Source organism: Eleginops maclovinus, chromosome 4 (assembly GCF_036324505.1).
Source record: "Eleginops maclovinus isolate JMC-PN-2008 ecotype Puerto Natales chromosome 4, JC_Emac_rtc_rv5, whole genome shotgun sequence".
Lineage (NCBI taxonomy): Eukaryota > Metazoa > Chordata > Actinopteri > Perciformes > Eleginopidae > Eleginops > Eleginops maclovinus.
This window is the reverse complement of record NC_086352.1, coordinates 5,590,087-5,662,175: the sequence shown is the minus strand read 5'-3', so window position 1 is coordinate 5,662,175 and position 72,089 is coordinate 5,590,087. Positions and strand designations below refer to the sequence as shown.

General features: G+C 44.3%; 1 protein-coding gene and 1 long non-coding RNA gene across 2 annotated transcripts; one reads left to right on the top strand and one right to left on the bottom strand.

Moving 5' to 3' along the window:
- Positions 1-13,283: 13,283 nt before the first annotated feature.
- LOC134863633 (collagen and calcium-binding EGF domain-containing protein 1-like) lies at positions 13,284-53,589 on the bottom strand. The gene is made up of 11 exons (XM_063882260.1): positions 53,215-53,589; positions 51,227-51,307; positions 20,088-20,140; positions 18,831-18,965; positions 17,830-17,967; positions 15,880-16,013; positions 15,545-15,647; positions 15,205-15,344; positions 14,769-14,804; positions 14,566-14,601; positions 13,284-14,261 (listed from the first exon to the last, which is right to left on the bottom strand). The coding sequence occupies exons 1-11, from the start codon at positions 53,325-53,327 to the stop codon at positions 14,073-14,075; spliced, it is 1,158 nt and encodes a 385-aa protein (XP_063738330.1). The 5' UTR covers positions 53,328-53,589; the 3' UTR covers positions 13,284-14,072.
- Positions 53,590-62,434: 8,845 nt separating this feature from the next.
- Positions 62,435-64,014, top strand: LOC134863674 (uncharacterized). The gene is made up of 4 exons (XR_010165699.1): positions 62,435-62,583; positions 62,864-62,950; positions 63,254-63,302; positions 63,557-64,014. It is a non-coding gene; the product is annotated as an uncharacterized LOC134863674 (long non-coding RNA).
- The last annotated feature ends 8,075 nt before the right edge of the window (positions 64,015-72,089 follow it).

Sequence of the window (72,089 nt, the reverse complement as noted above, 5' to 3'; positions counted from 1 at the left end):
AAAGAGCAAAGACTCAAAAGAAGAAGATCTGTCAGTGTTTTATTCTCAAAATGAGTCCCATTGCCCAAAAACACTGCCCTTCCTGCAACAAACCAAAGGACATATTGCTAATTCTTCTGCAGAATGATGGCGTGACCTGGCATGACCTGCCCAACGCTGCCTCTGATTGGCTCACTTGATCTTCTTACCCTCTGTCTGTCTGTCAGGTCGAGTTTCACTTCCTGTCCTTCCTGTTTTCCCGCCTTTTTTGTCCTTGTTTGCCCCCCTGATTCTATCCCACGGATGTAAACAGAGAACGGGATACAGCGTTGCACGAGACGGACCGCTCATCCTTATGAAGTCTCTAATGTAACGCTAAAACCCGGATCATCCTGGATCTTCGGGGGATTTTCAGCAACCATTGGGCGGCCCATAGAGCATGCACACTAAGGTTTTCCATAAGCACCGCCTCCAATCCTATCCTATAACCTGATGATTCCAATAAGGGCTCTTCAAGTGTTCGTACAGAGGAGATGATGAACCTCAACAACAAAAACAAAGGATTTAAAGCTGTCTGTTTCCCCAGCCCACTTCTGTCTGTATATCTGCCTGCTGTTCCCAGTGTTCCCAGTCTGTCTGTCGTAAACGTCTATGGTGCTCGGTGCCATGCTTTGTTCCCTGGATACTTCCTAAAGCTCTCCCTGTAGATGTACTCCCTGAGTTTGTTGCGCCATCCCTATGTGTTCCTCATGTCTGGTTTGTTGCTTTGTGTTTCTTATACTTTATCCTGCTCCCTTAGTCTTGTGGTCTCCAGTTTGTGTACCAGCTTTTTCTGTTGGTGTTTCGATGCATCTTCTGTTCACAGGTTTTATCTTTCAGTGAAGCTTGTGCGGTTGCACATACTGTGGTTGGGCTTACAGACAGGAAATGCACCTGCAGGATTCTTGCTTTTGAGTTTCTTGTACGCACTTATCGTCAGCTAGATTAAATGTAATGTTAAATAAAGTTGCCTGTTTTTCTGCATTTGGGTCAAACCACTTGCTAAATCCTGGACCTCACACCTAAACCTAACTAATGAAGGCTTTACGATAGTAGAACAATATATATATAGCCATTATTCTGCATAATAATGTTGTGCCATTCGTTAAAAGTTCATTAAGTCTTGATGTAAAATGCTCCTACATTAAAATGCATACACTAATTACCACATGTGCATTAATTAGTGCATTAAAAGCAAAGTGAAACAGGTTTTCTTTCACTATTTGGCAGATTTTTGGTCCTCAATCGTGTTCTTTAAGCACATTTTGAGTTTTCTTAGGTCGTTTTCTTACAGCAAAGCCAAACATAATTCACTGATCCCAGTTTAAAGTAGGTTCTTTAATATCGTTCCAGTTGCAGCTGCTGCCGGAGAAAGATGTTTGTTATGCTGGGATTTATTTCTTAATGCTACTGGTGTCTGCACATTGGTTTCCAAGCTCTAATTCAATAATTTTTTCCAAGTTGTTTTTCCAAAGCAGGAAATTGTTATGTTAACGATTCTGAACCCAAGAGCAGACAAGAGACGGTGTTGAATTGATGCAAGGGGGTTTATTGAGTGAGGTGGAGGAGCAGGTAGAGGACGCGGAAGCCGGGGGGAGGGTGAGGCAGGCGAGCTGGAGTGCGTGATCCGGATAACTGCAGGCAGAGGGAAACAGAGTTAGGTTGTGGTCAAAGGCAACAAGAGACGAGAGTTCGGTAGCGAGGTAACAAGGTAACAAGGTAACAAGGTAACAAGGTAAACTGGAGCCGGGTACGTATCATTACCACTGTAGAGCGAAGTACGATCTGGCACCGACAGCAGGGAATCCAAGGGTTTATGAAGGGGAGTTGATTGGAGATGACGACCAGGTGAGCATGATTGCAGATGACGGCCAGGTGTGAAGTGAGACCGACAGGGGGAGTGGCAAACCCAGGAGGAGGAAAAACACAGCAGACTGCTGTGACCACAACAGTACCCTCCCCTCAATGGACGCCTCCAGGCGGCCTAGGCCTCTCTGGGTGAGCCCGATGAAAATCCCGGATGAGGGAGGGGTCGAGGATGAGGCCCCGCGAAACCCAGCTCCTTTCCTCTGGCCCATAACCCTCCCAATCCACGAGGTACTGATACCCCCTGCCCCGACGACGAATGTCCAGCAACTGCCGGACGGTGTAATCTGGGTGGTTGTCAGTCAAACGGGGAGGTGGGGGGGGAACGTCCGGGGGGGAGAGGGGACTGGTGGAGACTGGCTTTAAACGAGAGACATGGAAGGTGGGGTGGACGTGCATGGCTGGAGGCAGCTTGAGTGTGACCGCTGAGGGATTGATGACGGAAATAATAGGGAAAGGGCCAACAAAACGAGGGGTTAACTTCTTGGAGCCAGTTCGTAAGGGGAGATCCCTAGAGGACAACCACACCTGTTGACCCACCCGATAGGCAGGAGCGGGAGCCCGGTGGCGATCAGCAATGCGCCGGTTCTGCTCTGCGGAGCGCAGCAGAGCGGTGCGTGCGTCCCTCCACGTCCTGCGACAACGGCGGAGATGGTGCTGGACCGAGGGGACGGAGATGTAATCCTCCTGAGCAGGAAACAAGGGTGGCTGGTATCCCAGGGAGCATTCGAACGGGGACATGCCGGTGGCAGCACAGGACATGGAATTGTGGGCATACTCGATCCAAGAGAGATGGTCACTCCAAGCCGAGGGGTTGCGCGCAGCCACACAACGCAGCGCGGTTCCGAGGTCCTGATTGGCTCTCTCAGCCTGCCCATTAGTCTGCGGCTGGTACCCTGATGACAGGCTGACAGAGGCCCCCAGCGCTCGGCAGAAGGCCTTCCACACTTGGGAAACGAACTGGGGACCACGGTCGGAGACGAGGTCAGCGGGAATCCCGTGGAGGCGAACGACATGCTGCACAAGCAGCTGGGCAGTCTCTGTGGCAGTGGGGAGCTTAGGAAGCGCAATGAAGTGAACCGCCTTCGAAAATCTGTCCACAACGGTGAGTATTACAGTGTGGCCCTTAGAGGGGGGAAGACCAGTCACAAAATCCAGGCCAATGTGGGACCAGGGCCGACCAGGAACAGGGAGAGGGCGTAACAGACCAGCAGGAGGTTGATGGGAGGACTTGGCCCGAGCACACACCGTGCAGGCAAGCACGAATGCCCGGGTGTCAGCGTCCATCGCTGGCCACCAAAAGTGCCTCTTCAGGAGGGACAGGGTGCGGCCCACGCCAGGGTGACAGGCAAAGCGCGATGTGTGGCCCCACACCAGAACTTGAGAGCGAACCGAACTGGGGACAAAGAAACGGTTAGGAGGGCCGTTGCCCGGATCTGGTTCGGTGACTTGGGCCTTCCGGATGAGGGACTCTATCTCCCAGGTGACAGCAGCAACCTTGAGGCAGGAAGGAGAGAGGATAGTGTCAGGGGAGGCCGGTGTGTTCATAGTGTTAAACTGACGAGAGAGGGCGTCAGGTTTGACGTTACGGGATCCGGGACGGTAGGTGAGGGAGAAATTAAACCGCCCAAAAAACAGGGACCACCGGGCTTGGCGGGAATTCAAGCGCTTAGCTGTCTGGATGTATGACAAATTCTTGTGGTCGGTCCAAACCACGAACGGCTGTTCTGCCCCCTCAAGCCAGTGCCGCCATTCCTCCAATGCCAGTTTCACAGCCAGCAGCTCGCGGTTACCAACATCATAGTTACGTTCAGCAGGTACCAGCCGGCGAGAGAAAAAGGCGCAGGGGTGAATCTTCTCATCAGAAGCTGAGCGCTGGGACAGGACCGCCCCCACCCCCGTGTCAGACGCATCGACCTCCACGATGAACTGCCTGGAGGGGTCAGGTTGGATAAGAATGGGGGCAGACGAGAAAAGTCTCTTAAGACCAGAGAAGGCAGTCTCCGCCTCAGGCGTCCAGGCAAATGGGCGGGCAGGAGAGGTGAGACGGGTGAGAGGTGCTGCAACCCTGCTGTAATCACGGATGAACCTCCGGTAGAAATTGGCAAATCCCAGGAACTGCTGCAGTTTCTTGCGGGAATCGGGAATGGGCCAGTCTGTCACTGCACTGACCTTCTCGGGACAGGTCCTCACTTGCCCGCTCTCAATGATGAACCCAAGGAAGGATACAGAGGTGACACTGAACTCACACTTCTCGGCCTTCACATATAATTTGTTCTCCAACAGCCGCTGAAGAACTTGCCTGACATGCTGGAAGTGTTCCTCCTGGTTGCGAGAGAAAATAAGGATGTCGTCTAAATAGACAAAAACTGAGCGGTTGAGAAAATCCCGGAGGACATCGTTTACCAGGTTCTGGAACACGGCAGGGGCGTTAGTGAGGCCGAAGGGCATGACCAGGTACTCAAAGTGGCCGAGGGGGGTGTTAAAAGCAGTCTTCCACTCATCGCCCTCCCGGATACGCACCAGGTGGTAGGCATTGCGTAGATCCAATTTAGAGAAGACTGTAGCACCCTGCAGCGGCTCAAATGCGGAACTGATGAGGGGCAAGGCATACTTGTTTTTGACTGTAATGTTATTGAGTCCCCTGAAATCAATACATGGACGAAGAGACTTGTCCTTCTTGGCAACAAAAAAAAATCCTGCACCAACAGGAGAAGAGGAGGGTCTCATGAGGCCAGCCGAAAGAGAATCCTTAATATACTTCTCCATGGCCTCCCTCTCAGGACGGGACAAGTTATACAGGCGACTACTGGGCAAAGGGGCGCCGGGGAGGAGATCAATGGCACAGTCATAGGGGCGATGGGGAGGCAGGGTGAGTGCACGACACTTACTAAACACCTCTCCCAGGTCATGATAGATGGGGGGGACCAAGGAGAGGTCGGGGGTTTCCTGGGGCAAGGGGACACCTCCCTCCGTTGGAAACAGGGCAGACTGTAAGCAGGTGGAGTGACAAAAGGTGCTCCAACTCACCACCTTGCCAGAAGACCAGTCAAATTGGGGATTGTGCCGCTTGAGCCAGGGGTGGCCCAGAACCAGGGGAATAAGGGGAGACCGGATGACGTGAAACTGAAGCATCTCGTGGTGATTACCAGAAACAATTAACTCCAGGGGCTTAGTACAGTGAGTAACACGGGCCAGGTGGCGGCCATCTAAGGCATTAGCGTTTAATGGAGAGGGTAATTGTTCCAACTGAATGCCAACCTGAGACGCGAAGCCGGCGTCGATGAAGTTCTCATCCGCTCCCGAATCCACAAGGGCCGATACCGGAAAGGGATGACCGAGGGACAGCAGAGTGGCCTCCAGCGGTGAGCGTGCATAGTGAGGAACGGGGACGGAGGGGGCGTGGCTCAGCAGGGCCCCGAGTCTCACTGCCGAGCCCTGTCTTTTGGTCGTGACGGACAGGTGGAGATGAGATGCCCGGGCAGCGCACAGTACAGACACACTCCGGTCTTGATCCGATGAAGCCGCTCCGCTTGGGTAAGACGAGTGCGCCCCAGCTGCATGGGCTCCTCTTCAGTGACTGCATGTGTCACGGGGGCAGAGAGATCAGCTCTCGGGAAGTGAGGAGAATAGGAAGCAGCGAGTGCCGGGGGTACGGAACTGCCTGTCCTCTCCCTACGCCGCTCGCGTAGACGATTATCCAGCCGGATGGAAAGGGAGATCAGTTCATCGAGAGTGTTAGACTCCTCCCTAGTAGCCAGCTCATCCTTAATTGACTCGCTGAGAGCGGAAAGAAAAAGCCCACATAGTGACCTGTCGTTCCAGCCCGACCTGGCTGCATGGGTCCGGAACTCGACGGAGAACTCAGCTACACTGCGGGAGCTCTGACGAAGGGAAATAAGCCGCTTGGCGGCGTCCCCTCCCTCTACTGGATGATCAAAAACCTTCCTCATTTCGGCTACAAAAAGCTCAAAATTATCGTTGACTGGGGAATCACTGTCCCATAATGCTGAAGCCCACTCTAATGCATTACCCTTAAGTGACCCCATAATGTAGGCGATCTTAGCCTTTTCAGTGGGATAGGTGAGGGGCTGCTGACTGAAAACTAGTGAACACTGGATCAAAAAGGCTCTGCACATACCCATGTCCCCAGCGTAGCGCTCAGGCGCAGGAATGAGAGGCTCACGAGCTCGTGGCAGGTGTGTCGGGAGAGTGGGGGCCGGCGGAGGTGAAGCTGACGGTGGAGGCGCTGTGGTAAGGGGGGCTAGTAAGTCCAATTGCGCACCCATCTGAGTGACTCGGGTAGCGAGATTCTTAAAGGCTTCCATAGCTTCCCGGAGGGCTTGGCTGTGCTCAGCAACCTGAGTGCCTTGGGCGGCGAGAGCTCCGCGGATGCTGTCCATGTCCGCTGGGTCCATCTTGGCCAGATCGTTCTGTTATGTTAACGATTCTGAACCCAAGAGCAGACAAGAGACGGTGTTGAATTGATGCAAGGGGGTTTATTGAGTGAGGTGGAGGAGCAGGTAGAGGACGCGGAAGCCGGGGGGAGGGTGAGGCAGGCGAGCTGGAGTGCGTGATCCGGATAACTGCAGGCAGAGGGAAACAGAGTTAGGTTGTGGTCAAAGGCAACAAGAGACGAGAGTTCGGTAGCGAGGTAACAAGGTAACAAGGTAACAAGGTAACAAGGTAAACTGGAGCCGGGTACGTATCATTACCACTGTAGAGCGAAGTACGATCTGGCACCGACAGCAGGGAATCCAAGGGTTTATGAAGGGGAGTTGATTGGAGATGACGACCAGGTGAGCATGATTGCAGATGACGGCCAGGTGTGAAGTGAGACCGACAGGGGGAGTGGCAAACCCAGGAGGAGGAAAAACACAGCAGACTGCTGTGACCACAACAGAAATTCCACTATCAAAGAGAGAGAGAGTTTCTGGTTTGGCTCAGAGGAGGTACATTTGTTAAATGATTTATGAATTCAGCATAAATTCAGAGTTCAAGAGAGGGGGACAGTTATATTTTACTCCAGACAAAATAACACCTCTTTCACTAACGAGTTCAAATAAGTCAGAACGATCTCATGTTTGCAGCTTCTTTTGAACATATACCGTATGTGCTGCTCGATTGCAATTTCGTTGGTGCGTTTACTGCCTTTAATAACAGACTTTCACTTTAAAAATAGCCTTTTGTACTTTGCATTAAATAACTTGCACTGCTCTTTCTAAACTAAACGTGCATTTTTCAAACAAACATCAATGTAATCAAAATATATTTCCAGCAGGATGTGAGGAGTTCTCTTGCCATGCATGCAGGGGTCAGCTGTAGTTGTGACATGCACGTTCCCACAGGTTATGATTTCCCTTCATGAATATTGTAGTGTGAAATTCCCAACCTTGAAAAATGCAACATTGCTCAATGAATGGCAGGTTGGAGCAGCGCCTGTCTGAGAACCAGAGCCACAGGCGCAGGTAATCCTGATCGTTGGAGGTGGCACAGAAAACCTTAAAGTTTATTTAACCAGATAAAATGTGTCAACAGCAGGGCACGGAAGTAACCGCAGAAACTCTTCATCGCGCTCTGGATGTGCGTGGCCCTCGCTGGGGTGAGGCAGAGCGCAGGTGTCCATCATTGCACAGGTATGCAGCTGCGTGCATCAAGGAGAGGGAATATTAGACATGTCTTACTATCCAACATGCAGCCGTGCACGCACACGCATGATCTCCCGCACGGAACACACAGGCATGCCACAGAACACCTGACAGGTGCAGGCGTGGTCTGCAGCGAGACACGCTATCTTGACACGCTAACTCATTCTTAAATCTGAGCTACGTGCCTGAGGCTGAGCACTAAGCACCCTAGTTTACTCTCTGAAGCCTGTTCCTCTTCAGGTCCTTGTCTCTGGGCACACCCTCTTCCGATTGTACGCCGACTTCTGTCACTCTGTTTATAATGGAGCTGCTCAGAGGCCTGAGAATCAGAGCTTGTCTGATGAGTAATGGACTTATTAGCTGTGTCTAAGAGCATGCCCCCGCCCCTGTGTTCAGTATCGGTGGTCCTGCACTTTGATGCATGAGGCTCTTTCAGATTCCCTGACCTCTTGAAGTATGGTTCAGCTGATGCTTTCTGCAGAGGAAACTGTCCTGTAATAGTTTATTGTGGGTTGGGGAATTAGTCTCTGTGCAAATCCCTCACATGCAATCTGAGTGGAAGCTTTTTACAACATGCCATGTCTGCAGGAGCTCTCCATTTCCACTTGCTCCCAGTGTGAGGAGAGCCTGATTTATATACCGTGTATACGACACGCGCGTGATCTGATTGTCCACAGTAGTGCCTCCTGGCAGGCTTCACACTGACACAATATCCCATGTGTAAAGAATGCATATCAAACGCTTTTGCTCTGCTTCACAGGGAAGTTGCACTTGATTGACATTGTTATGGCAGAATTGAATAGAAGAATCTGAGAGGGCGGATTAATGGCAGCACGTTGTGTAAACTCCCCTGGCCTCGGGCGCTTGCTCTCCATACACCTTGGCTTCCTCTGTCATTTACAAGCTGTTCGCATGCACACGGCAGAGCCAAGAGTGTGAAAAACCGGCTGAGCGGGTTCACAACTCGCCCGACTCTCCGAGAGAAGAAGAAGAAGAAAAAGAAGAAGAAGAAGAAGAAGAAGCGTCGCCTCTGGTTGCAGAGTTCCCTCGCGTGAGGACAACAGCTTCATCTCCAGCGACCTCCTGACCCGGCCTGTGGCGGCGGCACTTTTACAACATGCCTTTTCTCTTTTTTACACGCTTAGAGGCGTATACATTCTCAACGACAGACGTAAACATATACGTAATGTATGTGTTTGACTGACATCTTGGAGCCTCTCACTGTGAGAGACGCTGTTCTGCACACTGATCAGTAACAAGTCAAACCTGGCAGTGAATGGACGACTTGTTAATTTGGTTTTGTAAATTAAACCTTCATACTTACAAATATAAATTCCTGGGGACGGGCTTTTAAAATACATCCATTCTAGAAAAGGCCTTTTTCTTTGTGAAGTTGTTCAAATATTAGCTAAAACCATCCTAGTAAAGGTTGCACATTTGAACCCATGCCCTTAAAGCTGCCCAAATCAATATTTTATAGAGAGTCCAGACGCTTCCAGAAGGATGCACTGTGGGAACTGAAACTGATCTTTTGTCCTTCAATGGGAAGAATATGGAGCAGCTTTCATTAGGAGGTCAGCCTCCAGAGGCTACGACTTGCGCTTCTATTGGCTAGCGCTCCAGCGCATTGTGCGTGATAGGCTGAGGGGCGGGACATCTCTAAGCAGTTGACCGATCACAAAAGAGCCGGCCAGCTAACCAATCAGAGGAGACTGGACTCTGGTTTCAGACAGAGGGTGAAAAGAGGAGCTGCAGCACAGGCAGTCTGAGAAAACACAGCAGAGGCAAGAAAAAAGCTTTACAGACCGAGAAAGAAAGAACTGAATGAATTCACCAGAAACACACACACACACACACACACACACACACACACACACACACACACACACACACACACACACACACACACACACACACACACACACACACACACACACACACACACACACACACACACACACACACACACACTCAGAGGCCCAGACTGTTTGAAGTGACAGCCCTGTCGTGCTCGAGGTGTATTTATGAATGGCCATAGTGTGCCAGAGAGGAAATTCCTCTCATACTCAGAAACATCTGGCCACATTTTATCTGCTGTGTCTTTATTCTCATCTGAAGATGCTGGAAAAAGGTTTCTCTCATCACCGTCCAATCACACGTATATCTTATATTGATTAAGTCCGTATTTTCTACACTACAGTTCAGAGGTGGTGAACTTCTACTCCACTCCATTTATTGAATCCCTTTAGTTGCTAGGCAGATTAGGATGAATGATGGTAAATATAATCTCCCTTAAATCAGACTGTAGTTCACCTGGAGTAAATCCAGCAGCTACCCTGCAGTATACAAAGCCATTCAAACTAGCTGCACCTTTACCAGCTCTGAGAACACTTTAATGATCAATCATTATAAAACATATCAGAGATATTATTCTGAAATGGACCAATCAGACAATGACTACTTTTACTGTCGCTACTTTAAGTACATTTAGAGGAGAGTACTTTCTACTTTCACTGGAGGAACATTTAGAATACTTTCACTGTGACAGAGTATTCCTACACTCTGGTACTTCTACTTTACTCAAGTACAAGACCTGAGTACTTCTACTTTACTCAAGTACAAGCTCTGAGTACTTCTACTTTTACTCAAGTACAAGATCTGAGTACTTCTACTTTTACTCAAGTACAAGATCTGAGTACTTCTACTTTACTCAAGTACAAGATCTGAGTACTTCTACTTTTACTCAAGTACAAGACCTGAGTACTTCTACTTTTACTCAAGTACAAGACCTGAGTACTTCTACTTTACTCAAGTACAAGACCTGAGTACTTCTACTTTACTCTAGTACAAGACCTGAGCACTTCTACTTTTACTCAAGAACAAGACCTGAGTACTTCTACTTTACTCAAGTACAAGATCTGAGTACTTCTACTTTACTCAAGTACAAGACCTGAGTACTTCTACTTTACTCAAGTACAAGACCTGAGTACTTCTACTTTTACTCAAGAACAAGATCTGAGTACTTCTACTTTTACTCAAGAACAAGATCTGAGTACTTCTACTTTTACTCAAGTACAAGATCTGAATACTTCTACTTTTACTCAAGTACAATATCTGAGTACTTTGTCTTTTACTCAAGAACAAGACCTGAGTACTTCTACTTTTACTCAAGTACAAGATCTGAGTACTTCTACTTTTACTCAAGTACAAGATCTGAGTACTTCTACTTTACTCAAGAACAAGACCTGAGTACTTCTACTTTTACTCAAGTACAAAATCTGAGTACTTCTACTTTTACTCAAGTACAAGATCTGAGTACTTCTACTTTACTCAAGTACAATATCTGAGTACTTCTACTTTTACTCAAGTACAAGACCTGAGTACTTCTACTTTTACTCAAGTACAAGACCTGAGTACTTCTACTTTACTCAAGTACAAGATCTGAGTACTTCTACTTTACTCAAGTACAAGACCTGAGTACTTCTACTTTACTCAAATACAACACCTGAGTACTTCTACTTTTACTCAAGTACAAGACCTGAGTACTTCTACTTTACTCAAGTACAAGACCTGAGTACTTCTACTTTACTCAAGTACAAGATCTGAGTACTTCTACTTTACTCAAGTACAAGACCTGAGTACTTCTACTTTACTCAAGTACAAGACCTGAGTACTTCTACTTTACTCAAGTACAAGATCTGAGTACTTCTACTTTACTCAAGTACAAGATCTGAGTACTTCTACTTTACTCAAGTACAAGACCTGAGTACTTCTACTTTACTCAAGTACAAGATCTGAGTACTTCTACTTTACTCAAGAACAAGACCTGAGTACTCCTCCCCCTCCTCCCCCCCCCCTGCAGAAGATAACATCTCTCTCTCCGTTGTTGATCCTCCAGGTGACTGATGAAGGGTGTGTGAACTTTTTCCTCTCTGTGCACTCTGCTGACCTCTTGGGGGGGGCGGGCTCCTGTTGCACGACAAGTGGAGGTGAGGGAAGTGTGATAATGCCCCCCCCCACACACACACTGACATGCTGCTTATGATGTGTTTCATGTTGTTTTGTCCTGATCCTGGTCGCCCCGGCAACAGAGCAGTGACCGCACGGCAGGGGGCGGGGCCTCAGGTGAGACGACCTGTCAAGGAACACACGAACACACACACACACACACACACACACACACACACACACACACACACACACACACACACACACACACACACACACACACACACACACACAGAAGCCAGGCAGAATTTACTGAGCTCTGCAGGATCAAGGCATCAAACGCAGAGAAAGGCCAGACAGGGTGAACGGCTCAAACGGTGTGTGTGTGTGTGTGTGTGTGTGTGTGTGTGTGTGTGTGTTATTCTTCAGACGTCGAGCCGGGACAGGCCCTCTGACAGCCTGTGGTCTATAATCATCCCTCCAGCTGTTCATAACCAGGCATTTCACCCCTGACCTCTGGCACTTACACCTCTGTAACGACACTCAGCCACGCTACAGAGCCACAATCAGAGGATAATGTGTGTGGTGGTGGGGGGGGGGGGGGGGACAGTCCACCATGATTAACGTATTTAACACTGAGGGAAGTATGAGTCCTCCTAAGGCTGGGTGTTACACATGTTAAGCTAAACTTACTGTGGTTTCCTCTCCTCAGCTGGTGGGGGTAGACTGTGACCTACTGCCCTCTCCTGGTAGACAGGCTGAACTGCAGGGAGTCAGAAACTGATTTCTTACCAGGAAACCAGGGAGCTTTAAACCATGTTTTAGCAACATTTACTGAGCACAAGCACTGTTATTAAGAAGTGGGTTTGACCAGGGAAGAGTGTCACACATCTAATTTCCACTCAATCATTTCCCCTGCTCCTCTGATGGAAAGGCCTTCAATGATCTGGATGCAGGATCAGATACATTCAGGTCTTGATCAAGACACAAGAGATCCTTTAATCGACGAATAATGAAGGAGTAATGAGGATTTGTTTAGTGGCTATCTGATATTTTTATGTGTCAATAAAGCTAGTGTCACAGCAATAAGGGTCAGAGAATAACCGGCTCCTTATTGGCTTTTCTTGAGGTGCTGTCAATCTTCTAACTGAATCTTAAATACCAAAGATCGAAGCTTACTAATTGCCATATTGTTTAAAACTTACAACAACTTTTAAAAAGGTCTTCAGATAGGGTGACCAGATTTGAGGTGGCGAAAAAGAGGACACTTGCGATTGTTGGGGGGTGGGGGGAAGCGCCAGTCAATTTTTAATGGTCCCAACAGTGAAAACCGGGCGTTTTCATGAATTTATAAAACCCCCCCGGACGCTCCGGACAGGACGTAAAAAGAGGACGTTTGGTCACCCTACTTCAGAGTCATTGCATGTTAGAATTTCCGAGTCCTTGACGACAGATAGGCCTGCTTTTTTTCTCCTGTGTTGGGTCTATTTACACTTATCAACCCAGTTTCATCTCCATCTTTTCACCTGACATTAAGTATAACTCTGAAGGCATGTCAGCTGGTTAGCTTAGCTTAAAGTTAGCATGAAGACTGTAAAAATCCAGCTAATAAAACAAGTCTAGTCTTCATGCTAAGCTAAGCTAGCCACCAGCTTGTGGTAGCTTCACATCTAACGGACAGAGAATGGCTTTTTTCTTTCCCTCAGCAAGATGGCACTTATATCACCAACTGCTGAATGGCTTCTTTATTTAGTTTGTCTATGGTCTGTCTGCTTCATTTTACTGTGTTTTTTATCTCGACAACACCACTTTGGATGCACTAACCTTTAGCCATTCTTGGTGAGAATTGTTAGGCCTTTGCTATTAGACGGTCCAGTGATTAAAAACATGTATACAGATTTAATTAAGAGTCAGAAACACCTTTATTGAGCAGGGTGTGAGCCCCTGTGTGCTGCTGCTTCACAGTTTGTCATGTGTGTGAAGAGATTACATGACACCCTCTTCACCCTGAATCTAATTTTGGTTTGAAAAGTCATTTTATTCCTCAATTTCTCCGGGTCATATTTCCTGTTATCTACTCTTTAAAGAGGTCAACAGATTGGAAGTCTTACTAACATTAATCTATGAACAGACTTGGTGCTAAAGGTTTTACGATACTTGAACTTCTGTTGCATGATTGTACAAAAAAAATACTTTTCTCGTTTCTGAGTTTGTCCAACAGGATTGGGGTTTTTCAATAGCCTACTCATACATCTCCTGAATTAGCTTCTGCAGATGCCTCAGAGTACAGGGAAGCTGCAGAGCTCAGGCTTTAGCGCTGGATCCTGCAGGGGTGGGGGATGGTCTTTGCACCAGCGCCCTGCAGCAGAGCTTCCATGGGCTGCAGACTCAGGAAGAGGAAGAGATGCAGACGATAAAGTTCCTCGTTTGAAGTGGTTCAGACATAAAGACATCTTCCTCACTCCTGCACACACACTCCCCTCGCTGTGTGAAGAGAGGCTGTTTCATGATCCCCTCAGGTTAACTGTCTGTGTCAGAGTTGAGGGTGCAATCCTTCTCCTTCCCAGAGAGTCTTTGTTCCTCAGACTGAGGTCAGGTGCTCAGCAGGAGGTCTCCCTGTCCGGAGCCCCACTCCACAAAATCCATCTCCCCGCTGGAGTGAGGCGGGCTGTCCGGAGCGATGCCCCGCCGCTCCCCGAACACCTTCTCCTGCAGCTCGATGATGTCGTTGCGGATGTCGGCCATCATCAGCAGGAGGAAGTCGAAGGAGCCGGGGGGGCCCTGGGGACGGAGGAGGGGGTATCAGTGATCTGGGTTCCCTTTTTAAGAGGTGTGAGGCCTAAGAATACGGGTGCAAACTTATGCAACCCCCCCCAAAAAAACACAACGGAAAGTAGGATCATTTTGAATAATATGGTCCTTTGGTTTCCGTCGTGTTTTTCCGGCTTCTTGCAGAGTTTTGAATTTGCAGTTTCAAGATGCATGCATGAATAAGAGCAACATGTGCATAAAGGAGGCAGGCTATACGACTTGGAGCACGCACCTGTAGCTTTAAAATGTGAACTAACTACGAGTTTTAACTTACTGGTGGACCTCTGGGACCCGGAGCTCCTCGGTCCCCCTGTAGAGGACACACAGCTAATATTAAAACACGTTCAACATCCTGATATAAAAGAGCTATAAGCGCCAATTAGATAAGGATTACTTAGCAGATGTAGACACTACATGCATGCACAGACACAAAAGACAGGAGCAGGAATGAGTCAAATAAAGATGTGTGATAGTGACCTTGAGTCCGTCTCTTCCGGTCGCCCCAGTGGAGCCCTGTGTGTACGATCAGACACATGTGTTAGGAAGTCTGTCAAGCTGATAAGACATTGGTTAGGAAGACCTGTGCACACACTTTTTAAAATGTCTAAAGATATCTTGTTCAGCGCTACGTCAGCCTGGCACGTCTGGTTCAAAAAATGAAGATGCAACAGCCAAAATGACAAACTCGAAAACTCTGAATAAAGGCGGACTGGACCATCCCATGTGACCTCCCAGTGGTTTGTTTATGCAACACCAGTGGCATCAAACCCATACTCATGTTTCCTTATCATCCAACACACTGAGGGTGAGACCTGCAGGTTTCAGACGCTGCTTCGAGACCCTAAAGTAGAGTCAACAATCTGAACCCCAGACGTGATCCCCCCTACATTATAGATCTGTTTCCTGGTCTTACCACGGGCCCCCTGCGACCCCTCTTCATGTGCTTCAGGTCCGGCTCTGGACCCATGGGGCCCATGTCCCCCCGTGGACCTCGGATTCCCGGCAGGCCCCTGTCCCCGGGGTCCCCTCTCTTCCCCGGCTCCCCTGGGTGTCCTGTGAGGACGGAGCAGCTTTTTAAAACAGGATATTCCTGACCCTGACATCCAGAACATCACAGAACATATGGGATGATGTACTCAGGAGAGTCTCTTTCTAAAGGTTCCTCTTCATAAAGGTTTCTCTACTACTGACTGCATTAATCACAAGCTCCTCCTGTGCAGAGATCTGGAGCCTCTCAGGGACATCTACTGTACCTGGGACCCCTGGAGCTCCTGGAGGGCCGGGGAGACCTGAGAGGCAGGGGCTGTCCGGACTCTTTCCTGCCCTCAGAGACCGTTTGTCACTGCTGTTAGGAACCTGCCAGCACAGAGAGGAGTACTGAGGGAGGGAGGGACGGAGGGAGGGAGGGAGGGATGGATGGATGGATGGATGGATGGATGGGTGGGTGGATGGATGGGTGTGTGGGTCTGTGGGTGGATGGATGGATGGATGGATGGATGGATGGATGGATGGATGGATGGATGGATGGATGGATGGATGGATGGGTGGATGGATGGATGGTTCAGTTTGAGGGGGTCTCTGATGTTACCTGGTTGGGGGACTGAGCGTTCCCCAGCCTCAGCTTCAGCTGCAGCAGACTGCTCTTCATGTTCAGGAAGTCCTGACAGGTGAAGGAGCAGCTGCCGGCGCTCATCAGGGTGTCCGACTTCCCCGAGGAGCTCACTGCCGGACAGACCGCTCATCAAAAATACGGCTTTTCTAGCACACGCTTCCACGAGTTCACCGAAACATGAAATCAGATCTACATCGCACTTTTCAGACACAACTCAAAGTGCTTCACACACATATAGACTCACCTGTCACAGCATGCTGAACACAGTATTTTGTATCAAGAAAAAGTCTTAAAACGTAACTTGTGATAAATGAGGAGAAAAACAGAAGTTTAAATATTCTGTTCAGTGTCAGTTAGGTTTGGTTTGAGCAACATTTTAGTGTCAAAACGGTGAAATACTAGGATCCGTATGAGTGGCCCCCGTTCTATTTTCATCATGTCAGGTCTGTCTTTGTTTTCCCGTTTTATTTTAAGAAAGTGTTCACCCCCAGGGTCAGAGTCTGCTTTTAGAATTTAGAAGAACATGAACTCTCAGAACGTCCAACAACATCATGAAGACCCTGACCCAGAAAAACCCGGGTACGGTGGATATTCAGTTTATGTTAGGAAGGTTCCTAACGGAGCGAAATGACCCGGGAGCCCCTCAGTGGCCGCCATGATAAGAGCTGTTCTGATTCTCTAGATGAGAGGAAAGGAGCTCTGGACCTTCCTTTATCACCTCCTTTAGGAAGTACTGGACCTTCCTTTATCACCTCTTTAGGAAACACTGGACCTTCCTTTATAGCCTCCTTTAGGAAACACTGGACCTTCCTTTATCACCTCCTTTAGGAAACACTGGACCTTCCTCTATCACCTCCTTTAGGAAACACTGGACCTTCCTCTATCACCTCCTTTAGGAAACACTGGACCTTCCTTTAGGAGAGGAGAGGAGAACATGCTGTCCCACAATGCCTTGCGGCTGCAACATTTGCCGTGGCACATCATTTGTATCATGATAGTTACGGTGCTGATGAAGCAGTTTAAAACTTATACCGTAACTTTCCAAAGAGCTTTGTTCTGAACGTTCAGCTCTGGATTCATCACAAGGAGAAATATGAACGGTACTTTTACTGAAAGGATCCAATAGAGTCTCTGAGTCTGAGCTGTGTGGGGTTTCTGAAGCCTTTACTACATGTTGAACTGTGATATCCAAAGTGATAGGTGAAGGCATCACTAGTTTATTATAACACATTTGTATTTATTATAAATATGTCATATAATCATACCTATTGGATTCATGTGGGTTAATACGTGAGGACCTGGGGGGGGGGGGGGGGTATGCAGGGTATCTGTCTCTCTGCTGTCCTGGTTCATAAAGCAGAAACAGCACCATCAGAGAGCACGGTGCAGAGGAGAGGCTCTCAGTAGCTTTAGAGGAGCTGTAGTTCCCCACAGCAGACGCTCATTAAGGACGGCCTTCATCATCAATACGTGGATAGTGTCGCTCAGTCGGGTTCTCAAAGCAGCCTCTGTTCCTCAGTCCTGTTGAGTTCTCCTATCCACTGTTCCTTAACCCCGGGACCTTTCACACAGAGGTCAAGGAACAGCAGATAGATAGACCACAGGAGCTGAGCTTTGGACTATTCCACCGTACCCTAGGACTTAAATGCACCCCAGACTAATCACACAAACAAGACACAGGTGGGGAGGGAAGAGAAACACAGGGGCACCAGGTGAACACCATCAGGTAATCAAACTCAGAGACAGGAAGTGACAGCAGACGTAACACCTTTCAAAATAAAACAGGGAAAACTAAAACGGATCATAAGAGTCCAAGTTTGAAGTAGCACGAGTGTGTGAAAGTAAGTATCGTACAACGGACGCATAATAAATGACAGCCTGATGTAAAACACACTGACTCTGAGCATAGTTTATCCAAACACTCACGGTTGTGTACGGGGATGCAGGAGCGCTGGTCCGGTGCCAGGATGTAGTCGCTATGACAACGACACAGGAAGCTGCCCTCCGTGTTCACACACTCGTGGTCACACACACTGCTGTCCGGCTGCTCACACTCATCGATGTCTGCACAGGTGAAGGGAAGCAAAACAACAAATCAATGGGAAATCTCGAGGAATGTTTCCAGGTGGACTTTTTGATGCTGCGATTTTAAATTAGGATAAAGTCCTTTCTGTTTGAAGAACCTGCTTCAATGTATTTGACATTAAGACAAACTCCACCATCAGCTTTCCTAATGAACCTCAGTAAATTACAGAAATACACAAATTTATTCACATTTTTAATATTTTGTTATCATATTTCTCTCAACTTCCACTTTTTGTGTTACTTCTCTTAACTTTGTCTTACCTTTATATTCTGTAGATTGATATTAAGCTGTCTTTGGCTCTTTGCTTGCTGTAACAAATGTAAATGTCCCCTCTGTGGGACGAATAAAGGGATTCTGATTCTGATATTTCCTCTTTTATTGCACATTTCTTTATTTCTAATCTTTCTGAATATGTTTTACAATGTTCCACATTTGTGTTACTTAACTTGTGACCTGTTAATTTAAATATTGTTATTTTATTTAATCTTGTTTTTATATAAATATATATGTTTTCTCATTGTTCCTCATAGTTTATTCTAACTTCATTTGTTCAGACATTTGATCTTTTATTTTAGTTCTATATTTTTATTGCAATTTTTTTATCCTGACTTCTTTTGTTTATTTATCCTTTTAAAAATTATTTTAGTTCTATATTTTTGTTTATCTCAATATTTATTGTATTTTAATATAATGTGCAGTTTCCTCTGGTGAGGAACATGCATTGTGATTATGTGTTAGTGTTAGAGGGAAAGAGGAACCCCCTCGCAGTTACTAATAACACAGCTCAACCTGCAGAGAGTGTAAATATCAAACTGTTATCTGAGTCACACGGCGGACGGACCGAGGCAGTACGGAGATTTGTGGCTCCGGTGTCTCTCTCTGTCGAAGCGATACCCGGGGTAACACGTGCAGACCACCCGTCCGAAGTTATCAGTACACTGCTGCTCACAGGGCGACACCGCACACACATCCACACCTACACACACACACACACACACACACACACACACACACACACACACACACACACACACACACACACACACACACACACACACACACAGGGGGGAAAGAGTGGATTTATTGATGTCTAATCACCCAACGAGTCATCATTATGAATCACTCTGGTCTGTATTACTCCCTCCACAGAGGCCTGTTCAATTCAGATGTCATTTCCTGGCTGTTCGTCATGACTTTAGGACCCTTGGATATACTATCTTAAAAACCTGCACACAGGACGGAAAGCACTCCCTCGTTCCCTTATTTGCAACTCTCTGCTGAACCAAATGTGAACCTTTGTTATGGATCATAATGATTGTCCAGGGCCGGCCCGAGCCTTTAGGGAGCCCCAAGTAGCCTCGGGCCGGCCCTGTGATTGTCCCTGCAGGTAGCTGCATCGCATAAATGTCTTGCATTGCATTGTGGGATCAGGACGTTCACTACACCCGTGCACAGTTCAGTTTTACTGCAGTGGGAAAGCTTCACACTTAGTTTCACAAATGTGGACAGAGATGAATGAACACTGTGGAGATTCAATGCAATATGTATTATTCCGGCAGTGGCTCAGTCAGGAAGAAGGTGTGTTAAATAAGAATGAACCACACATGTATATATTGTATCTAACACATGCAGACGTAATATAGCCTCAACCTGGGACCAAAAAGGAGAAATAAATCAGTTATATTTTCAGAAAACTATTGATCACGTTTCACTAAATACATGTGTTGTTCTCTGATGGGGAACTCCCGCCCTCTAGTGGTTGAAACGAGTCACTGTTACTCTCTGCAGTCTATGGTTTCACTGCAGACACTAAATCAATTTGTCAGGACAGTTATAAGTGATCCTGCTCATGATTATGTAAGTCCACATTTTCACAATTACGGATCTTTTTTCAGCACATTTTGGCAGTTTCTCGTTTTTGCTGTTATTTTTCTATGTGTAAAAATCAGCCACAGTATGTTCATTATGAGGACTTCTCTGGAGGTCTGGGCTGAGGTTGGTCAGCCTGTTCTCGTCTACAAACTGCTGCTGTGGTGCAGAGCTGATGTTCAGTTTATGTGGGTCGGATGTGAGAGGATGGTGTGTTTGGTTTACCTACTTTCAGGGATGCACTGGCCCATCACAAACCTGAAGCCGTCACAGCATTTCCTCCTGAAGGAAACAGAAAGATCATCAGATGTTTGTGTTGGCATCACCGTTTGGACGTCAACAGGGCCAGGTGTTCAGCCCATCATAACTAAAGGCATCATTTGGGAAAATACGTTCACACAATACTCTCAGGTTTGTGCAATAAACTCAGAACAGCGGCTGGAAAAGTGGAATGAATTTTCCCCCAAAAATCCACCTTTAGGCTTTTCTAGCACCTCTTAATAAAGGGTGTTACCTTGCTTACAAAAACATAACGTAAAAAACAAAAATGACCCATCAATCAGACGGATATGCATTTAATTCTTGCCTGAAAAAATAAGCAGCAGAGAGACAGGAAGTTACTTGACTAACCTTTTAGAACAGAACACTTCAGACCTTTTATGTGGCTTTTAATTTGGGCTAAGTTCAGAAGTATCACTGTTCATGTTTGATTGTTTTATGGCTCCGATTTTGTTTGTTTATTTATCTTTAATTATGTTCCTCACTCTTTGGGCTGCATCTCGCATGAAAGGTGCTAAATAAATAAAGTGTATTATTATATTATTATTTAAAAGTTAAGATTTATAATGTCCTGTGCCCGAGGGATTTCAATTGTCCTAACTCTGTACACACAAAGGAACATCAGTTACACAGAAAAGCCCAAAACAAACCATAATACAGCCGATAGAACATGAATCTGTGTGTGAATGTGTAGATCTATGTAGTTGAGTTGAGCTGTTTTAAAATAGGTTGAGATAAAATAGGATAGGACTTTATTTATCCCCGAGGAAATTCTTGTGCCAGAGTTACACAGATACAACAAACACAGCACCATAAAATACAACTGTACACTAACAGCGCTGTAGAAAGAGCAGATTAAACTTAAAGAAACAGAGAAGGTCAGATAATGGAAGTACACATCTGTACAGTAGCAGTATTGAATAGTGCAAAAAGACGTAGTGGAAGAAAGTGTAAATGACTCTTTGTTTTATCCCATGGAGAAAATGAAGAAGCATGAGAGAAGGTAAAGACTTTGACATCTGTCACTTCCTAAAAATGTGGTTTGGTAATCACAAACTGCTCAATTAGTTCCGTATTACAACAGATTAACCAGCATCATGGCATGGATGTAAGATGTTATCAGGCCTCCGTGCATCAGTGCAGGTGTTAGCTGCACAATATTCTTTACACACGTCCTTTATTTTGCAGCCCAGCTGGAGCACAGAGAGCTGGAGTTTGTTTCAAAAAGAGATTGAGACACATGTGCGTATTGTTGTGAAGATGCGGTGTGTGGAACATTTAAACCAAAGCTTCAAAGCTGAATCTGCTGAAGATGAAGAGTCAGGCAGGGACTAAGTGTGTTGAGCAGAGAAGCAACAAACAGGCGTTGCTAAACATGGGGGGAACCTCTCTCAGAATCCAGGAGGTACGAGTGATGGAGAGACACAGGATGAATCACTGTCCATCAGAACTGCTGAGAGCTTAATGAAGTGGAGGAAAATGTGCAAATGCAACAAACTGCTGCTCTGATAAATGCTCCAAATCCCCTGCAACTGTGTAAGAGTGTAGACCTCAACAACCCTCCACATCGCAGGCTGGTCATGCATGCTCGTAGCTGAAACCCTCCCAAGAAAAAAGGGTTCAGCAAAGCAGAATGAGGCAGGGACGCTTATTAAAGAGGCCCCTTAGTCTAGTTAGCAGCTCCAGAGTCCTGTTCTGAACCTGGAAATGTTGAGGACCACAGCGTTTTGTGATATAAATGTAAAGTAGGAAACTGCTGGAAGCTAACCTGCATAGCAACTAGCACAGTTAGCACGAGCTGCATTAATTAGCATCTAATGTGGACAAAAGTAAAGAAATGGCTTGACCCATTTGGACAATTATGGAGTGGTGTTGAGGGTTATTGAGATGCTGAGTCCATTTCTGACATTTTCAGGATCAGAAATGGCAGATTTAACCAGGAAATGTCCATATGTGTACTCTTTTTGGGTCCATCTTGAAGATTTAGGGGACTCTTGATCATCTAGATTGGACAGATTGCCTGTTTTTGTAACGAAAAGTTGTCCACAGTTGAGGTTATAATGTATATGTTGTGCTCTCTATATCCAATGGTAGCAACACTACTCATGGTAGTCACAAATATGGCCTCTTTCTGGATAAAACTGACATTTCTGATACGTCAAATTCATTCGTCCCCGCCTATTGTTCATTGTGCTTCCTCTTAGGCACGATACATACATTAAATCAGTGTACTGTAGGACCCCACATTGGATAAAAATGGTGCTTCTACAGCAGCCAGTTCACAGGCATTAGACAGGCATCCAAAATAGAAAGTCTATATAAATCAATTATAAAAATGTACAATATAAAATATAAATACAGAATACTCCTTTATCATAAACCACACAACTAGATAAAGCAAAGGGAAGACATGCTATGTATTTCTTTGATTTGAAACACTGTGAGATTGCTTCTCCCTTCCAGATGTCTGCAGGCTTCTGGTCTGTTCGTTATTCCATATTACATATTATATTTAATATGAATATGTGTGAAGTAACGACTCCCATCAGGGTCTATGTTTCCCCACCAGTGATTGAACTCTGACCAGTTAACCCGCATTAAAAACTACGACTGGAACGGACTCCTCTCCAGCCTGCCTCTGTGATGGAGGCTGGAACAGGTCAGGAGACGCAGGATTTTTTATGACAGCGTTGCGCAATAAATATTGGGAAACAATTCTTCCCTCAAAAATTGATTTATGGTGTTTGGCAATGACACTCCAGCCATCCCGTAACAACCCTGCACATGTTACAGACATTACAGAGAGGAAACACACACACACACACACACACACACACACACACACACACACACACACACAACACACACACACACACACACACACACATACATACAAAGAAGAAAAAGTGTATAACTTCTGTCCTGAAGTCGGCGTGCTGTTCCTGTTCCTGCTCCTTCTCCTCGACCCCCTGAAGACAAACGCTTTGCTTTTACTCTCCTCCAGCCTCCATGCGGCGTAACCCTAAATCACTCTTGACCCCCCCTCCCCCCTCCCCCACTTTTGTTTCTCCTGAATGAATAATAAGCGATTAAGCAGCGAGGCCGGCCTGAACCCTGATGAGATCCAGATGAGGGCGGCTTTAATCTGCAGCCTGTAGCTCCAAGTGTTGAGAGGGACGGATAACGGAGCAGAGGTGGAGACAGCGGAGCGAGGGCTGAGATTTCACTCGTTCAGCCGATCAATCAGTCCATAAATCCATCAATCAGTCATCAGCTGATCTCACTCTAATGTGCTGCAGATGCCCACTGTCCTTAAAGCAACTCAAATGTTCATTTCAGGTCGATTTGGTTTGGATGTGGCACAAAAATCACAATTTCTGGAGACTGTCGACCTCTTTATTTGAGAGGATGAGCGCGCTTTCTGGTTATTATTTCACTGGTATCAACAATTTAGGACTGAATGCGTCATAAACTTTGCCCTCTAGACTTGTGCTGACTTTAGAAATGCAAAACCAAATCATTTTTCCTTTCGGAGGCACAGATAATCCCAGTGTCGGTGCAAATATGACTTATGCACGTTGAATAAGAATCAGAAACATCTATAGCCTTACATGATAGGTATTTTACCCGATGTAAACACACTGCATTACTCATGTCATGGCCGTCCAAATGTAAATCAGTCTCAGATGAGTGTTTGCAGTGAAGCTGATACCTGATGCTTGATTCAGTGCTTCTCAGAAACGGGATAAAAGTACATTTTGAAATGTGCTCCCTCATCTGAGCCATACTATCTGATGTCAGAGTCAAACTGATGCACAAGAAAGCATCTATTGGTGGAGTTTTGGTCGATCTGTGACTGCAAACAAGAATAAGAGTAAGGTTATTTTAGCTAGCGGAGAACTAGGAGGTGGAGTTTGAAGACTGCAGACCAATGATTGGTTGGAGATGATCCCCACAAATCCTGGCAGTGTTTTGAATGCATGGCTGCTGATAAAACATTGGGTTTTAAAGCTAATGTCAAGCCAGTTTCACACAGGTTACCAATGAGGATCAGCCAAGAAAAACCCACTGACACTGAGGAGGTTCGGTGGAAAATGACCCGCTGCCAACATGCAATTGGGAATTAGACTTGGCTCTCACCTCATGGTCTGTGCACATACTTTCACATAGGTCAAACATGTGAAAAAAGCCAAAACAGAGTGAGGGAAAGCTCCCACAAGAGCCTCACAGAGTAAAGAGGACAGATAAAGACATGAAAGCCGGAGACAGAACGGAGATATAGCTGCAAAGAAAACAACTCAGAGATCCAGAAAGCAGTGAAAGCACACACACTGATCTCCCTGTCAGTCAGTCAGTCAGTGCTCCCCTGGGTGTGTGTGTGTGTGTGTGTGTGTGTGTGTGTGTGTGTGTGTGTGTGTGTGTGTGTGTGTGTGTGTGTGTGTGATGGACAGGAGGTGGAGGCCGGAGCCAGAGGAGGGCGGAGGGAGAGCTGACCCGTGTGTTTTTGTTTGGGAAAGTGAAAGTATGTCAGTCAAACCCGGTCGACTTGACACGGCATTTCACTCACACACACACACACACACACACCATCACACACACTTGTGTTTTAAGACTCTTCTGCTGGGAATACAAGTGCAATTTCTTCATTAAGATCATTTATCCCAAGCTGGGGAATGTTTGTGTTGCAGCAGCATGAAACAATTCAAAGGCATAGCAAATAGTAGGGAATAAAAATAAGAAGTAAAGTGGCATTAGAGAAAAGATATCTATACAGCTGACTTTGAGGATAAATGATCTATTAACTGTCAGACCAGTAAACAAGTAATCACTATTGGTAACACTAGGTTATATAAATTGCAGTCATTTTATTACCAGGTTTGGTTCTTGGCTCGTGTGTTTGTTTGTCTGTCAGCAGGATTTCACAAAAACAACTGCCTGGTGTTTATGAAACTTGGCAGGAGGGTGCAGCATGAGCCAGGAGAGAAGAAAGTAAAGTTTGGAGTGACTCCGAATAATGAGGCAGAAACAATCCTCGTTTTTCACTTCAGTTAAATCACATTTTAATTGTGTTCTTTGGAGTTTCTCTTCCCTGCAGGTTTTAGTGCATGTAAATGGTCTGCAAGGGGTAAAATCCCAGTGATCCCTCCAGGGAGAGTTTCTCACCCTCCGGCCTGAAACGCCTCCATTGGACTCCTTTAACTTCCTGAACATTGTGACATCACGACATAACGATAGCTTCAACACATTGAACGTGATAGGCTAAGGGGCGGGACATCTACAGAGCTGGCCAGCGAACCAATCAGAGTAGACTCCTCATTATGACTTAGACCTCCAAAGTTGTAAAGCCATCCGAGCAGCATTGAATGCACCATTGGACTTTTTAGAATTGAAATGGACAAAAAAGTAACATTGGCACAACGTTTTGGCAAAATATCCTCACCCTTAATTCATAAAATATCGTTAACCTTACTTCCAAACCCCCAAAAACAGTCTAACTGTGTGGGTTCACATCTGCACATACAACGTGTGTGTGTGTGTGTGTGTGTGTGTGTGTGAGGGCCAGGATACCATCCAGTAATTGGGTACAGCCTTTAAATGTCCGTCAGGGTTTATTAGTGAGAGCGATCCCTGACATTATCCATCTCCCTCTCTCTCCCTGTCCTCTCGGTGCTCCCTCCTTCCCTCGCGCTACATGGAGCCTGTGATTTGAAACATGTCGATTTATACTCGTTGTTTCACGGAGCACCTCATTGGTTCACTAGTTGCTGACATAATCCCTGTCCGTCTCCCTCTCTTTTCAGACTGACATGTTGTTGGCCTCGAGTTGCCCTCTGTCTGAGAAACCAGATGAGGTGTCTGCCTCTTCCATCTTTATTTCTTTCAGAGGAACATTTTGCTGTTTTCTCCAGACTTGCAGAGGCCAAGAGGAACGCTCAAAGCCTTTAGCAGACAACAACTGGACTGTCTGTCTCATTTCTCCCTGCTGAGCTCAAAACAGCTTCAACGTGCATTAGTGCACGTTGAAGCTCCAACGTGCACTAATGCAGTCAAATAAGTTGTTGAACTACAGCACGGTCACATGACTTCACGTCTCCACCACTAAGCTAAAGGAGGCTAATGTTGGGCTATAAGGGAACTACAGCACGGTCACATGACTTCACGTCTCCACCGCTAAGCTAAAGGAGGCTAATGTTGGGCTATAAAGGAACTACAGCACGGTCACATGACTTCACGTCTCCACCGCTAAGCTAAAGGAGGCTAATGTTGGGCTATAAAGGAACTACAGCACGGTCACATGACTTCACGTCTCCACCGCTAAGCTAAAGGAGGCTAACGTTGGGCTATAAAGGAACTACAGCACGGTCACATGACTTCACGTCACCACCGCTAAGCTAAAGGAGGCTAATGTTGGGCTATAAGGGAACTACAGCACGGTCACATGACTTCACGTCTCCACCGCTAAGCTAAAGGAGGCTAATGTTGGGCTATAAGGGAACTACAGCACGGTCACATGACTTCACGTCACCACCGCTAAGCTAAAGGAGGCTAATGTTGGGCTATAAGGGAACTACAGCACGGTCACATGACTTCACGTCTCCACCGCTAAGCTAAAGGAGGCTAATGTTGGGCTATAAAGGAACTACAGCACGGTCACATGACTTCACGTCTCCACCGCTAAGCTAAAGGAGGCTAATGTTGGGCTATAAAGGAACTACAGCACGGTCACATGACTTCACGTCTCCACCGCTAAGCTAAAGGAGGCTAATGTTGGGCATAGGCCTGCATAAGAACAAAAGAATGAATAAATTAAACAAACAAATAAACTTATGGTTTCTTCCCTCTCCCTCCTTTCCCAAATCCTCTTTTGGATGGAGGTGGCACTCTGGGGACCTCCTGTTGAGAGGACTTCTGGCCCTGGATGAATCTCACGTCTGACAGCTTGGCCTGTAGTGCACATTATACTGTGCTATGGATATAAATAATGGATAATTGCAAACATTAAAAGTGTGTTGGGCTGTATATGTCATTAGCATTATAGTTTTTTGAGTCAACCTTGAGAAAGGCCAGATATATGTTGCAAATACTTGGTGCTATTCCCAGTTTTTGGGGAATTTGCCGGTCAGTTTGAAGTAGTTATCTTATGCTGGAAGTTGCATGAACTCACAATCAGCCCTCCTGAAGACACGCTCCCATGATGGACCAGTCCTTCTTGTTTTTGTGATTTATCGCACTTTGAATACACCAACTGTCAAAAACAGCAGCCAGCATTTACAGTCCAATATATCCACAGTGACAGGGTTTCAAGAAAAGCCAACAAGAGGCCGTCCAAATCCTTTCCAAACAATTCTACCATGCATGTTTGTTCTCAGCTGTGGCAACGTCTAGTACATTTAATGCAACCAGAAGAAGCGATACTGCAAGACGACCTTTAAAAGGTTGACTAAATATCACCTGGAAGCATTAACCACAAATAAACAGAAACACTTCAAAACATACAGTATTTAGTTCTCATTTTGGTGAGAATCCATTTAAAACGGCTGGTTTGTTGTTGTGTGCCAATGTGCAACTGCCAAATTAGGTTTGCCTACATGGAACTTTTACGTCCTTGTGTTTCCTGTTTTATTTTGAAAGTTTTCCACTTCCTGTGTCTGTCTTTAATTCCTGTTTTCCCGCCTGTGTGATTCTCTGATACTGTATACCTGTAGCATTTAGTTAGTTAGTTGTTAGTCTTTGTCAGATCCATGTTTGTCTCGTGCTGTCCCTGTCCTGCCTGGACTTGCAGTTATTATAGGTGTGGTAGAAACTTCTGAAGCAATGGAGACGAAACTCAGAGAGACACTGGAGAGCAGGAACTTGATGGCAAAACACTGTTGGGTTTATTCTGAGTTACGGCCGGAGAATTGACAAGACATTTACTGAAGACACGAGTTGCCACAGCGGTTGTCAAACCAATTCTGAAGATCTCAGGGATAGGAAGAGGTTTTAACTTGTTCTGAATGGGTAATCAACATTCTCAGAGCAGCAGACTAAACAAGCTAGGACAATACGTCTAACTAAAACTGTCATCTAGGTCACAAATAAGGTGTTTACCTGAGCATCTGTGTCCAGATAAACTGGAGCTAGCTGTGCCTAAACAATAAAGCCAATCCTAGGTCAGCGTGAGCTTGTACCCACTGTGGGAACAAGGCTTCGGAAGCCCAGGCTGCCCCTCCTTAATGGAGACAACAGCACCTGCAGGGCCGTTAGCCTATGCCAGAGGGACAGAGGGAGGACACCACTGGCTAACTTGAAAACAAGCACTACACAAGCTGCTGTGAGGAGACCAATGGTCATGTGTGTGAAGAGGTCACAGGCCTGAGAGAAAGGTTACAAGCTTACACAAAAATATTCCCTAACAATAGGTATTGCAATCAGAGTTTTTCCGTGTCCTGCATGCATCTGGGTCCACCCTGTTCCCCTTCTTCGTGGGTGACTAGGTCCTTAGTTCATACAGTGTTTGGCTTCCATATTTCTCCCTGCAGCCCCTGTTTCGGTGATGCCTGACCCACGGCTACTTGCAGCTGGGGTTGCAGTCAGGTCTATGCACGACCTGCGTCTGCTCCTTCAGTTGCTGCCAAAATCAGCACGGCAGCACTGGACGAAACCCCGAGACAGGATCCAGAGTCGTGCCTGGACCCGGATCACCTTACACTGAAGATTATGTACTTAAGCGAGGGGTCTCCTTCCCTGTTATGTTTTCCCATTGTGCATTTGCAGTCAGGAATGCATCACAAAGACAGCATATTCATTATAGCAGAGAAAACCGCCCCAGACAAGTCCTTTAGGGGTCCTTTAGGAGACGATGGATGATGTGACCCATAGACGATTCGAGTCCCACTTACATTACAGTGTCGTTCACTTAGCGTGTGGGTACTCCACTCTGCTCCTGTCCTTTCAATTCAATCCCTGCAGAAATGTGGGGCGATCTGAGCGGGAGGTTAGGGGAGAAAATGGGAGAGGAGGATATTGACAGCAGGAGGAGGAGGATGCTAGACGGGGATGAAGGTTGTTGTCAGTCTTGAGTTTCCCTCTTGGGACTCATAGAGGGAGGAACACAGGAAGTGGAGCTCAGTGGAGGTCAATGGCCTCTTGACACGCCAGGACAGGAGGTCGGCCATGTGTGTGTGTGTGTGTGTGTGTATGTGTGTGTGTACGTCGTGTCAGTTTGATGGATGCTCTTCACTGAAGTGGCTCATACGTGTTGCGATTACAGCATGCTGCATTCATCAACCGGGCTGTAACTGATGTATTTGCACGGTCGAAAGTATTTCAGAAACTTGGCGTGTCACGTTGTGTGTGACGGCGTGATGACGGATCATGCTGGAACACATTAGCATGATGAAACCAACAATAAAACACACTTTGGAAGGTGGCCGTGTCCTTTCTTTATATATATATAGTCTTATGGGAGTAACAATCGTTCATATATGACGCTGAGCGTTATTGTTTCTGTCGTTTTAATGCGGTCTCACTGGGAGAGAAAGAGTGTTTTACACCCCCAGTAAAACCACATTGATACTCCTTTATCATTCAGCCTAACTGAGGTACTTTCCCCTATTGGTATCAAAGCTTTACAGCGCCTCAAAAGTCCTCTCAGGATCTTGGATTTTTCTCCACAAATTAAACAAAACCAGCCGCCTTCCACCTGAAGGTGTGAAGGTGTTTTCCAGGCAGCTCTCTCAGTGTAGCGTATCATTGTGTGTGTGTGTGTGTGTGTGTGTGTGTGTGTGTGTGTGTGTGTGTGTGTGTATTCTTTTGAAACCGTTGTGAGTATACGCATGTGAAGGTGTGAGTGTGGCGATGTGAGCACCTCCTCTCCGTTTATTTTCTCTGCCAGCCCACTTCCAGGCTCCGGGCCTCCGGGGAAACATCAGAGCTGCAGGCGAACAGAGGAGGCTTTGACTAGGAGCGCAGGAGGTCTGCAGCACTTCCACCAGAACACACCGAGTGGGAACTCTTCCTCCCCTCCGCTACGCCTCACCTCTCCACACTCGCCTCATCTTCCCATCAGTTCTCCTGTCGTCCTCCCATCTCGACCCCCTCTGTAAAAACACCCTTTAACCTTTTCCTGCGCGCTCTAATTTCCCAACCTGTCATCGTTCAGACTGGTCTCCTGAAAATGGTTCTTCAATGATATTGACTTAGATTCAACATTGCATTTATGGACTTAATGTCATGGTGTTTTTTATCAAATAAAAACCACTGTCCTTTCTTGGATTTGGGGTGTCTGACTCCTCAAATTGAGAAATACAGATATGTGGCATCACTTCATATTTATTTATCATACGGTGGACGACAGGTGCCAACGCTCTTCCATGAGGAGAAACATGCTGCAGCTTCAGAGAGGACGCAGATATAGAAACACAAATCAGAACTCCTGCAGAAACATCTGCAGCAGCTCTTCAACACATGCAGCATCTAGAGAACATTCAGCAGAGGAGGCAGCTTTTACTAAAAGCTGCAGAAACCAAACGCTGCAAGAAGCTCCAACACAACGGAGACCAGGGGACACTAAAGAGAGACGCACACAGCTGGAGACCAGGGGACACTAAAGAGAGACGCACACAGCAGGAGACCAGGGGACACTAAAGAGAGACGCACACAGCTGGAGACCAGGGGACACTAAAGAGAGACACACACAGCTGGAGACCAGGGGACACTAAAGAGAGACGCACACAGCAGGAGACCAGGGGACACTAAAGAGAGACGCACACAGCTGGAAACGCACACAGCTGGAGACCAGGGGACACTAAAGAGAGATGCACACAGCTGGAGACCAGGGGACACTAAAGAGAGACGCACACAGCTGGAGACCAGGGGACACTAAAGAGAGATGCACACAGCTGGAGACCAGGGGACACTAAAGAGAGATGCACACAGCTGGAGACCAGGGGACACTAAAGAGAGACGCACACAGCTGGAGACCAGGGGACACTAAAGAGAGACGCACACAGCTGGAGACCAGGGGACACTAAAGAGAGATGCACACAGCTGGAGACCAGGGGACACTAAAGAGAGACGCACACAGCTGGAGACCAGGGGACACTAAAGAGAGACGCACACAGCTGGAGACCAGGGGACACTAAAGAGAGACGCACACAGCTGGAGACCAGGAGACATTAAAGAGAGACGCACACAGCTGGAGACCAGGGGACACTAAAGAGAGACGCACACAGCTGGAGACCAGGGGACACTAAAGAGAGACACACACAGCTGGAGACCAGGGGACACTAAAGAGAGACGCACACAGCTGGAGACCAGGGGACACTAAAGAGAGACGCACACAGCTGGAGACCAGGGGACACTAAAGAGAGACACACACAGCTGGGACCGGAGCGCTGGGTGCCGTTCAGGATCATAAATCTGGACAGGCCCACTTTTTGGGTTCTCCCCCTTACACTTTTATTGAACTCTGAATTTACGTTGATGAGGGTCAGCCTTCAATGATCTTTCGGAGAAAAACAAAATCTAATTAAATGGAAATTCTTGGCAATAAAAAGGTGAATTCCTTGAGTTCCTTTTGTGTGTCCCCGGGCGCTGCACGATAGCTGCCCACTGCTCCTAGTACTAGGATGGGTTAAATGCAGAGGACCAATTTCACTGTGTGTGCTCTGCTGTGTGTGTGTATGTGACAATAAAGAGGGTTTCATCCTCCGATTCTATCTCTATGTGTGTGTGTTGGTGTGAGACTAAACTGTATTCCCGTCTGTCCGTTGTTCCATGGAACCCTCAGAGGCCACAGAGTTCCCGATGATAGAGGATGATGCAGACTCTCACCGCCTCACTGAGACATTTTGTAAATTACCCTCCATTCTTTCATGTGTAATGCCTAACCACTGACCAGACTTCAAGGAAACATGGGCGAGTGATTCACTTTCACACGTCACGCCACATCTTTAAAGGACCTCATAAGTACTATGGTCTGGTTTGTAAAGAGACTGTTTACTGTTGCCTGATTTTCTCTTGTTGAAAGAAGGATTTCAGGCTCTCTATCCCTGCAGTAATGGGACCTCTCTGACCCTCTGAGCTGCTTTCTGTGACAAATGTGATCTGCAGGGATTTACGTGAACGCCTGGTGTCCTATTGCACCTGAATGCAACGTATCCTCATACAACAGTAGCAATTGTATTGAGTTATTTCACACGTCAATATCCACGCTTAACAAGGATGCAGTCTTTTGAGAATGAAACAGGAAACAATTTGGTTAGAATAAAGCAACACATCCTAAAATCCAAAGCTAAAACCCCTGCGTTCCTTGGTAGGTAAGATTGGTTAGCCGGCCAGCCAGGATTTCTTCACCAAAATGTCCCTTTTTCCTCAGAATTTCACTTGTTTACACAAAACTGAACTTTTACTTAATAATTGGAATTTTTTCAGAAATTTCACTTTTTTTTTAATTTCAGTTTTTTCTCAAAATTTCGTCCCTTTTCAGAATTTCACTTCCTTCCACACATTTGAACTTGTACTTAATAATTTCACTTTTCTCAGATGTTCTTATGTGAAATACATACAAAGCGATTTTGTGGGATACACACGTAACAGTTCATGACTTCTCTGGTATATCTACAACGTGTGTGAGAACAGCCTGTTTAAAGCAATGACACATTTGAGAACACGTGGGAAAGAAATGGAGAGAGATTCACACACAAGCTACGATACGTCTCAGACAAATACAAACATGTTTACCACGTAACATAAAAGGCAAATTGATTTCAAATAAGCATTACTGAAGAGGATTGGTCTTCCTGGTTGAATTCCTTGTCCTAATGCAAGGTCTTTTATCTATTAGTGTTGATTTGAAATGGCAGCTAAACACATTTCTTTCTGACAGATCTACAACAACTTCATTTGGCATATTATTTATGTACAGCTGTAATGTTTTAGGACAAAAGAACTTGGATTTTACCCACAAATGAAAAGGAATACCAGATGTGATTCCCTCCTGCTCGCATTGTAAATGGATCTTGGTAGCTTCAGGACCGATTGCAATATCCCAATTTACCAGTCCAGTGTGTTTTCATCAGCATGCATTGCATCATGTTTTGGGATTTCATATTGGCGTTAAAAAACAAGGGGATGAAACCCAGCTGTGGACGAGTCTCACGTCAGTCGTCAGGTGTGTGTGACGAGAGGGAAGCTGTCAAAAGTAACACTTACTTTTACCCTGATGATGATTTAAATGCCGATAAAATCCACTCGAGCTGAAGGAGGAAAACAGTGACCACAGTGGGATTGGTGCAAGATAATGGTGAGTGAGAGAGGGGCTTATAATTGAGGTCAAGTTAACGACAGATTCCTTATAACGATGTGTCTGCTTGAGCTCTGACGCCAGACAGCAAAGCGAAGTCAAAGGAGGAACTTTTAATCAGAATCCCACAGGAGACTGCGCTCAGGCTCAAAGTAATGGACTGACAATCCCAGGAAGGTTCCTAAGATTTCTAAATAGCCGTGGTGTTGAAGAAATCTGGCGGCATTGAAAGATGTATTCGTGGTTCCAGTTGAAAGGCCACGTGTCCGAGCTGGACATATTTCAACTTTTCAGAGAAACTGTCTTCATTTTCCCTCTTATTTATTTATTTGTTCCGAACTGAATTTTGGTTCCTAACTTTATTGTGTAACAGAGGCGGAACGAATCTGCTGATTGTGTTGCACATGTTTATTTATCCATGCACTTGGCAATCGCGACACCAGGGCAATGCAGCCAGCGATCTTTGTGGAGGTTAAAGAATATACAGGAAGAAGATGCAGTCTAGGATATCAGCCCCTCCAGGTGACAAGAAGCCTATGAGTTCTCACGGGTTGGAATAGGTTGCTGAATAAACCCCATGTTTTGAAGCGCCTTTAAGTCTTATATTCCGGTTCCAAAAATGATCTTAAGGCAAACAAAACAGCAAAGATGTTTCGCTGGTTGGATGCAGTGTGCTTTGATGTTTATTGAAATAGTAATAATATTGCATGATGAATCCAGACAGAACAATATAACAGGCCATACACATAATGGTGATGTCACTGTAGAAATCAGATGATTACACATTGGTTTCTCGGAGTAGATCGGCCGGATGTTGCTGCTGGTGAGTGTGTGACTTCAATCAATCAATCAATCAATATTATATTGCCCAATATTACAAATTACACATTAGTCTCACACCCGCTGTCCTTAGACACTCACACCTACAGAGAAACACTCCCAAAGAAGCCCCTCAGTCGAAGGGAAGGAGGTGTAAGAGGAGGGAGGCTCCCCCAGGACCGACAGACGTGCAGTAGGTGTTGTGCAAAAACAAGCTGTTTGCTGTTGGCAGGGAAGGTTTGTCACATTTTTCATGTTTCACATCAGCTCTGCTCCTCATCCCACAAATGCATGTTCCTCACAAATGTGGCTCCAATTAAAAGGGAAATAAACAGGCTTTCCAACGCTATAAGAGTTACTGCCAAGAAGCACTGTTACAACAAAGAGAATATCCACCAAACACACTTTCCTTACTTTTCGTTCGTACAAACTGTGAGAGCAACACTCTTCCGCTTCGGGCTCGCAGTGAAACAACAGTAGAAGCACAAGCAGAACACAGCCTCCATGCTAGTTTGTCGGTGACATCGTTTTTTTTATGCACAACATGGAACCGGGCCCTGTCTCAGCAGCTGTTACAAACACCACCATGATTCCCACTTTTCAATTTGGTTACACGAGACCAAGCTCCGTGCACACGGCACCGCGCGCCCCGCTGAGCATGCCGACTTCAAACAACCCTGCAGCAACACCGCCGCTCGGGTCTGTTATCAATCGGCCCGTGATTTGTTTAGTTGAGCTATTGACAGTGACAGCACTGCCATAAAAGGGAGTGAACAGAGCTAATGTAGAGCAGACTGAATGCAGAAAACAGCAAGGAAAACACACAGACGCTGTGCTTGTCCAGAGGGCGGTTCAGGTAATCAGAAAAAGATGACGATGACGAGAGATTTTTTGGGAGGTCTGACTCGGGTCTGTTGCTCGACGAAGACAATACCTCCATTAAACACAGGAAGCGTAACTCCGAGGCCTTGTTAAAGTTTCTCTGAGAAAATAAGGACAGGGGAGTTTTTCTCAGAGTAAAGAAGTGTGGTGAAGAATCTTGTGTCAAGTTTGGGAAACAAATGAACAGGTTGCTTTTCCCACGAGCTGGGGGTTTGTTGATCACCATCCAAAGTATACAGAGTGAAAAACGCCAAAGGCAGAATCAGAGGGCGATAGTTTGAGTTTGGGTGCCCCTGCGGACTCCTGGATGCAGTGCAAACAAGCCGTAAGGGGATCATGTTCAGTCCGAATGTGTTGCCGTCGTGTGAGAGAGGCGATTAGTTTCCACTTGACAGGAGGAGAGGCTCTAAGAAGTGTTTTAATGTAAAGCTGGAGGCAGAGAAAAACTGAGAGCGCTGTCCACCGCGTTAACGCCGCTGCAGACAGCGCTGTCGGTGCCTCACTTAAACCCTCTGCATGATAAACAGTGGGGGCTTTTATCACCAGAACACACACACACACACACACACACACACACACACACACACACACACACACACACACATGTTTACAGTTTATCACATGTCACACTCAATAACACCAGAGATCTACAAAGTGAAATTGCGTTCACTGCTGTGCACACGTTTAAGAGCCTGAAGGATGACCTCATTTATGTGCACCTGTACACACACACACACACACACACACACACACACACACACACACACACACACACACACGTATCAAATGTCCGGATATTCTTATAATCCTTAAAAGAACAACAACAACGTGCACCAACACACAACCATATTAATACTACTCATGAACACACACACACACACACACACACACACACACACACACACACACACACACACACACACACACACACACACACACACACTGATACAGACATCTGGTCCTTGTTACCTGTTTAAAAACTAAATGCACTCACCTCCTCAGAGGTTTCCTGCTGTTAGAGCTAAGCGGCTTCAGTGGCTAATTTCCCTGTTTACTGTTTGTCTACCTGTGTATTGATCTCTGCAGGACACGCCACTGCTGTGTAAATAAAACATGTAACTGCACATTCAGGGGGAAATACCAATGCACCTTTCCCAGATAAAGGGGACAATCATTTCTCCTGCAGTAGGATGTGTTAACAGCGACAGCAGCAATGTAAGCTAGTTTAATGTGTTGTAACCGAGACCTCCGGGTGCAGACCCCAGCAATGCCCGGCAGTACAGTGCGAGACACACACACACACACACACACACACACGTCTGCTTCTCATCACATGCTATAGAGAGCAGCCCTGTGTCTTTACAAGCTGATACAGATGAATAGCTCTCCAATGATGTGATGCTTTCTGCCTCGTTTCTCCCTGCATGTCTCCCACAAACAGTGAGAGAAAAACTCACAGCTGAGCTTTAAGTAGATTTCTTTCAGATAAATATTAGCTAACCAGTGTTCAATACAACATCCCACAATAAAGTTAGCAGCTTGGCGTTTAATCTTTGATATTGAGCCCTTTCTGTGAGCCAAAATACTGTTGTAACTATGGTCACATGCTCTCGTTAGCTTCTTGTATACCGTTTAGTTTGCTCTCCATCTGCATTCAGTAATCGTTGGTGGTGCAGCAAGGCTAACGTGAGGCTGCTAACGTAATGATGCTAACCTAACATACTGTAGACGTTCCAGCTCGCTGCACAGAGAAAAAGGCACACAGTCCAGAGCCAGCTATTTGGTCATGTCACAGTTACAGAAAGTACAGAAGCATAATGCAGACCCATACAAATACTGTATATATTTGCCCGGTTCTAACATTTCAGAGAAGCGAGTGCAGCTGAGGTTCAATAGCCTAATTTGTCTCTTGAGCACACAGATTGTGCCCGTTAAATATCCTTTAGAAACACCACAAAGTCCAGCTGACTGCAAAGACATGCATTGGTAAAAATCACAGGTATTAATGATGATGTAATCAATGAATGTGTGTTCTTCATCCATGATAGTGACTCAACGCCAGAGCATGGGAACTAAACCCTCTCATCCTTCCTTCATTTCATTAGCAGCACCTGAGCTCCTCTGGCTACTGGTCAGAGCGTGAATATATTCTGAACGTATTCAAGGCAACATGAATATTCGAGCTGTGATGGTGCGTTCAGGCCCTGTCTCTGTTCCTGCGTACTGTATACATGTACGGTTATGTCAGAGTGTACACAAGGCAGCTAGTTGGACTAAACAGCATTGTTATATAGCAGGAGAATAAGTGTGTGTTTGGAGCAGCGGCTCTGGGACCAATTGACAAGGAACAATTTATAAAAAACTGATGTATTGGAACACAGAGAGGAGTGGGATGCGTGAGGAGTAGCAGTAAGAATGTGAGTCACAGAGAGTGGGGGAGAAGAAGAGGAAGAGAAGAAGGTTGAATTGTAAAAAGGCAGAAAGGGAACATGAGATACACACAAAAATGAAGTATTGGATGCAAAATGAACGAGAGGAATAATGTGAGAGGGAATGTAATATATCACATAATGCCTGGTTTCTCTCACAAACACACTACCAGCCAGAAGTCCAGTTCTTTCACACGTTAGCTTAGCACTTGATAAAGCACTTTAATAGAAAGGCACAAACAATAACTTTTGATATTGAGTCAGCACAAAAACTGATGTAACTAATGCTAACATTAGCCTGCATACCGATGCTACCATGATGCTAACGTAATGATGCTAACATGATGATGCTAACATTAGCCCGCATACCGTAGTTTGCGCTACATCCAAGGAACCATTCCGTGGTGCGTCATGTTGATAACATAATGACGCTAACGTGATGATGCTAACGTGATGATGCTAACGTAACGATGCTAACATGATGATGCTAATGTCATGATGCTAACGTGATGATGCTAATGTCATGATGCTAACGTCATGATGCTAATGTCATGATGCTAACTAAATGATGGTAACGTCCTGATGCTAACTTAACGATGATAACGTCATGATGCTAATGTCATGATGCTAACGCCATGATGCTAACCCCATGATGGTAACGTCCTGATGCTAACCCCATGATGGTAACGTCCTGATGCTAACTTAACGATGATAACGTCATGATGCTAATGTCATGATGCTAACGCCATGATGCTAACCCCATAATGGTAACGTCTTGATGCTAACCCCATGATGGTAACGTCCTGATGGTAACGTAACGATGCTAACGTCCTGATGCTAACGTAACGATGCTAATGTCCTGATGCTAACGCCATGATGCTAACCCCATGGATGGTAACGTCCTGATGCTAACCCCATGATGGTAACGTCCTGATGGTAACGTAACGATGCTAACGTCCTGATGATAAACGTAACGATGCTAATGTCCTGATGCTAACGTAATGATGCTAATGTGTCACTGTAAATCTTCCTGTTTGCTAGTGACAGAAAAGAGCATGTAGACAAAACCCACAACTTTTTCAGGAAGATATTTCGTCACAAGTAGAAAGAGATAAACAGGGAAGGAAAAGATGCAAAAAGGAACCAATGGGAGGTAAAAATATCAGAGTGTTGAGCACCGCGGCTGTTCTCCTGCTGAATGTCCCTCACATGTCTTCATGTGGGGGGGAAGCTGCTAACGGGAGAGAGGCAGCTTCCCTCGCTGCTCTGATTTCCTCCTCTTGTTCCTTTTAAAGACTTTTACGTGTTCTCTCAGGCCAGATCCCCCGCTGAGCAGTGAGCTCTGCCTGCCAGGGTGCAACTTTATTTCATTTGGATCAAACAAATACCACTGCTTCCAAAGCCCGGCCCCCGCCTGTAACTTAACTTACTCTTTTCCCTTTTTCTACATCTGCCCTCCTTCTTGTAGTTTTCCCCCGCTGTGCGTATTTCTGCGGATTTATACCAGGCCCGGCAGCATGGCAGGAGCTGTTTTCACATAGACAGTCTGTGTGTCATCACGGCTAAACGGGCTCCCAGAGACACCTCCTATAGCGGGAGCTATAAGCCGCTTCCAGGATTTCACTTGTCTGTTCTGTTTTTATCTATGGACTGATTCTGTCATTGCAGTAGTGTCACAAACTTGTACAGGTGTGCAGTTCAGACAAAAGGCTGAAGTAAGTGTCTGCCAAAATGTGGCAGACAGTCCTGAGCACTTACTATAAAATACCTTTATTTAAAGGCTTGGTCCAGACGAGACAAAAGCAAAACAAAGCAGGACTTCCTGATAAACAACAAACAAGAATCCGGCAATGACTAAAGGGAAAAGCATGACTGAATGGGAGCTAATGAGGAGATGAAGTGCAGGTGTACATGAGGTCATTGCAGGGCAGATGGGAAACAGGTGAAACGAACAGCAAAACACAAAAAGACCAGAAGCAAATCTACACGTTGCACGCAATACAAGAATCCAGAAACGACTCAAGACAAAATACAAGTTGAGCTACTAAGGGGATGAAGTGCAGGTGCACAGGAGGTCAGGTGGGTGCAGGGCTGCTGGGGAACAGGTGAAGCTAATAAGGCCAGGACAGGCAATCTCAACAGGTGGGAAAATATGCAAAGACACCAAGAAAAACCGACGCACGTTAAGAACACCTGAAAAGAAAACTAGAAACGATGATTGCCGCTCACTGGATTAATGGCTGGTTAACTTAATTAAAAACTGCCTTTTTTAAATGGTCTTTTATATATATATTATATTTTATATATCATTAGTCTCTTATTTGGGTTTTTATTTAATATATTTAGATTTATATTGATTTAGTGTTCTTTTATTTCACCGAGAGGGATCACCATTTCATTGTGTGTTATTTTGTATTATCACACCTACTAGTCACCCTAACTCTACGTTTTCTACGTGCATTTAATCATATAAAACCTCAAAGAAGGAAAGGAAATACAAAAGTAAAACCTGCTTGGAGATATGTATGCAAGGACTGCTGAAAAATACCAAAATCTCTCTAAAATGTAATATTTTGTGCATCTTAAAGTGCTTAATATCCGAACAAACAGTCGAGCAAGGGTTGAGAAATTAAATAAGTATGAACATTCTTTTTGTTTTAACTTTGCAAATAAATCAAGCTAAAATGGGTCATTTTTGGGATCAGGGCTAAGTTAAAAGGGTTCATTCATTTCTCCTCGTGGTTCCACAGCTTCTGGAGATCTCTGTATTCCAACAGTGAGATCACTGTACGCTTTGTCATTTATAAGAAGGCTTTGTATCACGGTTTAAATAACACATTTTTCTGTTTCCCTGCTGAGCGTCTCAGGTCTTCCCCGTCTTTATCCGTCCCGCTGGTGTCCTGTTAGTCTCATTACCAGTTTATATTATATCTAATCTGCTGTGCTGCTGCTGCGCTTCTTCCTGCTTTCTGTTGGCCGGTTTTACTCAGTAGTGATGCATCATTACCATCAACACTGGGGTTTCACAAGTGTGTGTGTGTGTGATGTGTTTATGGCGGGGGAGGTTAAACAGTGTGTGCAGAGACCCTGAAGGAGCCATAAACACAGAGCGAAACAAAGGAGATGAGAGGGAGCTTAAAGCTCTTGAGATAACGCTTGATCGAACACCCTGCAGAGAGTGTGTCAGAGGTCACACACATTCCCACACACACACATCCTCAGACAACAGCTGTCTGTCTGTCAATCAATTATCCCGGGAGGTCATTCAGTCAGAGAGTAAATTGGTCAGTTAGACGTTCAGTCAGGATGTGGTTCACCCTGTAACAGACTGGGTGTTATTTTAACTGCTGAAGCCCCCCCATCCCACACGACTGCAGACCCAGAAATATCAGACCCCAGCTTTAATTGTGTGTAGAAATATAGCTGTACCTTTATTTGTTTTTCAGCTCTCCGATTATTTGAACTTTTCTGTGCAGTACCTGCCTCGTACTTTCAGGTATTTTAAACTATTTTAATTTCGAAGAACTCCAAGTATTATGAGTCATATGGACAACATCTACAGCATAGTTTTAGCAACTTTAAAGAAGCCTTTTGGGGTTTTCCCTTTCCTGTAGTGTGTTCAACCGGTTTGTGTGCATGTAAATGGTCTGCAAAGGCTAAAATCCATGTGTTTTTTTCTCACTCACACACCACCAGAATTGGCCCCTTTAAATCTCAATATGCTTCACATAAAGTGCAAGATGCAGGATGTTTGAAATTCTTGTTTCCGTGTACTACACTGTTTTTGTCTTGTAAGTTTACAGTGTTTTGTCTATTTTATAGGACAAATACAGAGATTTTATTCACTAAAAACTCATCCTAAAACCCATCGCTAATGTCTGAAGAGGAGGAATGGATATAACGGGACACGATTAAATGACGCTGGAGTTCAGTTCTCAGGATAAACTGTCTCACTTTCTCTAATAAATGACAAGGAGAGGATCAACGTCTCCACACTGACCCCGCTGACCTCCTCTGGTTTGCATAAAGCTCTAACAAGTTGTGTAACTACACATACTTCAACAACACTTAGCATGTTCCAAATGTGTTGTTTATTCCATTTGACTTGACCTCAACCCCGGCGGTAATACTCAGGCTACTAGACGGAGGCCTGGCCTCTGTCTCTCAGATCTGAGTCTAAACGAGACAGAGAGGAAGCTTAGGAGCGGAGATGGAGTCCAGGTCTCATTAACGGACACTTTAAATGGTTCTGGTTGACACACGGGGCAACCTCTGGTGGGGGGGGTTTGTCCTTGGACTTGAATGTGCTCCTCTTATCGAGACAATTCCCAAACATGTCTATCATTTCCCCCTTGTCCTATCTGAACAACATCAACAACAACAGAAACACGCTGGTTTTTTGTTTGGCAGGATGTTCAAACATAAACACTGTGTTCAAAACCACTGGTATCCCCTCACAAAGACATGCACCATGATTCACTTATGGAAACAAGCACCGCCCGAACGTCTTAAACCCAGGCAGAATGATTCTCCCTGAGTCCAGCCAACAACTCTGACTCAAAGACATCACATTTTTAAGACCATTTTTCCCAAAGTCAGGGCTTTGTATTTCTGGGTAAGACATCCGATATTCATACTGTCTCCTATGTGGGTGACCACATTGTTGAATTGGTTATAAAACATTTCAATGAACTACCTGGAAATCACACGTTTCAACCAACATCTCCAGTACAGGTGGTCACTTGGTAAAACTGTTGAATGTACACAATAAATGACTGATGGCTAAAGGTCTACCACAAGGTAAGCAGATGTGCAGTGTTTTGAAACATCAATAGTCTAAGAAATGTCCCATTGGACCAAAATACCAACGTTTAAGAGCCGTTTCCAAAGAACCAAAAACCAAACCATCCCAACTCCATCTCTGATTGGATCGTATACTTTCCTTTGTAGGTTGGGTTGGTGAGGCAAGACAGAAATCCTGCTAACCAATCAAAGAAGGTTCATTTCTAAGATAATAATGTCATTCTGCATGGTAATTAGCCGTATGCTAGGGTACAGAGTGCTTGTTTCCTTTGCTGGTTGGGTTAGTTGGGTAGATTGGTATGAAGATGAAGGGGAAATATCGTGCTAAGCTAATCAGAAGCATTATAGGAGCATGCCTTTGCCATTGTTCTGATGACTTTGCGTAATAGTTAGACATGTATGCGTGTTATAATGCAAAGGTGCCAAAGGCCTTCAAATCAATAGGATTTTTTGGGGGGATGGCAGGGTGTCAGACACATGGACTGACATTTCTTGGACCATTGAGAGTTTGGAATTCTAGCAAGGCTCCACTCTATGGGCTGGTAGAGTTTTGAGCTACATGCTAACGTCAGAATGCTATCGTAGTGGTTTCAACCAAGTCCCATCTTACTTTAGTAGCATGCTAACATTAGCTTCTGAGGCCTAAAGACAAAGTACAGCTGAGACTAAAGGGGGTTGACATTCATTTTACAGCTGTTTTTGCTTTAGGTGTAGGTTCTTTTTAAACTGGGCAATGCCAACAGAAAACAGCTTATGGGGCTTCATTGATTGTCCAATTGTTGCTTATATATTCCTGTCAAAAGCATGCATTTTAATTTCATTGTGGTGCAAGAGGAACAAGTCAGGGGCTCACAAGGGACAGAAGGTTTCTTCTTTTGGGAACTAATTGGTGGGTTAAATATCACGATGCAAACTGCAAAAACGATTCTCTCTTCAGCAGTTTTTGCAATCAAATCTGGTACATTGTAAAATGTGTAATGCTGACACAAAACAACTCAAGGAACATTGGTTTTTAGAGGTTGTTAGGGGCCAAACTCAGCCTGGGAGCGAGTGGGTTTGCGTGAGTCGTATTATTCTGGATCAATTGTGGTTTTCACGCCTTGCTCTATAACAATGGTTCTGAACCAGAGTGCACATTTTCCTACTTTGATCATTCGTTGCATAACCATTACAGCCATCGGATGAAATTTAAGATCTTGGGATTAAAAGGAGACAGACTTTTATCCACATTCAACCAGGAAACAAAAGGAAACTTGGATGGATTCATAAAACATACTTCTTCCAACGTGTCTCTGATGTTTACTTTGGCAGCGTAAAGAGGACAGGGAATGCAGCTTCAGTATATCAGATGTGGACACAATCCACATATGAGATGTATGTGAATCCCAGTTATAAAAAGGGCTTCCTGCCTTCAGGAGAGAGCACGCTATCACATGTTCGCAGAGGGAAACCTGCATGAGGTATATGAGTTAAGACAGGAAGTAGTGGTCAAGTAGGCTCAGAAGATCAGACCCTATCACCCCCCTAATGTCTACTAATGCTGATACTGTCGGGTCACGCACAGCTGTATGTGTGAAAAGTGAGACAGTGAACACCTCATCTACACGGGATTAGACAGAAAGAGTGTGTGTAAGAAGCCAACAGTGTAGTGATATCAGAGCCCCCCGCAAAGACGCTCCAGAACAGAGAATCCTACCAGAGCCGATGTACCTTGAGATAGTTCTTGAGGCCAAGTCAAAAAGCAATTATTGTAAGCATGCCTTCTCTCTCTCTCTCTCTCTCTCTCTCTCTTCTCTCTCTCTCTCTCTCTCTCTCTCTCTCTCTCTCTCTCTCTCTCTCTCTCTTTTATAATTTTTTTTATAATGCTCCAACTTTAAGGTCACCTATGATACAACATTTTGACCATTCCTGGACCAATCAGCTCTCAGAGGGGCGTGGCCAGCAGCAGCTCATTAGCATTTAAAGCTACAGACACAGAATCCGCACTTTAGGAACAGGGCTGAAACAGAGGGGGTTATGGGACAATGATCTGTATGGTGTTTCAGCCAATCAGAGACAGGCTCTGGATATATCTGAGACCTGGAATATAGTGCTGAAGAAGAGTATAATAGGAGACCATTAATTCTTCATAAAATATAGTGATGTGTTTGACTAATTGCTTTCAAATATGGCTGCGTTGTTAGTCAGAAATGTTGGTCTTTTTGGACTAAGATCTGTTTAGCTGTTTGTTCATTTTCATGCTTAATTAATTATTCCAGATAAACATATGATCAAATCACTGGTAAACACACAACATGAAGCTGAGTTTTATCAAAGTAATCCAAATAATTCAATCATTAGTCGCCCGCGGCCGCTTCAACATAAAAATGAGTCCAACACTCCCCGACCATCTTCTCCATCTCCCCCCCACTTACTGGTTTTGCACTGAAGTCCAGCTTTAGTTGTTTGGGTGGTGGGGGGCTCTCTGCTTCGCTCCACCTGGGGGGACCTGCTCTGTAAGTTTGACTGTGCCGTGCTGCGACTCCAAATGTTTCTTCAGATTTGACGTAGTGTCTGAAGCTAGAGAGCACTTTGTCTCCAGCACAGAGAGAACAACGAACCTTTATACCGTCATCTTCAGCGGACTCAAACTCAAAGTAAGGACTGTATTTCCAGCTAGAAAATGCGCCTCTCTCCCCCCTCCATCGTTGTGTCTCTGCGTGGTATTACACGCGTGTTGTCCTCGTGCTGAAAACATGACTTAATTGTCGCATAGACGTAACTCCCCGAGACGCAAGAAGAAAGCAAACATGCATCTTTACTGAGGAGGGTGAGAGAAACAGTAACGCACAGTGACCTGGATAGGTAACTTTAATCTGATTACTGGTTTGGAGATAGTAACGCGTTAGATTACTCTTTACTGAAAAAAGTGTTCAGATTAGAGTAACGCGTTACCGACATCACTGGTCCTAGCAACAAGGACGCCTTCATTAGAGCAATAAACCTCCATTACACATTTCAAACCAGGATATAAAACACTATTAGATGATGCTAGTCATTGTTGGGCTGCAGGAGAGATGTGAGCCTGTTGTTTGTTCCTAATTTAAAAGCAAGGACCCGGTGCAAACACTGGATCCTTTTACAGCGTACAAACAGAAGGGGCTGTGATCAGAAAGCTGCTGAAGTTATTGCTTTGATTTTAGAAGCAAAATCAGTCAACGTTTAGAAATAGATTCTGCTTTAGTTTCTGTCTTTCTACTTTTCTGTGTTATGAGTTATCCGGATAACCTCTGTGGAATTAAAGCTGCAATAAAAAGTGAGAAATGCATGGATTTTATCCTCTGCAGACCATTTACATGCACTACAACCTGTAGAACACACGACAGGAGAGGGAAAACCCCTACAAGCAGAATAGGGCAAGTAATCCAACTAATTAAATCATTAGTCGACCAAATTGCATGTTCCTAATACGAGTGTTAGATGACTGAGACTCTCTTCAGTCAACAGCAGGCCTCTTATAAAGCAATATGAATGATAATGAGAGCTCATATCGATACGTATGCAGTGCGTCATTTAGAAAGTGAGGCAGGAGACCAGACAGCAAGGATCAGGTCATCAGTCTCTAAATAAAAGCGTGCTGGTAACCTGGTTCTGGTCCCTTGCAGGGGCCTGGGTCCTGGAGGGGAGCAGCACCAGCCCCTAACTGGTGAGCCATATTGTGGATTTGGTTTCTTGTTGGACGGTTTAATGTTGTCCCTTGTTTTTCGTTGGCCTGTGATTACACCTTCCCCTCTGGGTGAGCAGCTCGATCTCACAGAAAGCTTTACCACAACATCCATATATAGCTGCCCGAACCCTTGAGCAGCTGCTGAGTTGTGACTCCTCCAGGTGATGGTAGTAACTCTTTAAAGCTGCAGACGCTTGTGTTTCTCCAGCAGTAAAAAAGCCACCACAACGATCCCACTGGGAGAGCTGGATCACTGTAGGAACAACAATGATCCTGCAGACAGAGTGAAGAGCTAACTCACTACTGCATGATGTAACCGGTATTTAAAACCAGATCAACATGTAAATCAAGAAGGGGGTGGGGGGGGGGGTGGCAGTGGGGGGGGGTACGCTTTACTGGAGCCCATCAGTCCTTCCAGTGTTTACAGAGAGGGAGCTGGAGAAAATAAGCTCTCATCATCATAAACCTGATGCAATATCCAGCACAGACATACAGAGACAATGCATACACACACACACACACACACACACACACACACACACACACACACACACACACACACACACACACACACACACACAGCCACATCACTCAGGATCTGGGTACCATACCATGTATATATTTGGATTGGCTCGGTTGAGATGTGACCTCCGGCGAAGACAGAGCAAGAACACGGAGCGGCGGGAACAATGAAAATGAAGACATTGAGCCGATTCACGCTGAGACAAAACCACAACTGAGGAAGAGGAGGAGGAACACAAAGTCTTTGTTTAGATGGCGAGAGCAGTGAGAGTTTACTTCTGCACAACGCCACAAATACCTCAGGAGACATTGCGTTCACATTTTAGGCATTTAGAAAAACCAGGAAGATCCGGAAGAATTTAAAGAAACCAAAACAAGAGAGAGTCCGAGTTTGGGATAGATAATGTACTTCTGATTCTGATCTGACAAAAGGTTAGACAACGTTAAAGAGGCCCTATATCGCCATCTGGGTTTTCCCTTCACTTAGTGTACTATAGGTTTTAGTGCATGTAAATGGTCTACAAAGGCTAAAATCCCAGTGTTCCCTCCAGCACAGGCAGTATGAGAACATTAAAGCATGGAGACATGTCCCAGTAGAGACGCTTCATCCTGATATACACCTGAACATCAGCAGGAGAGGACTCTTTAAAGTAGAGACTCTACATACTGATATACACCTGAACATCAGCAGGAGAGGACTCTTTAAAGTAGAGACACTACATACTGATATACACCTGAACATCAGCAGGAGAGGACTCTTTAAAGTAGAGACACTACATACTGATATACACCTGAACATCAGCAGGAGAGGACTCTTTAAAGTAGAGACGCTACATACTGATATACACCTGAACATCAGCAGGAGAGGACTCTTTAAAGTAGAGACTCTACATACTGATATACACCTGAACATCAGCAGGAGAGGACTCTTTAAAGTAGAGACACTACATACTGATATACACCTGAACATCAGCAGGAGAGGACTCTTTAAAGTAGAGACTCTACATACTGATATACACCTGAACATCAGCAGGAGAGGACTCTTTAAAGTAGAGACTCTACATACTGATATACACCTGAACATCAGCAGGAGAGGACTCTTTAAAGTAGAGACACTACATACTGATATACACCTGAACATCAGCAGGAGAGGACTCTTTAAAGTAGAGACTCTACATACTGATATACACCTGAACATCAGCAGGAGAGGACTCTTTAAAGTAGAGACTCTACATACTGATATACACCTGAACATCAGCAGGACAGGACTCTTTAAAGTAGAGACACTACATACTGATATACACCTGAACATCAGCAGGAGAGGACTCTTCCATATCTGTTAAACCTCTCCTGAACCTCCAGAGGTCCTTCGTGTAGAATCTCACGCCTCCTGTTAAGTGCCACCGTTATTTAAGAACCAAAAAGTACCGTAATTTACTTCCCTTTGTTTTCTTTGCAACTAAGCCCACTTTCTTTTGGGAAGGTGTGAATTCTTCCGAATAGTTAACTTGTCATCTTTAATCAAACCTCTCAGAACAAATCCTAGTTTCCCAGATCATTTGAATGCGAGAGAGCAATGCCAGGTGAAGAAATAAGAGAAGGGAAGCAGAGATGATTGGAGAATGTCCAGCCTGTCTGAGCTGTGGGTAGAGATTAGACGTTTAGACTGACCAGGCCCCGGGTCAAACGCAGTTTAGAAACCTCACTTGTCCAATCATAGCTCAGCAGCCGTGACTAGGCATGGCAGGCCTGTCAGGCGTGGGATTTCTCCACAGTCTGCATGGGGCTGGAGTTTTACAGGCTCTCCAACACCAGCAGGGTTTCACTCCCAGGGAGGTCAGCACCGGGGCCTGGAGACGCTTCAAACTCATGGCCCGCGGGACAAATGCAGCCCCTTATTAATCCTGATCCGGCCCACATATCAGTTTAGCTTCCCACTGAATGTTTGCATGTCAAGTTCAAGCTAAAGAAACATCTCTTGTGTCTGTAAGTAACCCAATCGATGTGAGTCTTGCATGTATGAGTCTTGCAAAGTTTTTTTTCAGTTTGATTGATGTATGTAGTTGTGAGTGTGGTCCATGTTAGCATATCTAGCTAACTACACCTGGACCAGAAGTGGACTTTATAAATCCCGGTCTCGTCCACACTGTCTCGGACACATATAGACGTCTCTGTTTCAACAACAGCGTACCCTCTTCCACTTTCTTTGGTCTCGAGCAACAAGGAAGCCTTTGAAAAAACAGCGAAGCATCAACACAGATTCTGACACTCTGAGTTTTAACAACAACACAAACGATTTAGACATCTGATTTACCTTCCAGATCCAGAACCAAACTCCCCTCCCACACTTACTGCTCTTCCAAGACACAACTCAAGGCAGGAGAGCGTCAGTACATCCTTTGATCAGCCATAAACATGAATCTGGAACACGATTCCTTACTACGCTAGAGCAATGAACCTCTATTACACATTTCAAACCGGGATATAAACACTGTGAGATTATGCAACACTGCCCTTCTCGCTGTTTGGCTGCAGGAGTGTGTGTGTGTGTGTGTGTGTGTGTGTGTGTGTGTGTGTGTGTGTGTGTGTGTGTAGCCTACACTGGATCCTTTTACAGCGTACAAACAGAAGGGGTTGTGATCAGAAAGCTGCTGAAGTTGCAGGTTATTGCTTTGAGTTTAGAAGCAAAATCAGTCGACGTTTAGAAATACATTCTGTTTTAGTCTCCGTCAGTCTGTGTCTGAGTCAGTAAACCTCTGTGGCGTTAAACCCGCAATACAAAGTGAGGAAACACAGGGATGTTAGCCTCTGCAGACCATTTACATGCACTAAAACCTGTAGAACACACAACAGGAAAGGGAAAACCCCTAAAAAGCAGAACTGGGCCTCTTTAAGTCTGCCCAACAAAAGGGAAATACCTGAATAGATAGCACACTGCTCTGAACAGAAATGAATACCTACAAATGGACATAATGGTTCAATTTGATCGGCCCTGGAGTTATTTGTGAAATCAAAATTGGTCCAGGTGGCGAGGAAAAAATACAACCCCATCTAATCCCCCTCTCTCTCCAGCTCAACACATCCAGAGATTCAACCAGAGTCGGTTGCAGTCTAACCTTGACAGTAAACAGATCAGAGAGGCTGGCCTCACACCAGACCCGCTGCCTCATTTATTAAAGGATCCTCTTACGGCAAAAACCGGACCCAAGCCAAGGCTTCAGGAGAGTTATCTAAAGGGCGCTCTCTCCTGTTCTACCTGATGTATCATGAGCTGAAAGTCTGACAAACTGCCATAGTGTCTGCAATTGATTTCCTTTAACCTGTGTTTAACATACTTATAGGATACGATGTGAAAGGGCCTGTTCTTCAATGAAGGCTGTAATAAAGATGGACGAGCACCAAAGGAGCTTCATTCCTCTCAGAGGCGGACCGATATTCCTCTTGAATAACACGGCTGTTTGGCTTCAGTGCAATAACACATCTTATCACGTCCTCTGATGCCAGACTATTTATACTTCGAGGCGATAATGCATACTGACTCCCTGAGGAGGAAGCCTTACCTCTGAACCCCAACTGAGGGAGTTCAGGATCAGAGTGAGGGAAGAGGAATATGTTCGGCATGATATCAGTTTATCCTGATATTAGTCATTTCTATCTGTCAAAAAGTAAAGAGTGACAAACTCCAATATGAGGTTAGGATAAAATACGGAAGAGCCCATCTGGTTTAGGTTTAAGGAGTGTGATTTAGCTCGGGTTAGGGGAATTACAATTATAACCTCGACTTCTTGAAGGGTCACGCTGTTGGTTTGACTCGAAACTTAGATGAGTAAAACATTCAGATTGACTGATGATACTTTATGGTTCTTGGTTGGAAAATAACGGAAGAGGATAAGAGAGGATTTTTACTTCAGTCAAAAACAAATGTTATATTTTAATTACATAACTGTATTTTCTTTCTGACATTAAAGGAAGGATTCTGACTTTATGCTCCGATCCAAACAAAGGTTACATGTGGTCCAGTCCTCTTCTGCACAAGACAAAACCAGTTCAATACCAGTACTTAAAATATACGCCTGCAATCCACGAACACTACTTTCAAAGTCAGAATCTCTTTGCTATAATTGATTGTAATTTATAGAAAATAACACCGTTAATGTAAAGTGTGCCAGCATTAAAAGCCTAAAGGCCTGTCCGTGATGAAATATGGTTTATCATCAGTAATAAATACGGTTCTGTGACGGTGTCGACCGATTCATTGACCTGTTGATCTATCGTTTCATTTCTTCTCATGCCCGCCTGAAAGTCTCTCCATCGTAGAAGAGAATTAAGACGATTTGGGTACGAATTATTCATTGGATTTAAAATAAAGTGCATCAAACACAGGTCTACCTTATCAATGGACAAAAATAGGACGCCCAAGTTTGCATAAAAACCTTACATCTTGCCACACTGACACCGTCTCTCAGAGAGGATTTATACTTTGAAGGGAAGATCTGGACCCAGCGGGCGGCTCAGTGGTTTCAGAATCAGCTCCTTAGCCACAGACAGCATTGTGTCAGAAAGTCTTGGAGCAAATCCCTGTTCTGGGAAAGACCGTTGGACAGAAACTCCCACTTATTAGATCCAGTTGTGAGTCTTACCTCAAACAAGTGCTGCTCTTCCCTGCAGCTCCGACACAGGGATACTCCACGGTCAAGATCTTACTATCCGGACACTCCGCTCTGTGGAGGACACAGAAACATGTGATGGACCGGTGTTACTGACACTGGCTTCCACTAGCTCTGCACATTCAGATTGGACATTGCAGCTCATACTTAACGGCAATATGTGGGCCTGTAAAGTGAGGTCAGTGTCTTGCACCTGCATTCTTTAATATATCCAGCAGGGGGCGATTGTAAAGAAGTCTATGAGAAAATTGAATTGCTTCTCACTTGATTTATTATCTCAGTGAACACTCTCCTGCTGAGTTCATGGTCTCTATCTGTAGTGTTCTTCCATGCAGCATGATCTTTATCATGTTATCTAAAGTAAGATAGTCGATAAAGCAGGGCGTGCTTTTGATTGTGACTACCTTGTACTTGACAGGTCGCTACCACACAGCATTGTAGAGTATTTCCCCCACCTTTAGTCCTCTCATGGTGTGTTTTCAGAAGAGGATTTTTAGTGAATAAGACGTGACAAGAGTTCAGTGATGTAGCTCCTCCTATCCTCCTATAACCAGCGAGTGGCATTTTTTCAGATGTAAGCTAAGTGCTCATTTCCACCTGCAGTCTTTAGGCAGGTACACTCTGCATAATGTCTATCCCACAAAGAAGGATAAACAGACTCAAGTACAGATCAATAAAACAGTACATACAGTTTAAATATAATATGACAATAGTACTGAGATCCATGTCTACACATGACCTCTGAAACTAATCATCTGCAGCCTATTTGATGAATGAATAATTATATTAGAACCGATTTATTTATACTTTGAGTTGTAAAACATTCTTCAATATTCATTTTCCTTTATCTTGCATTGTCATGAATTGAATATCAGGAACAAAATGTGTGTTTTTCTTTGTTTGTTTTGATGATTTTTTCCCCTGCCGCTGCAAAATCATGACCGGTATTTCTCAGCAACTCCTCATGTTTTCATTTATCAATAATCAATAGGTTGTGACACGCAGCCCTCAAACAAAGACACTATTCTAGTCTGACTCCTTTTCATTCCCGATTCAAAACACGTCCACACATGAACTCGTGGGACTGTCAGATGTGTTGTGCATCTGTTCTCACCTGTGTTTTGCATCTGTTCTCACCTGTGTTTTGCATCTGTTCTCACCTGTGTTTTGTAAACATGCAGGTTCCTCTTAAGTGTCTCTGACTCTCTGCATGGGAACATTTACTGTACGCAGCAACACGTCATTAACTTCAGATGATGACTAAATAAATAAAGTCTACTAATTGTTGTTACTGTTACACTAGGGGCAACAATACAGTGTAAACATGCAGCATAAGTGTCTTTCAAAGTGTAAAGCTGAGTGGTTTCATACCTTGTGATTTAGGAAAAGGAGCCATAATGCTTAACACAAAGGTTATATTTGATTGGTTTGTGGTTAGCTGCAGTGGTTTCCTCTCCCACAGCCTCCTCTTACCTCCTGACCTGATGTGTCCGGGCACCTAAACAGCATCTGTCATGTTGTGTCTGAGCATAAAGTATCATTTGGCCCCTGTGCACCGAGACCGAGTCCAACCCTTTGGAGTTTCCCCTTTTGCCTTTTTGCATTTCCCTGAAAATCACAGTGGATTATCTGCACTAACAGAGGTTCATCCAGAGGTCTGCTCTCTGACAGCCTCTCACAGACTGACTCAACTCTGTTATGGCTGTTGGTTCTGTGGGCTAATGTGACAATGCTGGTTTTGGGTTTAAGTTAAAAGCGAAATCAAGAAGTAATGTGAGAGGAGAGGATGTTCCCAAGACGTGTAATGTCATGTCCATCTTTAAAACCTCGGATCTGATGTTGAAAAACGTACAGAGTCGGTTCACAAGCGTTTCATGATGGACACTCCACATGTAAACCAGGTCTGACTCTAATTTAATAACGCATGTTGAGGCTCCTGTAATCAGCTCCGCGAGACTCACCTCGAGGTGTCCACTGCAAGCGTCGCCCTGATGGAGCTGGCACCAGATTCCCACAGGAAAACCACACAGATAGCGCCAAATGGTAAGAGAGTCGCACCATAAAGCTGACCCATGTCCCCTGTGCGCTCCGGGACGGATGCTCTGCTAAAGGGAAATCGCCTTCACGATGTTCTCATCCGTCAGGGAGCAGCGCGGGGATCGGAACATCAGAAATCCTCGTCAGGTTTCCCGCAGAGGTGACGCACATGGAGGCTGTGGGATGAAGTGCGCGCTGCGTCCGGAGCCCCGTCCCAACTTTACGCACTGAGGCTGCAGAGATCCCTTGGAGAGCTGGAGGCTTTACAGCGCAGTGTGCGCGCACTAATCCCCCGCGGATTTACATTCCTGCCTTTAAAGAACAGCTTGGGTATACACCAGCACTGCCCTGTGGTGGCGTGACGTTTATTCAAAACAATAAAAATAATATTATTAAGAATAATAATAATTTTAAATAATATTGTTATAATTAATACTAATAATAATAATAATAAATAATAATACAAATAATATTAAAAATAATAAGAATTATAATAATATTATTATTTTTAGTAATAATAATATTATTAAAAATAATAATATTATTATTACTAAAAATAATAATATTATTACGAATTATAATAATAAAATAATAATAATATTGTTATTATTATTATTATTAATATTAATAACAATAATAATTACAAATTATATTATTGTTATCATTATTATTAATATTAATAATAATGATAACAATAAGAATTAAAAATAATAATAATGATAACAATAATAAATACAATTATTATTTTCTTTATTTAGATTTAAAAATGTACAAAAACGTGCAAACATTTCACAATATTACAGAGGGAGGAAATGATGCAATAGGGGGCGCTATTGGAGGCTTTGACATGTTAAATATTGGTTTAACTGCCTTTGAATTATTAATATTGAACATGAAGTGCAACACAAACTATGCATCACAATATCATCCTGAAATAAAGCACTCATTGCTTCACATGTTATGGTTTAGGTACTTTAACTCATCGGCTAAATTGCAAACAAAATGACAGAGAAAAAGTAAACCATGTTACTCTCACTCCTAAACCAACACAACTATATTCTGCAAACTATAACAGACTAGTTAAAGACATCAATCAGGATCTTACCAGATGGGATGTGTTGCCCCTGTCACTTTTTGGTCGAATAGAGTCAGTGAGAATGAATATCCTACCAGGAATCCTTTTCTTGTTTCAATCTCTACCTATTCTAGTTCCACAAACCACATTTAAGATGCTTGAAAAGCATATATCTGAATTCATATGGCAAAACAGGAGACCTAGAATTCGTCTGAAAATATTGATGGCGAGCAAAGAGAAGGGAGGACTGGGTTTACCTGATCTAAACATGTATTACTGGGCAGCCCAGCTTAGAGCAACAGCAGCATGGATTATCAAAGATGAAGAGGCTGGGTGGGTATCCATGGAACAGAACTCTTTACCAGGGATATCACTATCTACTCTTCCATTTCAGAAGTCTCAGAAAAAACTAAAAATAGATAACATATGGGTCAGACACACACTAAAGGTCTGGAACAATGTCCAAAAACAACTGAAGGGCAATATTGCCTGGTCAAGGGCAATGCCCATACTAGGAAACATAGTGGTTGATAAGGCCTACAGAAGATGGGCTGAGAATGATCAATCAATTATTTGATGGAAATACTTTAAAATCTTTTTCACAACTCCAAGACAAATCTGACTTGCCGTCAAGTGACTTATATAGATAGAGATACGACACTACATTACCAAGCACCCAGCCTGGGATAGTGTTAAAATAGATCCTGTTAATATTGAGATCCATTTCATACATCATTTTCAACTACTTGTGTCAACAAAGCACCAAGTGTCTCAAATATATAAAAGGTTGATGCTAGACACATCAGATAACACTTCACATTTTAAAGACAATGGGAAGTGGAGCTCAACACAATGATAGATGATGACACATGGGAAGATATGTGTACTGCATGCCACAAGGGGGTTGGTAGTCAGATGTGGAAAGAATTTGACTGGAAGGTGAAGACCAGATTCTCTAGGACTCCTTTGAAAGTATCCCTGTTTAAGAATAATGCTGGAGAAACTGCGCTATGGTTGGGGACCATACCCACATATTGTGGGACTGCCCCATAGTACAGACATTCTGGAAAGATATCAAGGAAGAGCTGGAAAAAGTCTTTGGGACTGATGTTCCCCTGGACCCTTTGTTTTTTTACTGGACAAAACACCAGAGGATTTGTTTACTAGGTGCCAGTGCTATATGTTGCACATGTTGCTGATGATTGCGAAAAAGATGATCACTATTAAGTGGATGAAACCAAGCCCCCCTATAATAGCTCAGTGGATACAACAAGTCAGACAGGTCTATACAATGGAAAACATGACTGCTATCCTTCAGTTAAAAGTACCTTCATTTATACGAAGATGGACACCTGTAATTCCTTACCTGAATTAAGAATGTCAATCTGACCTCTGTGTTATGTAACATTAACATGTATCTAGCCAACGTATGTGATGACTGAAGCCCGACCTTCAGGTGAGTTTGTTCAGTGTGTGTGTGTTTACTTTAGGTTTGATGTTGTCAATAAGTCATAGATTGCTAGCTATAGAGAGTTATGAGATATAACAAAGTATAACACAACAAAATGAAAGGGTCACCGTGTGACCTCTGCTCATGCTGAGTGCTTTTTTATGAATGTTTATCGTAAATGCCTCTAGACTTACATTAATGCACCATCTTTTGTCTGTGGTACTACTTTATGTATTTGTTGTCAGTCTGGAAAAAAAAAAAGTTACAAAAGGAAACCAAAAACTACAAGAAAGGAACAGCTGAAGAAAGTAGAGTTCATGAAGTTGGTCCAGAATTGAATAAAAACTCATGCATTTTTAGCTTTGGTATATAAAGGAGTCACAGATTGTGTCCTGTTGGGATGGATTGTGTGCAATGTTTCCTTGATTGTGTTTTCCATGTTCCAGTAATGACCGTTTCACAAGATCAATCTATCCTAACACACTCGTATATCAAGTCTGGTTTGAGAAACATGCTAAAGGCAAAGGAAGGAGAGTTTAAAAACAGCAGAAAGACACTCCGAGCAGAGGTGAGCTTTCTTTGCATAATTACCCGCTCATTATTTGTGTTTTCTTAATCGTACATGCAATCAGGGCCTGATTACTGGAGCTGCCATCGCCTCCTAGAGCTGGACCCGGGACATAATGTACAGAACTGGTATTTTCATATTAAAATGATGAATTGCAACACACACATTATGGTAAATGAACTCATGTTGACTGTATGGTACATGTGGGGTATTTTTATTAGTGTTGAAAAGAAGGTCCTTTATTTCCTTCACAGGTCTTTTAATTTACTTGAAATGAAAACGCACGGGACAGCCAACAAGATGATGTGTCGTTGTTCCTCTGGTTGACATATGGTTAATATAAAATAACATTAATACCAATTACAGCCAACTTGAAGTGAGTAATTGAATGAAATCAGAGCCATGTTGTACGGTATTGCTCAAGCTTCAGAAAAAACTACTCGTAATCCTTCGATAGTGACATCATACGTAGAGCACTTTGAGTATAATCATAATTCCATATGAGATTTAAAATATGGCCTAAATATGATCTTTTATATTCAGGGGTTTCAGGTGCTGCCGTCATTTCCCGCCAAAATTAAGCCCCGCCCACTCTCAGGTGTAACTCCTGCAGCAGAGCGAAGCTGAAAATAAAAGTGTCTTCATGTCTAAAAGCTGCTGAGTCATATATTGCACCTCCAACAACAAATAGATCCAGAGTTTCTTTACTTCCTCTCCAGGAAAAAGGAGAGTAAAAGAAAGGATCAGAAATCTCAGTCTCAGTGTCAGCCTGCTGCCTGCCACTCGTCCCCCGCAGACCCACCGGACATCCATCCCCTATTTACTCTCCGTAAGCTGTCTCTGCCGTCTGACCAGACATCTGACCCCATCTCCATATCTCTGGACTCAGTAAACCCTTTCTGATCAACAGAGGTCATGTTTCCTGGCATCACTTTGACATTTTAAGGGGAGAATCTGCATTTTGGTTTGAGGGCGTCACTTTTGGCCCGTTACATGCATACAGCCTTTTTAAAACTAACCTTAATTGCACTTAAACTTAGTTGGGTTAAAACCACAAAAGAACACATTTTAGTTTTGGGTCAAAATAACCTTGAAAGTGTGGAGGTTATGTGTCAATAAGTCAATGTCATTCAGACTACAATATCTACAGAGTGGGGTTATTGACCTATTGGTGACGCTCAGGGTAAGTTTGTGAGAAACAAAGTGAGGTAAAAGCAACACAACTACTTTGTAAGGTTTGGCAAAACATTGTGGTTTAGTCAAATACTTGTACCTAGTGAAGTGACAAGAAAGATAAGTTGTGGTTTTACGGAGGTTTTGAGGTTTCGTGACGGATACATTGATCTGGATTTTACACGACACTCCTGGTTGAAAGTCTTTTTGGACGCACCAATCCACTTTGACATCCTCCCTTTTCAGACTTCATCAATCTTTGCTGGAACAGAATAACATGCACAGCAGATGGATGGATTTTGTAGGATAGAGCCGTGCATTACTTTGCACAGCATTAATAGCAACACACACTGCATGAGAAGAGCCTGAAGTAAATCTCCATTTGTCTAAACACACACCGGGGGGGTTCTCTTTAATTCCTGAGTATGAGATCTGATTCAAGACATCACTAATGAAACTGATTTCCAGTTTCATTACTTGATTTCCAGAAGATTTCCTGGAAGTTATTCCACTGTTGAGAGATGAGATCTGACCCACAGTCACCTCAGCGGTCAGCGGCTGGTCGGGCGATGTTAGGTAACTGTACACAGCCTCTATTCCCCCGGTGCATGGTGGGGGTGGAGGGGGGAGGGTTCTTGGCTCCCTGCTCAATAGAAACAGCTGGTTTTGTTCACTACAAATTAATCATGTTAGCAATACACATGCGCTCACTTACACACATGCTGTATACATGCATGCACATGGTAACACGGTGGAGCACTGAAACCCCCTCTGGCTCCGCTCCCTGCAGAAATGAATTCATAAAATACTTAAAGTGATTTTATAAAAGCGCCGCAGCGAGAGGCAGCAGCTGCTTCGTTACTGCGACCACACAGGCCCGGCCTCTCCGGTTCCCACGCAGCAGTGTCTCCTGGCTTCATTTTGCTCGTGTGTTCTTTATTTGATGTTTGTCTATTTGGTTAAAAGCGGGCTGGAAGAAATGAGCTTTTTATTGATGGCTTTGGCCTCAGTCTGTATTGCATGTAAATACTTGTCATTCACGGGTGAAACAGCCCGACTTCTGAACACATCAAATATATTCATTGTTTATTCCAAATACAAAAAGGATTTGAATCTTTTCCGCAGAGTTTATTTCTGAAGCCACTGTTTGAATACAGAACTTACAACGGAGTCCTGCTAATTGCTACCGATCAGCTAACGTAACACCAGCTTTCACAGGGTAACATGAAGTCTGCTTTAATCAGAATCTGATGCGGTTCGTTTGGGCAAATTTCAACCAAGTAATCGTAATGTTGCAGACAGAAAACAACCGGTCAGAGAGAGCTTGCTTTGGAAGGTTCTGGACCCTTTCCAATTGCATGTGACCCAATATCAGGAAGCGAACTGATTTTCTAGACAAAATATTTCACTTTTTATTACAAACATTTCTACCGTGAAGCTCACTGAGTGCGGCACGGTCTCTCTTATAGAGGACATTCAATCGCTGTACCATGCTTTGTTTGGGATTCCAGGCGATGAACGAAACCAGAAATGTACCTCGCCACCTACGCTATGTTCTGTTGGATCCCTCTTTTTATTTCCCTGGCTTCTATTGCAGTTTACATGTTTGCTAATGAGCAAGCTATACCAATTAGCTTGCTCCTAGTGACTTATTCAAAAGAGAGGAGACATGGTGTCTTTACCTGAGGCAAAATCAACCAAAATGAGTTCAGTCTTTGAGTTTGGACCAGTGTTCTCCTACCTAATAGATGCCATATGTTAGCTTTCCAACAATAACTAATCTACCATAAATCCTGCTCAACCAGAACTGTCTTACACACTCTTAGATAGGAAAGCATTTCACAGAGTCGCCCAATCTACATTTGCTGATGTAATCTCAGACCTTCAAGTAGCTTTATCACAGGACCCAATTACCTTTATCAACAAGACCCCCTCACAGGGACTCAGATGACCCCAGGAGAACTCGAAACTGTGTGTGCATTCTTAGAAAGAGCGAGAGCAAAGAAGGCATCAGTCTCTCTGAAGCCTTATCTCTGAGGTCTTCTCTTTCAGACGAGTCCATGCAAGAGGAGCTTCAGCAGGAACTCTTTAAAGTAGAGACACTACATACTGATATACACCTGAACATCAGCAGGAGAGGACTCTTTAAAGTAGAGACTCTACATACTGATATACACCTGAACATCAGCAGGAGAGGACTCTTTAAAGTAGAGACACTACATACTGATATACACCTGAACATGAGCAGGAGAGGACTCTTTAAAGTAGAGACACTACATACTGATATACACCTGAACATCAGCAGGAGAGGACTCTTTAAAGTAGAGACACTACATACTGATATAAACCTGAACATCAGCAGGAGAGGACTCTTTAAAGTAGAGACTCTACATACTGATATACACCTGAACATCAGCAGGAGAGGACTCTTTAAAGTAGAGACGCTACATACTGATATACACCTGAAAATCAGCAGGAGAGGACTCTTTAAAGTAGAGACACTACATACTGATATACACCTGAACATCAGCAGGAGAGGACTCTTTAAAGTAGAGACGCTACATACTGATATACACCTGAACATCAGCAGGAGAGGACTCTTTAAAGTAGAGACACTACATACTGATATACACCTGAACATCAGCAGGAGAGGACTCTTTAAAGTAGAGACACTACATACTGATATAAACCTGAACATCAGCAGGAGAGGACTCTTTAAAGTAGAGACGCTACATACTGATATACACCTGAACATCAGCAGGAGAGGACTCTTTAAAGTAGAGACACTACATACTGATATAAACCTGAACATCAGCAGGAGAGGACTCTTTAAAGTAGAGACACTACATACTGAAAAGAAAGGAATACGGCCCCTTTAAGATTACTGACCCACACAAGTATTTCAGAGCATGACCTCCTGCATGTTTAGAGCGAGTCTAGATGATCAAACATGGCACTGCCCCAACGAGACAATGCCGCAATCTTTCGGGATGAATCCTCCCACTGCATGACCTTCACTCGTTCAAACTGAGAGCGCTTCCCCACATCAAGTCGTCTTTAATCCCTCTACTTTGAAAGCTCTTCTAAAGTGCATGGTTTACCTTTGTGTAGACATCATTTATTACAACTCTTTGCTGTCAGTCAAGTCAGAAAACTAATCGTATACTCTGCAGACATCGCACAGTGGTAACAGAAACCACACTGCATGTACTTTATTGTAATTGTTGGCTTTTATTGAGATTAAATTAGAGAAAGACCTGCAGATCAGAGACATGTTTGTCTTCTTACAAACCAAGTAAATGCAATGTGACTAATTCTATTTCCTCTTAATGCTTTGTGTCCTTTCAGTCCGTCAAGGAACATGTTCCAGTCTCACTCAAACTGTTGGCGAGTACATTCAAATCTCCCTCAGCTGTTAAACAATTACAGTGAACTCAGTTTGCAAGTTAATGTACTTCCCAGAGCACTCAGAAGATAACTGGGTCTCTGGGACTGGTGAGCATTTCTGTGATTCCTAATTAATAGTCTGATTGCCATTAGCAACACTCCCATCAAATGCTGTCACTAAAAGTGTCAAGTCCTCTCCGTGCTTTCAGTTTCCCCACTCTCTCAGCCTTTTATTCAATACAAACTAAGCTCCATGTAGTTGCTCGATGAGTCTTTTGGTGAAAAACATTTGAAAACAAGAAAGATGCAATTACACAAACTGGCAATAGTCATTCAAATCAATACATTGCAGCAGAGCGTGCAAACAATGCACAAACACTGCTGCCTTATTTACGAATACTCCACAGAATAAACTAAGCACAGGAATATTCACTGCAAACATAAAACAAGCTCTTTCTAAATCTGAGCAAATTACAATACCTGGATTTTATTAGCAATGTTTTAAATACATCCAATTCATTCTCTTTGAAAAGAAAATATGCGTTACTGTTTCAGAAGAATAAAACGTGTACGATTTTATGAGAAAAGTAAATCAAGAGGAATTATTTTTAGCAATACATGTCCTACTGTATTTATGAATTGTTCTGCTTCAAATAGCTTTAAATTACATCCTTTTGCCTCCTATCAGAGTCCAAGTCACATAAATTATGAATAAAATCAACAGGTCTTTATTTTCCTCACAATGATTTCCCGTGACGCGCTCTCCTACAACTTGCTTTGAAGACGAGTCGGAGGATGAGACCCTCTTTACTGTCACACACACACACACACACACACACACACACACACACACACACACACACACACACACACACACACACACACACACACACACACACACACACACAGCAGAGCACACACAGTGAAATGTGTCCTCTGCATTTAACCCATCCTAGTACTAGGAGCAGTGGGCAGGTACCGTGGATTGCCCGGGGAGCTTAGGGGAGGGGGGATTGGAGGTGTCCGGTTGCCTTGCTCAAGGGCACCGCAGCAGGGCCCAGGAGGTGAACTGGGACCTCTCCAAGTAGCAGTCCACTTTCCATATTTCAAGTCTGTTAGGGGAATTGAACCGGCGACCCTATGATTCCCAGTCCAAGCCCCTACTGCGTGTTTGTGCTATCCTGTTTTTTATTGTCGTGCGGTTGCCTGGACACCGAGGGAGTTTCATAAATATCATTGCACGCTTCTCTTATCTTAGAAAACACCTGACTGCTGAAGCCAAATCCCACAGAGCAGATCCATCAGTCATGGGGAAGCTCTTCTGTAACACCGCCTGCACATTGCACAACTCAGACGTGTTGCTGCACGTTTAGCAGTTAATAAACTGACACTTGGTCGACCTTTGGACGAGTGTTTGGCTGGCCTTTTCAGCTTCTTGTCGTCATCATTTCTGATCATTTGTTGGTTGGATTTCAACAGAGAGCACAGCCTGGACTTTTCATACAACCACAGGCTGCTGTTAAAAGTCTTTATGGGGTCTCTGTTACCTTTGGGCTGGATGGGAGGTGGAGGTGTCGTGTAGTTCAGTCTTTATTCTCAGACTAACGCAGTCCTGCAGGCCTTCGCTCCGCCGGGACGGGGTATGAAAACACAGCAGCATCCCCTCTTATTGTTTCATGAAAATCAAACTGGAAAAAGTGGATTTCTTTCCCGTTTATAAAAAGCTCTAGAGATGTGACTCAGCCAAATGGAAATACTATTTTTTGGGGTTTAGTTTAAAAGCTTTAGTCCACATTCCCACTGCTGTTCAACATCTTTGACTCTTTGGAACAAGTTGTTTTTAAAGCTTGATTTGTTGATTTCCCAATTTCTCAGTTTGTCTGTGATTCAATAACTAAATCCTGCTCTGTTTGTCTACAGACACAGGTTTTCTGTGACGTTCCACTCACACAGGGGACATGAACAAATACAAATGAGTGATTGGTCAGGTGGAGATCAACATGAAGGGTTTGTTTTTGCAGAAACTGCTCAATATCAGAGACAAGTCCTCTGTTAGCTCAGACTGCATAATCACAGCTTGCGTAGCTTCAGCATCCATTCCTCCGATCTGACACCTGGATTTTAACACAGCTCATTCTGTTTATGCATATAGCTATTAAATGCATGAGTTTGAAGTTGAATGCTTTGCTGATCAGTCTGAGTGTTGTAGTATTTCAAAGACTGGTGTGCTGAGTAGAACTTCCTTGACTAGGATAATTATCTAAACAATAATCCGAATCAATGTCTTGACTTCCATACTTCTGTTTTCAGAAATTGTGTGCAAAGGGAAGGGGCTGGACTGTTGCCTCGTATAACAAAGGTATCAATCTTCTCATCTGTCTCTCTACATAGCTGCCAAAATGTGAATAAGCATATTTTAAACAGCTGTTGATGTATAGCACAACAGATGTTCACTCTGCTTTGGTAATCCGTTTTGGCGTAGCGTAGGTCCTTTAAGTATCTTAGAGTCGCTCTTTCATGATGTCAGGATGCCACTGTCTTGATTTGTAAAGTTATAATTGAAATTGCATTCTAACAGCATCCAAAATGAATCTTTGTATTTGATTTTTAAAGAAAGTTCCATCGTGATCCACCAGAGGGAAGGGACTGCGCCTTCTGTACAGCGTTTAAGGGAAACACTTACCTTAAGGGAAACACTTACCTTCAAACGCTTTTGTCCTCCCTCCTTCCAGCTGCTGTTCAACATCTGGCTTTGTGCTTGAGAAGCTCTTTTGGAAAAGGTTATTTTTTTATACAACAATAAATGTCAAACTTCCATTTTCTCAGCTCGTCTGCAGAATATCAAGAACCATGATTCATAAAGCCCGGTCTCTTGTTTGTCTTCTGCAGAGACAGTTTCCAGAGCAACCTTTGTGATGTTCCATGTGTGCAGGGTGTTTATCTTCACGGTCAAATTGCATATTTTCTACTCTCAAATGCTGTTTCTATTTTAAGATGTTTCAAATGTTTGAATTGTTCATTTCTACTCTTTTATTTCTAATTTGGTTTTTTATGCGGCTGCAATGAAAACATTTCCCAATTTGGGATCAATAAAGCACATCTTATCTTAAATACATCAGAACGACTGGTTAGTCAGGGGGAGATGGTCTCACTTTGATCCTGCAACAGGGGCTGGACTTCGCCTTCTATACCGCCTATACCACAGGTATCAATCTGCCTCTCTCCAAGGAAGCAGTTAAGCAGATTTCCCAGACGTTGAATTTCTATTTCAAGCATGAGCCTTTTTCCCCTTGGCTTGATGAACACACGAAAAGAGCACGACCGATCCTGCAGACTCCCAATCTTTAGCATGGAAACCCTTACGTTAACATGTCAGAAGAGGCTTTATAAAAGTTGAAGAAGCTCCACTGCAATGTGATATCTGTAAAGTCACATTTAACTGGGATATAAGTTGAAAATATTACTTTAAGAAGTAGATAAAAGTTTGACTGAGGGAGGTGAAATGGTAGAAATGCTCCCGAATGTTCACCTTACAGTATTAGTAACTTCTGAGTTTTGGGAAGGGATTAATCTTTACTTCCTGTCCCAGGTTTGACCTCCCTCAGTCATGGCTGTGGTTACTCGGCTGGCTTAGTGGGAGGGTATGTTATGATAACTGGGAAAGCTGTGTAAACTGATTCAGGTGGTTTAACCCCTCGACTACATCCTAATCACTGAGGCTGGAGGGGGATCCCTCTGCGGTAGCACCGTGACCCGGCAGCCAGGCGTAGAGAGCTCCCTGTGTGTGTGTTCAGTGATGGCTTTAATGGGTGGTGGTTATTCGAGGAATGCCTCCCAACACGGCCCTGACCTCCGCGGACTGGAGGGATTACGAGCTGTGGGAGAACACGGGCTTTCCTCTCTCACACACATCCTGCGGTCAGACCTGCAGATCAGCAACAGAGGAGAAGGGTCAGGGACTTCAAGGTGCTGCCCTCTGCAACTTTTCTGCATACAAGGTGTACAAAGCTCCCCTGACCCGCAATACAAACAGTGCAGATTATGGGCGGTAATACGCTCACTCTTTATGCTCTTTGTGTCAGGATAACCCTGGTGCATGAACCAGTCTCTGCACAACCTCTGAAAAGTCAAAGTCTGCCCTCCTTCAGCAGAGCAGGCAAGATAACACAAGACCCATCCCATCAATCTGATGTTCCTTCAGGTGCATCACATCACTATTAGACTCAAAACAAGCTCTAAACCCAGAGCCATTCCATCAGGAGGAACACGCTGCAGCTTCAGGAAGGATGCAGATACAGAAACACAAATAAAAACTCATGCAGAAACATCTGCAGCAGCTCTTCATCATCTGCAGCAGCTCTTCATCATCTGCAGCAGCTCTTCATCATCTGCAGCATCTAGAGAACATTCAGCAGAGGAAACATGAGCAGTTTACTAAAAGCTGCAGAAACCAAACGCTGCAAGAAGCTCCAAACACAACGGAGACCAGGGGACACTGAAGAGAGACGCGCAGAGCTGGAGACCAGGGGACACTAAAGAGAGACGCACACAGCTGGAGACCAGGGGACACTACAGAGAGACGCACACACAGCTGGAGACCAGGGGACACTAAAGAGAGACGCACACAGCTGGAGACCAGGGGACACTAAAGAGAGACGCACACACAGCTGGAGACCAGGGGACACTAAAGAGAGACGCACACAGCTGGAGACCAGGGGACACTAAAGAGAGACGCACACACAGCTGGAGACCAGGGGACACTAAAGAGTTACGCACACAGCTGGAGACCAGGGGACACTAAAGAGAGACGCACACAGCTGGAGACCAGGGGACACTAAAGAGAGACGCACACACAGCTGGAGACCAGGGGACACTAAAGAGAGACGCACACACAGCTGGAGACCAGGGGACACTAAAGAGAGACGCACACAGCTGGAGACCAGGGGACACTAAAGAGAGACGCACACAGCTGGAGACCAGGGGACACTAAAGAGAGACGCACCTTTTGGTATTGCTCTGTAAATGAAATACTATCGTTACCATGTGGCACTGATCAGGAGAAGAGACGTTGTCTCAGTGGGATCTCACGGGCTGAATATATGATATGAACCTCCCTTACAGTAAACGCTTAAGTACTTGATCCCATAGCACGACAGAACTCTGGAAACCCCATATCTAAACGGAACCTATTGCATGGTTGCATTTCATTCTGGGCTTTATCACAGTATGGATCAGAGCCTGGCAATGATCTCCCACTTTAGCTAAACGGGACCACATGCAGGCGAGCGTCAGATGTAAGTGTGTGTCGTTGGAGCTCTGTTCTCCCAGCTGGACTTTTAATTTACGCTCCACCAGCATGAAGTGGGGAGCTGAATGGTGGGAAAAGGTGTAAATCTGCTCGGAGAAACTGCGAATTGAACGTGAATCGTGAATCATGCTGCACCATACCTTGCCCAGCTGTGGCTTCCAGCATGCTGGTGGAACACACACAATGGAAAAGTCAGGATTATTCACGACCCCAGTCACTCTCTGTTTTATGTCTTTGTTGGCGCTATCCCAGAGGGGAATGGAGACGGGGCGACTAAAGGGGGGTTTCTTCCAGTAATGGCCCTCACTTTTAATTAAACGGACAATGTGCCCTCCTGGAAACCCGGAGCTAATCAGATCGACTGCATGAATAACGAGGGCAGGCGATTCCAATTAGAGCTGCGCACTAAATCTGATCGTGTCTGTGATGTCTCGCTAGACCTGTGTTCTGTGTTCAGTGTGTGTGTGTATGTGTGTGTGTGTGTGTGTGTGGCTCTGTAAGACAATAGAGCATGGGCTGTAAAACCTGCCAGAAGAGGCACTCACAGGATCAATCAGGGACAGCAGCACAATGAATGTATCACACCAGTGACGTGCACAGACATTTGGAGGGGCTATTGCGCTAAACTGGAAAAAGGGCTTCTAACTCATTACCTTAAATAAACTCACTAATTAATGAAACCAGTTCAATACGCAGTATTCTTATTCTTATCATTCGTTATGAGCGCAGTCACTGAAAGGTATTGGATTACTTATTTCTTTAGTATTCCATAACTTAATAACGGAGATGGTCAAACTAAAGTGGTAGAGACATGGCAGAAATCCTCCAATGAAGCGGGTCAGTGAAGTGTTCTCCCTTTGGGAGAGGGCGATCAAGAGAAGAGAGCGAGCGTTGAGGGAGTTTACGGAGCAGATGAAAAGACAGAGGCACCATAACAAATATATTGAGGTGTTTTTCTGTAAATAACTGACGGTGTGAAGAGGAAGTAAAGTCCCCAATTTTCCAAAATCTGACACTAGAGGCGGTCTTAACGCATCGGCACCAATAGCCTACAGTATAATAAATATTATATCTATAAAACGTAAAATGTGTAATCACACACTTAGCGATATAGATGAATATGAATAATATGAATAATAAAAATGTACCTGGTTTAAAACACTTTTGTGGTCACACTGTGAAGAAGAAGAAGAAAGCTGCTAACGCTAAGGCTACAATAATTGTATTGCTGCGAACAAGCACCACGCCATTCAAACATCAACTTCGTTATAACTTTATTTCCCCTTACTCTGTGTTTTTAAGGCATATTTGAAAACGGGGACATTTCCGGGGACAGATTGACCCGGGGATTGGCCACCAAAGCCAGGCAGGCATTTGGTATGATCACTGAAGATTTTATCGCCGGCCACTAGAGGGCAGTGTCACTGCTGTCGCTGCCCGGTTTTGCTGTGCTCTGACCCGGTAGTGCCTAGCGGCCATTTTAGTTCAAACATTGTTCATTCACTCCGCCTCGAGTTGAGACGTTCGTCCACTCATTCATGTAAGACTGTTTCCACTATTATATTATACTATATATATATATTATACTACTATACTCTGTTTCGTGGTATATATTTGTGTTGAGTAAATTGCATGGATGTAATACTTTGTCAGCTTATGATGCTGCATTACTCTGTTTCAGGGTGTCGTCATCCTTGTCAATAAATGACCGAAACTGACATTGAGGAGTGTGTTTCTTCAGAGAACTTTTAATATTGACGAGAACGTTCACTCTCAAAACCGTTCCGGTATGGTACTGCACCTGGGGGGCGCTGGTGGGCCAGTGCAGAATGAATGTGGTCCTATGGAGCCCCACCCATAGATTCCTACATTTCTTTGGATATAATTTTTTTTTAAATCACTGCTATAGTTTTTTAAACATGGAATGGATAATCCTCACAAACGACACATAGCTAGTATTTTATATTCGCTTGATTTTGACTAAAATTAGGTTTTTGTAAATCGGATGACGTCATGCGTGATAAATTGCTTTACGGCACCTTGTGTCTCTCCTTCCCTTTCCTTTCCCTCGCAGCAACAGCTGCATACGATCGCAGCTGATTTGGCTCCGTGGGACCAGAGAACTTTTAATATTGACTGATTATATATTATTATTATTGATTATAAGCTGAAATAGGACAGTCCTTTTTGAGAATTTTTGCAATTAATTGCAGCACACTGACGCGGCATCTTTATCTTAATCAACTTTTTTTTACGGAATGTTTAATGTTTAATGTTCTAGAAAGCGGGATTTATCCTTAAGGTAGCAATATAGCAATATCGAACATACGCTCAAGGTAAGAAAACAAACACATGCTCGTAATCAGTTAACTTTCAAATTTATTTGTACAATACAATGTATGTGTGTGGTAGGATCAGTACATCCAAAGTTGACCATAATCAAATAAAAAAGTTCGATTGTAATGTCCTTTCAGAGTCCTCCTTAAGAGCTTTCTTCTTCTTCTCTTTTAACGGCGGTTGGCACCTTAAGAGCGTTGTTGATATTCTGTGGACAGGTACCACAAAGCGTATTCTTCGGTCGTAACCAGTCGTGAGTTCTTCATTGACCAATCGGCTTTCATTAGCCAGATGCTAGCAGAACCTGGGTCGCAACTGCCCAACCTGTAAGAAAACAAAAGGCTATGACCCCCAGATTATTCCACTTTTGACGAAAAATCCCTGTCGACCTCTCGGAAACCACAGTAGTATTTTGGATTTTGTAGACGATATGCTAGGAGAATGATGTAGCTAGCCGCCTAGCTCCATAGGGGTCCATGTATTCTGCACTCGCCCGCGATCGCCCCCTAGGTGAACTGCAGCCAAATTCGGTACAATGGGGGTGAATAGAGAGTGAAGGGGCTTTCCGTAGACGGGCTTTGGTTTCTTCAATCACTTTAGCGGTATGAGGCAGGACTCAGAGGGCGTTCCTTTACTTTCAGCTGTCAGATTGTAAACTGAGTCACGTGACTGGGGGCAGATGACAGCGCTGACGAGATGTTTCCCTCAGCGAGATGCTACAATACTAATTTTGGGCATGTTGATTCGGCCACAACAGAAACAATGAAAACCTCTCGCTCTCTCCAGAAGGGCAGGTCAGCAATACAGGGCAAACGGACCATTGCCCGGGCAACATTAGCCCGTACCTGTGCACGTCCCTGTATCACACACATAGCGACGAAGACCTTCTGAGGTGTGGGGCGCTGCTTTTTGTTAGCTAACCCGGGAATTAGCATTGTGCTAGTTCTCTTGACAGAAAAAGCAATGGGATTTTTCCAATAAATAGTCGATTTAACAAACGTTTAAGATACTTACAGATTTCTTTCACCAGTATCTCTATCAATTATGGACTGCTGCACAATGGTCCTGCATCACACACGAACACACACACACACACACAAGCAGGGATGACGTATTTAACGTAGCTAACCCGGAAGTTAGCATCACGCTAGTTCTAAAAAAAAAAAAAATCAGATTTTTCCATTAAATTCTAGATGTTTGCAGAAAATAAACTCAGTTGCAAACAAACATTTATGACACTAATACATTTACTTATACACCACTTTTATTACATTCTCTAAATGCAATCTGTCAGCGTGCGCCCTCAAACCAAAATGCAGATTCTCCCCTTAAAATGTTAAAGTGATGCCAGGAAACATTACCTCAGTTGGTCAGAAAGGGTTTACTGAGTCCAGAGATATGGAGATGGGGTCAGATGTCTGGTCAGACGGCAGAGACAGTTTAGGAGGATAAATAGGGGATGGATGTCCGGTGGGTCTGCGGGGGACGAGTGGCAGGCAGCAGGCTGACACTGAGACTGAGATTTCTGATCCTTTCTTTTACTCTCCTTTTTTCTTGAGAGGAAGTAAAGAAACTCTGGATCTATTTGTTGTTGGAGGTGCAATATATGACTCAGCAGCTTTAAGACGTGAAGACGCTATTATTTCCAGCTTCGCTCTGATGCAGGAGTTTCACCGGGAAAGAGGCGGGGCTTAATGTAAACAGGAAGTGACGTTGGCGCCTCACGCTGTATTTTTCACGACCTTCAAAACTGCACCTAGAAACCGAGTCTGCTTTATAAATCAGCTGAAACTGCGGCTCTAATCACTGCAGGGTGGCTGTTCTAAACTGGGATTTACAATCCACATTAAAAACCAATACTGGTTTCCTGGCTACCACAAGCCTTAGCACAACAAGCACTTCCTTGTTTATAAAGCAACACTAGCTGTGTTTATGGGGTTTGACTGAACACGTCTTCGGCCAATCAGAGCTCCGTGTCGAAGCTACCTGTTGTTTCACAGCTTCCTTTGACTCGCCTCGCTAATGGTTTACACACGCTGGAAACACAGCCCAGAGCCGCAGTGTTCCCGTGGTCCCTGACCTTAATGAAACACATGTTCAATAATGGCCTTTAAGGGGACGCCTGGGCTCTCGTCCCTGCGCGCGGACTCGCAGGTCAAACGTTAGAGACGTGAGATGCAATATAAACAAAAAACCGAACAAATTGGACTTCAGGCAACAAATAAATCCAGCACAAAGCGGCTTTTCTTCCACTGAGCAGGCGGCGAACGTGTTAAAGGCTCCAGTAAGCAGGAGCAGATGGGGACCAACTTCATAAAGAGCTTTAATTGTTGGACATTTTGCTTTTATTGTTCGGCTGTCTTTACTGTGGCCTGTAAACGTGCACTTTGTGAGTTTAACGTGCACAACGCGAGTACGGAGGAGGTCGTGGCATTGAATACCCGATCTGAGCCGGGATGGATTTAAAATCGCTGGGATTAATCAGAAGCATCTGCTGATGAGCTGCGGAGGAGGGGAGGAGGGGGTGTCTGCCACGTAATCAGGGTCGGGAGGTAAAGACATATAATCAGTAACCTAATCTGAGTATTTCACTTTCAGATTACCTCTAGGTTAAGGAGACATCAACAATGTGTTTTACTTTATTTACAGTGTTGTAAATAAAACAACAGACCAATGAGTTTAGAAAAGAACAAACCGAGATGTTTGGATTAAACAAAATGTGCAACAGACCAAACCGTGTTTTAGATTAATGTATACGATACGATATTTCTGTTTTATAAATAAGGTGTCCATTTCATATATTAAAATATATATCTAATAAAAGAAGAGTGAAAGTATCCTGAATGAAAACCAAAACGAGAATTCAGGCAGTTTATAATATATATTGATGGATTGATGCAATTTATTTGAAATTACCAGTATCCTGATTACATGTACTACTACTACTACTACTACTAATAATGCATTTTATATTTGTATAGGAGATGTAATCCGTTAGTCCCCTATCCTGTATAAAACAAGTCTTTTTAAGTCTCTGTTTGACGGGAGGAATGTTGTAGTCTTGAGCCAACACCAAACATCAGGACACACTGCGTGAAATGTGGGACATGCAGGCCATTCCTCAACTCCTCACAGCCACAGAAAACCCACCTCTTCCTGCTCCTCATTTACTCCCGTTCATCCTTACAGTATTTGTGTTTTCTTATCTTGCAGTTTGCTTATTAAAGGTTGTGTACTCGGTCATTGTTCCCGGGTACACAGGCTCTCGGCAAATGTTTGATCGCTTGATATATTCTGTATTTAAGCAGGTAATAAAACCAAAAGACTTGCATAGGTGAATTTATTGTGGGAATGTCCTTTTCCTTTTAGAATGGAATCAAAAAAAGTGAATTCATTTGGTCGTTAAGGACACACACACACACACACACACACACACACACACACACACACACACACACACACACACACACACACAGACACTTACAAAATAACCTTTTTTTT

Bases quoted from the DNA above. Each gene is read 5' to 3' on its own strand.
- LOC134863633 (XM_063882260.1), bottom strand. From the start codon at position 53,327: ATGGGTCAGCTTTATGGTGCGACTCTCTTACCATTTGGCGCTATCTGT. The intron at 15,648-15,879 runs GTAACATCAGAG...CTGTGCTGGCAG, and splicing joins ACGCTCAGTCCCCCAACCAG to GTTCCTAACAGCAGTGACAA. The intron at 14,262-14,565 runs GTAAGTTAAAAC...CTCCGTCCCCAG, and splicing joins CGGGTCCCAGAGGTCCACCA to GGCCCCCCCGGCTCCTTCGA.